At 48.0% G+C, this 71093-nt stretch overlaps 1 protein-coding gene across 2 annotated transcripts; it reads left to right on the plus strand.

Annotated features, from left to right (window-relative positions):
- Positions 1-14433: 14433 nt before the first annotated feature.
- SEMA5B (semaphorin 5B) lies at positions 14434-52121 on the plus strand. 2 transcript variants are annotated; one of them, XM_054574967.1, is made up of 21 exons: positions 14434-14602; positions 19877-19976; positions 24766-24811; positions 35092-35154; positions 35518-35616; positions 36683-36896; positions 37581-37866; positions 40414-40549; positions 41710-41917; positions 42030-42237; positions 47051-47168; positions 47316-47497; positions 48638-48781; positions 48988-49135; positions 49277-49502; positions 49661-49879; positions 50373-50543; positions 50647-50796; positions 51044-51088; positions 51528-51733; positions 51963-52121. In XM_054574967.1, the coding sequence occupies exons 1-21, from the start codon at positions 14449-14451 to the stop codon at positions 52119-52121; spliced, it is 3282 nt and encodes a 1093-aa protein (XP_054430942.1). In that variant the 5' UTR covers positions 14434-14448. The 2 variants fall into 2 exon arrangements, with proteins under 2 accessions (XP_054430942.1, XP_054430941.1); XM_054574966.1 differs by having other exon boundaries at positions 14449-14602; positions 50481-50543.
- Positions 52122-71093: the final 18972 nt, after the last annotated feature.

The raw sequence follows: 71093 nt of genomic DNA on the forward strand, positions 1-71093 counted from the left end.
TTGGTTCAGTGGGGACTGAGGCCAGCAGGAAGAAAAGGAAGAGGTGGCCCTAAGTGGCAGGTGGTTTCTTGTCCAGGAGGGAGGGAGTTTGGATATACTGACATGCTGGCATTGGGAACAGAGAGAGGGAGGGAGGCTCTGAAGTCATAGACATGTTTTGTTTAGCCTAAACAGGGATTTCAAAAAATGCAAGTCATTGTCAGCATTTAAAAATAAGGGAATGTCACATAAATCAGACATACATACTTTCTTTAAAAATGGACAGATCTGCGCCTATGTCCCGGTGAAGAGGAGAGCTGAGTCACAGCTGTGATGTCCAAATGAGTACACATCCTCCCATCCTCCCCGGCCTCTCCCTGTACACTTAGCTCCTATGCCACCTGCCAGTCCTGAGGACACCTGGGTTGGGACCCACAGAAGAGGTACAAGTGCCAGGACTCAACAGCAGGTTGGACATGAGGCAGAGGGGAGTCTGCAAATGCTGGGATGGAGTCAGGACACCTGCAGATTGTAGTTCCATCGACAGAAATGGGGACGCAGGAGGAACAGGTTAATGGAGAAAGAGGACACATTCGTTCAGGGCAGCCTGTGGCAGAGACATCTGAGTGAGTGAGATGGGAATGGCCGTGGATTCTGGGGTCCGGGGGAGGGGGCTGGAGATCTAGGGAGCCGGAGTGGAAACGGAAACCATGGTGGGTTGCTGAGACCTCCCGGGAGCTGTCGGAGTGAGAGAAGAGGCAATTGCGAACTGTGCCTTGGAGAAGCACGTATTTGGGAGAAGGAACCAAAAATGAAAGTTAGGGCCACCTGAGAGGTTAGGGCGAACCTGAAGAGTGTAATGGCAGAGAAATATGTTTGGTGTCCAAGGTTTTTATGGCACCTTCCTTTGTATTATCTGTTCTGAACCCCAGGGAGGATTTCCAGCAGGCTCAGGAGCCAAGAGAAGGAGGTAAATGAGGCCAAAGCTCTGAATCCTTCTGGTGCCCTGAGCTTGCTGGCTCCTCAGAGACATGAAATCAACTCTTTATATCATGACAATTTTACCTGTTTCAGGTCATTTGGATTCTTTTTTCTAATAACTTTAGAATGAGAGGATTTGTCCTTAATTGAAAGTTTCAGTATCATTCCAGAAATGACCCCCCAGGTAAGCCCTGCGTGCTGTGTGCACATCTGAGGGGTACAGCTTCTGTTACCAACACAGAATCTCACAGTCTTTGCCACCCCAAAGATCTCTCCTCTCCAAGGAAAGGCAGAAGGAACGGAGCCCCGGGAGAGAGGGCCCTGGGACCAGCCCCTAGCCTGTTGTTCTCCTTTCCCTCACCTCTCCAGGCTCCGCTTGTGCCTGTGTGAATGAGGAAAGGTCACCAGGAGCATCGAATGGGTGGCCTTCCCAGAGCCCAGGCTCCAGTCTGAGCCCGGCATCCCCACCAAGGCCTCCTCCCCTCTCCCTCTGACACCACCAGCGCAGAAGGCGGCAGATGTTACTGGTCTCACTTCGTTTCAATAGATTTACAAGCCTCCTTTTATGTGTTGCTGAGAAATTGGGTGTAAATCCTATTTTAAGAACAGTGGAACTCATTACTTGAAAAATGCTTTGGAAAATCCTTTTGGGAAGTGAATAACAATCACCCTTTGGTAAAACTTTTGTGCCAATGTTCATGAATTTCTTTGTTTGAAGTGCAGTTCACCTGTAGGATCTTCCCTACCATCTCCCCTCTGTGTTGGCGGTGTCTTCTTTCCCATGGGACTCACTGCTGCCCGTCCCTGTGCGTGTCATCTCCCCATCTCCGGTTCTCTCTCACCACCACCTCAGGCTCACACGTTGGGCTCCCTGACCGTCTTCTCAGCTATAGCTTCCCTTTCCTCCCTGAGACAGTGTGGTCATGACTTACTGGCTGCTGTGCCTCCTTCTCCAGGAATTCAGGCTCAGATTAGTCTTGAGGCCAGAAGCGTTTGCCGTGTGTGAACGACTGGGTGGGAGTGTGGACAGTGGATGTGGTAGGCAGAAGAATGGCTCTCCAAAGATGTCCACATCCTTATCCCTGGAACCTGTGAATATGTTACCTTATGTGGCAAAAGATATTTTGCTGGTGTGATTCAATCAAGAACCTGGACCATCATCATCCTGGATTATTTGGGTGGGTCCAATGTAATCACATGGGTCCTTAAAAGCAGAGAACCTTTCCCAGCTGTGATAGCGGAGGATGTGACTACGCAAAGAATGGTTAGAGGGAGGCAGTGTTGCTGGCCCTGTAGGTGGAGTGTGTATGGCCTCTACAAGCTGGAAAAGGCAAAGAAATAAATTCTCCCCTAGAACCTTCAGAAAGGACACAGTCCTGCCAACACTTTGATTTTAGCCCTTTGAGGCCCATGTTGTGTCTCCAACCTATAGAAGTATAAGAGAATAAATGTGTTGTTTGAAGGCACTAGGCCTGCGGAAATTGGTTACAGCAGCAACAGGAAATGAATACAGTGGCAGGCTCGACTCACTCACTGGTCAGGGGTAAGCGTGCCCTGGGGGACAGCGAGGGGCTGGCAGGGGGTGCCACTCTGCAGAAAGAGTGGTAAAGACCCCATCATCACGGCTGTCAGCAACACAACTTCTGGTCCTCCACAGCCCAGTGGATTTTAGGAGCTCTTTTTAAAAAACTTAATAATGTATACATAACATAAAATTTACCATCTTTACCATTTTTAAGTGTGAGACTCGGTAGTATTGAGTATATCCACACTGCCGTGCAGCCATCACCAGCATCCCTCTCCGGAGCTCTTTGCGCCTTCTTAGACTGAGACTCTGTGCCCATTAAACAGCAACTCTCCGTTCTTCCTGCCCCAGCCCCTGGCAACCCCCATTCTACTTTCTGTTTCTATGAATTGGACTATTTTAGGTACTTCAGATAAATGGGATCATGTAATACCTGTCCTTTTGTCTGGCTTTATTTACTCAGCATAATATCTTCAAGGTTCATCTTTGTTGTAGCATGGGTCAGACTTTCATTCCTTTTCAAAGTTGAATAATATTCCACTGTATAGATAGGTTACAATTGCTTAACCATTCATCCGTGGATGGACATGTGGGTTGCTTCTCTTTTTGGCTATTGTGTATAATGGTGAACACAGATGTACACATATCCTTTCGAATCCCTGCTTTCAGTTCTTTTGGGTATATACCCAGAATTAATTGCTGGGTCATATGGTAATTTTATTTTTTAAAATTTTTATATATTGATTTTAGAGAAAGAGGGAGGCGGAGAGAGAGAGGGGGATTGATTTTTTGTTCCACTTATTTATGCATTCATTGGTTGATTCTTGTACGTGCCCTGATCGGGGATTGAACCAGAAACTTTGGCACATCAGGATGATGCTCTAACCGACTGAACCACCTGGCCAAGGCGGTAATGTTGTTTTAAAATTTTTGAGGACCCACCATACTGTTTCACATAGTGACTGCACCATTTCACATTCCCACTGACCCATCTTAACCATGTTTTAAGTGTACAGGTCAGTGGCATGAAGGACAGTCACACTGCCCTGCACCATCCACCCCCTTAGAAGCCCTTTGAACAACAGCAGAACGAGGTGTCAGGTGTGGAGGAGCCCTGTTCAGGAGAGTGAGGGGAAACAGGCCCTCCTACGAAGGTTTATGTTGAGTAAGTGAGCCTGTCATTGAAACCCCAAGAAAGCCCAGGCCTTTAGCTGGGTTTGCCGTCTGTTTTTGAGCTGCAGGCATATTTTCACATGCAGTTTCATTTTATATAGCAACTGAGGATCTGATAGCAGACTGTTTCCACAGAGAGATCTTGCTCATGGGGAGGAGAGAAAGGAGGCTGCTCTAACGACCAGATAAGCTTGATTTATGTTTGGCAACATCCTTAGCATTTAATTCCAGCAATTAAAGTAGGCAAGTCTCCTTTGTTTTCTTTTTCATTGCAAAAACAATCAAATATTATAGGATGTTTGGAAAACAGAAAAAAATATCTACTCATCATCATACCACCACAGCACCATTCATAATACTTATTTGCACAAGCGACAACCAAATGTATTATTTACCTTTCTCATCACAGCTGCTCTACAGCTGTGAGGCAGTGAGCGAGCTGGTTCCAACCCATGGCTTCTCCCTCTAAGGTTCTCCTGCTCATGCGTTTGGCCGTCTTCCTCCACACGTGTCATCTCTTGCAGTTACCCTCACGAGGTGCCCACTTGCCCATTCTCCCAAGTGATGTAAACATTCCCTTTCTATTCTTCTTTTCAGTTCAGACCTTGTGTTGACCTACGCTGTTCATAGGAACAAGTCCAGGCTCCGTGATTATAAATACTGAATGGGCGTGGGCCGTGCTTTTAGAGGTTTCCCTATCTGCAAATGATTGCTGGAGCAGCCTGCTAGCCCCAGCGAGGCACTCGCCACGCCTGCGCTCCCCTCCCAAAGCTCTGTCAAATGCCATTCTCCTGTGTGGTACATTTAGACTGTGCAAGGGGCAGGTCTGGAGCCCCACTGCCTGGGGATGGATCTGGCTTCTACCCTTTTGACCTAATGCAAGTTACTTACCTGGTCTGTACCTCAGTTTTCCCACTCATCAAATGGGGATGATGATAGTACCTGCCTCACAAGATGATTGTGAAGATTAAATGGCATAATATGCAGAGCATAGAACACTGCCTGATGCATAAGAACGTGGTCTTTGTTACTGTTTTTGTTGTGCGTTATTTAGTCTCCGTTCTCCCACCAGCTTCCTGCTCAGTACTCTCACCCAAGCCTCAATTTTCTCATCTGTCAAACACAGGGTTGAACCTTATGATCTTTAAGAGCTCATCTTACTGAGTTTTTTGTGATCACATTTTTTCTTTTAATTGCAGTTGAGGGGACGTGGGTGGGACTTCAGGAAGGACTGCCAAACACTGGTGGGACAAATGCACACAAGTTGTAGTTTGCTAGGAAATAAAGGAGAGGAGAACCCAACCCAGCCCAGTCTGGGCCCAGCCCAGATCTGAGAGCAGAGCGCAAAGGCAGAGAATGAACTTGCTACTAGGAAAGGGGGTGGGGTAGAAGGGGCACCTGCAACCTCACCCTCAGGTTCCAGAGCTGAAAAGTGCTGGGCAGGCTTTCTGAGCCTCTGTCCCCTCCCCAACCTGGCCCCGACCTTCCCTCTGGGCCCCAGTCGCCCAGATGGTCTAAATGGGAAGAAAAGGGGAAAATCCGTATCCAATCTGCTCTATTCAGAGCAATGGGAAGGAATCTGCATCTCAATTTTATCTTTGTGCTGAGCTTGGCTAAATTTTGCCCCCCAAGTAGTGAGTGATGGGTGGGTGGGATGATGGCGTTCTGGCTCTGGGTGGGGGTGGGAGAGGCGCGCCCCCCCATGCCTTCCCCTCCCACCAAACCAGGACAGAATACATTCTTTCCTGCTCTTGGTTTCCCCCCTATTTCCTCTCCTTTTCTTTTCCTTCTATTTTTCTCCCCTTTTCCCAGGCAGGCAGCCAAGTGGAGACTTTGAATGGAGGCTAGAAGGGAGGGGACCCGGGAAGGAGGACCGCGGAGCCCCCTTCCCCAAGGTCCTCAAGGGCTCAAGGGCCGAGCTTGAGGTGGGGACAAAAGGAAGCATCTCAGTCTCTGCACCCACGCAGGCCCCGGCTGTGGGGCCTGGGCTGGGGGAGTCTCCCAGGCAGTTGTCTGCGTGGCCAGCTCCGGCCTCTGGACTCTTCCCTGTCCATCGGCAGCCAATGGAATTTCTTTCTCCAGAGCCGCTCAGGACATCGAAAAACTGGCTCCCATATCCCAAACTCACTGGAGGATGATTTGCAGCAGGAAGTCAGTTTAATAATTTATAGTTAGAAAGCGCTCTCCCTGGTCAGGAAGCCAACTCAGGAAACTAAATTAAGCTTCTAAGGCTGCTTGGAGAGTTCCGGGAGCCAGGGCAACAGAAAGTGCCCGGAGGGCCGGCCATTCTCCTCCAGGGCAGATGGTGTCCGTGGTGGCCCAGAACACAGGCTTCCGCAGCAGACGGCCTCTGGGACCTTGGGACCTTGGGCGTGTTCCTTAGCCCCACTAACCTTTGTTTCTTCCTATCAACTGAGAATGGTGATCACAAAGACAATTCCTTAGTTTTCTTGCCAAATTGCCATGAGGTCTTGCAAGGAAAAAGCTTAGCATAGCGCCTGGCACATTCTCAATGCACAGCAGCCGTGTTTATTCAAACCATCATCTTTTAGGTTCATAGGTGGTCTTTTCTCTTGTGATTATCAATTAGAAGCAAAGAAGTCCCTGGTTGCTCTGGAGGAGCCCCTCTTGCAGCAGTAATTTGGGGGTTTAGCTCTCCTACCTGGTCTTCCATTTTCTCCCTGCTTCTATCCAAGACCACCTCCTGCAGTTGGGTTGGTGTTTCCTCCATGAGGTGCAAGAAGAGACTGAGTCCCAGCCATGCTCTGGGTGTGGAGCTGGGCTGTCTTGGAGGAAGAGGCACCCAATCAATTCTAGCTTTCAGAGTTGCCCTGAAGACAGCTGGCCGGCTCCCACCCACCGCTCCCACTGTCCACTGCCACCTAACTTCCCCAAGCTCTTACTTCTGGGTGCATTACAAGCATTCTCCCTAAGACAAGGGATTATTAACCTCACTGTACAGATGATAAAACAGAGTTGCACGCAGGCCTGGCAGCCTCCCAAGCTCAGGACCTCCCATGGTACTCTGCAAACCTGAGGAAGCTTGGGGGGCTTCTGCTGTGCACTGCCAGAGGAGAGATTCTCGGATTATTTTAACATCAGATCAGACAAACATATTAAAAATAGAAATCCTTGCCAGCCTTAGGAGTATTAGTTATAAGGATGAGAAACCAAACTGCATGGGATAAGAATGGTACGTGGCTAATGAATGTGGAGAGCTGACCACGTCCTTCCACTGCCTTAAACTATCAATGGGTTCTCCTCTTCAACGGAAGAAAACCTCCTGATGCTTCAGGTTTGTGCTGAAGTCTCCCATGATTCAGCCTTGCTCTCCCTTTCGTACTCATCTCCCTCTGCTCATTTCTCCAGCCTCACTGGATTGATCATGTGAGGATGGATCAGGGCCAAGTCTGCCTGTGCCGTTTGCTCTTCCCTCCACCTGGAATGCTCCTGTCCTGCTGCCTGGGGAAGTTCCCCCTTCTTTCCTTCCAGGCCGTGTTTGAGTTCTGTCTTCTTCGGGGAGCCCCTCAGACCTCCAGCCCATTGTTATTCCCCTCACTTCTCTTGCTCAGGGCAACTTGCACCTCTCTTCAGACCCCGTCATGATCTGCTTCTTGCTCATCTAGCCATGCTTCCATCTCCTCTGTAGCACCAGAGCCGGCAGGAAGGCTGAGACCCCATAATTCATCCTTGTACTGAACAGAGTGATAAAGGATTGATGGTCCTCAGTGTGGCAATGCAGCCTCGCCCAAATAGGAAGGTTGGCTCTCCAGCAAGCAGGGGAGGGCACAGTTGTGCAGGGGGAGTTTGTTGGGAGCCCAGTGTGGGCTCTGTGGGGGATTCAGCGTGCGCTCTCTCTCTCTCTCTCTCTCTCTCTCTCTCTTTCACACACACACACACACACACACACACACACACACACACACAGTTTCTCTCCACTCCTGTCCTCCTCAGTCTTTGTCTCAGAAACAAGAGCAGAGGTTCCTCTGTAACTGTGGGCCTTCCGACAGCTCTGGCCCTGGCCCTCTGCCCTCCTTTCTCTTGCTCAGCAATTCCAGCCCCTCCCACAGTCTTAGCTAATCCTTCTGCCGCTATCTGTGCTGGGAAAGTGAGCCCTGGAGAAGGCCCAGAGAAGGCGTCCTCAAGGGGCTGCCTGTGTGGGTGTGCGTTCTCGCACATACATGCACGTGCATTCACACGCCTCCAGGCACCATTAGAGTGACCCCATGTCAAGGACTACAGGGAACTGGGGCAGCAGAGAGAGAGAAGGCATTAGAAGCTCTGGCCGACGATTTGGGAAAATGCTTTCCTTATCACTGGGGGTTTCCCAAAATAGCAGGAGTCAGCTGCTGCCATGCCTCCCTTCCTCCAGCTCCTAGAGCAAGCACCCTGCTGCAGAGCCAGTGACAAACAGCCCAGAGACAGGGCGCAGCACAGGTTTTCTGTGCCCCCTTATCCATCCGACCCCAAGCCCCAGCCAGTCACTGTCTCTGTCTTGTGATATACTGTTCCTTGGGGAAATGTCTCCTCTCCTCTATTAGACTATGATCTCCTTGAAAGGAGGGACTATGCTTTTGTCATATGGACATCTCCCCTCCCTCACTTTTCCTATCTATACAGGGCCCAGCACAAAGCAGGTATTTGGTGAACCCTTAGTGAAGTTCTGTATAAATGAATGAGCGATTCATCTGGGACAAACACTTAGGTAACTAGCTGAGTATTTTATGTATATGAATATATTTATACAAACATTTCATGAAGGACCTACTCTGTGCCAGGCTTACTTCTGGGTGCATTACAAGCATTCTCCCTAAGACAAGGGATTATTAACCTCACTGTACAGATGATAAAACAGAGTTGCACTCAGGCCTGGCAGCCTCCCAAGCTCAGGACCTCCCACGGTACTCTACAAACCTCAGGAAGCTTGGCGAGCTTCTGCTGTGCACTGCCAGAAGAGAGATTCTCGGATTATTTTAACATCAGATCAGACAAACATATTAAAAATAGAAATTCTTGTCAGTCTTAGGGGCTATTGGTTGTAAGTATGAGAAACCAAACTGCATGGGATAAGAATGGTACCTGGCTAATGATACCTGAGACCTGAAGAACAAGGGTGTGAACAAATTAAGAGTGAATTATTCTCTAATAATAATAATGATAGTAATATATTAACAGCCAACCCTTACACAATGCCTAGTTTGTGGTGAGTGCTGTTCTAAGCCTGTCAAACAAAAATTGCTCATTTAATCTTCATAGTAACTCTGTGAGGTAGATGTCATTATTCTCCCCATTGTACAGACAAGGAAACAGGCACAGAGCTGTGATGGTCAGGCACGGAGAAGAAGTGCAGAGGTAGGCAGACCACAGCTGGTTCTGCCCCAGGTTCCACCTGCCATTCTGCACCGCAGTCCTGATTGCGTGGCTAACGGTCACTTAGAGCAGCGGAGAATGATGCAGCACCGCCCATCCTATCTGCAGTCGGGTTGGGAAGAAGCGAAGTGCTCTTGGAGCATTTCCCTCAAAGCCCCGCCAATGGCTTCCTCCTGCCCCTCACTGGCCACCCCTGTCTGAAAGGCTAGGAGGGGCATGAGCAGGGCATTGCCCCCACCCCGCGCGAATGCTGGGGCTCCTTCAGAAAGGAGAGAGACAGGAATGGACGCGAGGAGGCAACACTGCGTAGGTGGCTCCTGGTCTGACACAACTCTGTCTGACTTAACAAAAACAGGGAACTTCTATGACAAGAATCCAGGGGTGGGTTGTGGAAATAGGATGTAGGCAGAACTCAGGAAAGAGCTAGAACTGGGAACTGGAAGGCTGTCAGCATCCCCGGGAGTTTCCGCTCTTCCTCATCACTGGCCTCTGTCCAGATTTCCTCTGCCCCTCTCCTCAGCCCATGTGACAAGTGGAAGAATGTGACCCCGCCTGGCCCATACTACATATCCCAGGTTCCTCTAAAAGACTGACTTGACCCTGTTGGGGAGATGTTACACGCCCAAATCACCAAGGGAAAGCATCTGATTGGTCTGTTTTAACTACAAGATTCTCCTTGGTGCAAGCAGCTATGATGAAGTGAGGGCAGACATATATATATGAGGCAGCAGGGGCCTACCCCTTTGACTTGTGGATAGAGGGGAGATAATTTCCAAAGATGGGAAATTCTTGGGAGTTGGAAAGTCACCCCCTACCCACACACACACACAAGTATCTAGAAGTCTGCTCAAAAGGTCAGACCCTGTGCCACTCTCAGTGACGTGGGTTGACCACTTTTTCCATTTTTCAGTGAGGCACTTGTAGAGGGGTGAGCCCTGGCTCTTTGAGCCCTGCCCTGACCATCAGCACCCCACACTCTGGCCCCATTCCTTGTTTCCCAGATCCTTCTGTCCCTCTTGGCACCCTTCTTAGGGTCTGCTGGCTTCCTTGCCAAGGGCAAAGGAGCTCCTTGAAGGTGACATCAAACAGGTCTGTGTGTGAGCCCATGTGGGATTCTTTGCACTGTGAGCCATCTTTGCACTTCTAAGTCTTGGAACACTCATCTGAAAAAAGGCCGACCCTGTCTCCTCCCTGATTAGCCAGTGTCCAGAGTGTCTGTCTCTGGGGGACTCTCCAGCCGGCTTGTGGTGCGCGTGCCCGTCGGCTGCTCTGGCCCTCTCTTCCTCTTTCTCCCCCTTCACCTGAGTGGAGGAGACCCGGGCTCCAGGTCCCGCCCTCTGTCCTTTCCTACCCCATTCATGCACTGTGTGCCCTTCTCCTCAAACAGCAGACACCCTATGCTGGAGCCCATGTGGAGGAAGTGATATTAATCTAGCAATTATTGATTCAAGAGGAAGTTGGAAGGTATATTTACATAAAAACCATGAGTGAGTGGAACTTCTGCTGTGGGAATGAGGCCCTTGAAGGCCTGGGTCCGGGGAAGGGGAGGAGGCTCCGGATGTGCTCCTAATTCAGGCCCCAGAGCCCAGGGAGGCCTGGGGGCTGTGCGGATGGTTCAGACCTGGGGTGGGGAGGCAGGGCAGCCTGGGAAGGGAGCAGGGAACAGGAGGTGGGTTGGGGAGAATGAGGGGGGGCAGCTGTCCTAACACCTTAGATGTCCTGAGAAGCGGAGAGAGGAAAAGCCCAGCGAAGTTATAAAAGATGATGTTTTCATATGCATTGAATATCACGAATTAGGTGCTGTAACCCCAAGAAAACAGATGGCACAAATTGAGAAATGGAGGGCAGTTTGATACAGGAACTATTTACAAAGCTGTGGGAAGGGACTTGGGAACCACATGGACGGGCTCACTGTGGGTACCCTGGGGCCCGTAAGGAGGGGGCGGTACCCCTGGCCATGAGGGAGGAGGGAAGGAGGGATTGATTGCTGAAACCTGGAGGCAGAGAAGCTTGGACAGAAGCTCACTCTGCTGCCTCCACCCTCCCGCCCTCTCTTTTCCCATTTCCTGCCAGTGCCCTCCCCCCACCATTGGCCAAACAGAGGGAAAGGGTCCCTGGATGCAGCTCATGCACAAGCTGGAAGGAAGAGAGAAAGTAGAGGAACAGAGGGAAGGCATCGGGCACAAGTGTCAAGGAGCAAAAGGAAATCCGCCCCCCCCGTCCCTCCCCCTATCTAGGGCATCAGAATAGTTCTCATTAATGGACGTGCACTGTCTGCCAGGCTCTGTTCCAGGCCTTTTAAAGATAGAAATTCCTTTAAGACTTACATCTGCTGAGGGAGCTGATTTTGCTATCCTCACTCCCAATTTGGGGAAATTAAGTCAAGGAGAAGTTAAGTATTTTCCCCAGAGTCATACAGTGGGTAAGAAGAGCTGGGATTTGACCCCAGATTGACTGGCTCCAGAGGGCTGGCCCGGACCTTGGATTCTCCACTCCAGGAGGCCAGGAATCAGTGTCTCGGAGAAAGGAGATGCCAGGGACAGGACAGCAGTGCCAACCCCAGGCAGCAGGAAGGATGCAGGTTGGCATGAGGAGTAACTCAGTGAGTGACAGTGTGAAAAATCACTCCAGGGAGTAAATTCAGGCCAAACCCCCTTCCAGAGGGTCTCTGCTAAGAGGGATGGCCAGACTTTCAGATGGAGGAATCAAAGAAGTGCTCTAGGAACTATCGCCCTGCAGGTGCAGGATCGGCAGAGTAAGGGAGAAGGGGGCTCTGCTGGGCACACACACTGTGTGGTCAGGGGGGTATTTCCTTGAGCCTTACGGCAATGCCAGGAGAGGAGTTACTGCATTTCACACACATGCGAGAAATCTTAGGCCTGGAAGAAAACTAACCTACTGTGATTAATCCAGACCTGCGGTAAGGCAGTAGCAGTAGGAAGGGAAGAGAGAAAAGGGGTTAGGAACAAATGGTCTTAGACAGGGATGGAGCCCCAGGGGGCCTCTAGTCCTCGTGAAGGCCGGTGGGATCACCTTTGGGCTCACTCGCCTGGCGGCTCAGGCCTGCACCCCCAGTGGAGGTGATTCTGATAGGCTCCTCCACCCCATGCCCAGGAAACTCCCCGAGCTAGTCCAACCTTCCATTTCACAGAGGAGGAGAGGGACACCGAGGAGGTCACTCAGAGAACCGGAAGGGATGTGAGAAGGACAGAGCTCGGTGTCACCGAGGACAAGGACGGGCCTCTGAAAGGGAGGTGGGGCCAATTCGAGGGTGTGGTCAGGCCACTGTGGGAACTGCTGGGCTATTCCATGTTAGAAGTTTTAGGGAACCAAAACTAGTTTTTAAAAAAAGTTTTAAAAATGTTTATGGACTAAGTAATACTAAACATATTTACTATCCAAAAATGAAAATAATATTAAAAGGTATATATTGAGAAGCCTAGATTTTGCTACTTTTATATGTAATTTTTTTTTGTTTAGTTTGGTTTCTTTTTCCAGTGTGTGTGTTAATGCTAAGATAAATAATATAAATATATATTCTTATCTGTACCCTCTTTTTTACCCAAAAGACAACATGCTATTACACTGTTGTACACCTTGCTTTTTTCACTTAGTATCCCTGGAGATTTCTCCATATCAAAACCTAGAGAAAATCTTGATTTTTTTCTAAAGCCATGCAGTATTCCATTACAAAGATGTACCATAGCTTATTTAAGCAGTCTCTGGTTGCTAGATATTTGGTTGTTTCTATCTTCTCCTATTTCAAAGATTGCCACAGGAATACTCTTGTGCATCCAGCGACTTTGCATATGGGCAGGTACCTCTGTAGTGTATTTTGTTTCTCAATTATCCGTGATGAAGGAACAGGTTTTACTTTTCAACTTACAGTCTGTCGCAGGTGGATGATTATGTAAAATTTAATAAAAGTGAATCCCTAGAGAAGTGAATTGAAAAAACACAACTGCAAAATGCAAGCCCAAATATTTTGTTATTAGATCCAATAGACACAAAAATTACGCTGTCAAATTACTATAAAGGTTTTTAAACACTCTCAGATGTCTGCATTTATCTTGCCACAGAGTCATCGCAGTTTGCAGATCAACACAGGTCCATGGACCGTGCTTTGACTGGCACTGGCCTAGGCTCCCAGAAATTAGGTCAAAGGGTAAATGCCTCTGTCATTTTACCAGATATCTCAGATTCCCCTCCATGGGTTGATGGGTTGTGCCATTTTGCACCCCCACCAGCAGTATGTGAGAGTGCCTCCTTTCCCACAGCGTGTTGTCTAACTTGGATTTTTGCTAAACTGACAGGTGAGCAGAAGTGTCTCAGTCTAAGTTTTAATTTGCATTTTTTATTATGAGTGAGTATAAGTATCATTTATATTTTTAAGCCTGGTTTGCAATTGTATTCCTTTTCCACTGGATTGTTGATTTCTTTTTCCTTGATTCCCCGGAGTTATTTACATAGTAGAAATATTAGTCTCTTGTCTGTGATATGAATTGCAAATATTTTTTAAAGATTTTATTTATTTATTTTTAGAGAGAAGGGAAGGGAGGGAGATAGAGGAGAGAAACATCAACGTGTGTTTGCCTTTCATGCACCCCCAACTGGGGACCCAGCCCACAACCCAGGCATGTGCCCTGACTGGGAATTGAACTGGCGACCCTCTGGTTCGCAGGCTGGAGCTCAATCCACTGAGCCACACCAGCCAGGACTCAAATTTTTTTTTTTTCCATTTTGTTATTTGCCTTTCAACTTTGCTTGATGTTGTTTTCTCTTTTTTGCAGGGGGCGGGGGTGTTGGGGAGTGTCATGCAGAAGTTCATGATTTTTATGTAGTTAAATCTGTCAATCTTTTTTTTAATAGCTTCTGGAATTTGAATCATGGTTCTCCACTCCAAGGTTATAAAGATTACTGCCCACATTTTCTTCTAGTACTTTGTTGGTTTTATTTTTAGCATTTAGTCTTTTATCCAGTTGGAATTTTTCCTAATATAAGGTGTGAGTTATAGATCCAAATTTATCTTCTTACAACTGGCTATTCATTTGTCCTAGCTCCATTTATTAAAATCCCTAATATATCACCTTTGTCATTCAAAAGAATTTTAAGCCATTTGGGACCATAATAGAAAAAGCTCTACAACTTGCCAGTTTTGTGTAGAATACCATTCCAAGGGAAATTAGCTTTCAAGATATGATCTATAACTTTGCATTACTGGGACAGAATAAACTTTAACTAACATAAATAAAGTATAAATTTATTTAAACAAACAGAAAACAAACCTGGGGCCACCGACAACCAGGAGGAGCTTGGGAGAAATGGGCATTGCCAATGGAGCCCCTGGTGAGATTGATTGTTTGCATTGCAGGTCTTCCCCCAGCCTGCCTCTGGGCGCTGGGACCCCAGAGGGGCCCACCATGGTGCTCCTGGGACGCCTGGCCGCCACTCTGTTGCCGCCCAGCCTCACACTGCTGGTGTTCCACCTCTCCAGCTTCCAGGATGTCGCCAGTGATCCCAGCAGTGAGCAGCAGCTGTGCGCCCTACAGGAACACCCCACCGTGGCCTTTGCAGGTGAGAGCCCCTTCCCACTCAGTTCTTTTTGCAGTGACCATGTCCTGAAAGACTTAGGTCCAACCTCAGCAGTGTCCCTCTGGCTGCTGGAAGTCTTGGGACGATCATTTTTTGTAGGACATGATTTTAATCTCCAGGCAATTTATTCAGGCCCTTCACTCCTGTTTACCTGGGGAGGAGGGACCTTTCTCTGGGATTTCTTCACCAGAGAATGAGAGAATGAGGTGTGGACATTCTGGGCGGGCTGGCTGAGAGCTGGCTGGTGAGCTCAGCTCTAGTTCTTCTGGAAGCATGAGCTCTACATCTTGGCTTCCTTCGGGGGAGGAATAAAGACAACTTCGCTCATGACCTCTGCGAAGCTTCCTTGTACTCTAAGGCAGCTGAAGGGATGCCCAAATTTGGGGTCCTGGGAACCCCCAGAGAAAGGGGCCCTGAGGACCAACAACCCCTTCCATCTGTCAAGGGAGGGCATGAAAATGTCTAATTAAAGTGTTTGTGTCCAGCTGAAGTTTGTGAATTGCTGGACATACTCTGAGGTGTCCGTCAGTTCTCAATGAGAGTTTCTAAAATTTGGCCCTGGCCAGTGTGGCTCAGTCGGTTGGAGTGCCGTCCCATACACCAAAAGAGTTTCTAAAATTCATGTATACATTTGATGATATTCTAAAAACAAAGCAAAACACAAAAACTTGGGCTTTTTGGATGTTCTCCCATGCTCTGTGAGCCAGTGTGAGGTCCCTGGTGGTATTTCACTCACATTGACACTTCGGATCCATTGCCTCGTGGAAGCTCACACTGATGTAGTCTCAGGGGTCCCCAGGTCCTTAAATCTGATAAACACCTGTCCTATTTCCCCTTCACGGTGACCCTGGCAGAGAGGCAGGGCAAGTCCATCACCTCCTTTTACCAGTGGGGGGTTGAGGTGCAGAAGGTTGGAGAGTCTTGTCAGAGCTTCCTGACTCAGACCCCATGTTCCACGCAGCCTGTCAAGATGGGCAAGATGGAAGCCAGAGTGGAAAAGTAAATCCATGAGTCTGAGGCTACATGGCATTTGTGGGGGTGGGGGGCCTGTATGAATAGGAGCTGGGGCTGTGAGGTGGGAGACTGGGGGCATTTAGAAGTGCGGGATTCCCAGCTGTGGGCTGCTCCTATCTGCTGTGCCAGCCTTTGAAGGCTTAAGTGGATTACAGTAAATTAACAATGTCTTTAAGCCTACCAAACAAGCGCGCACACCCTCAGACTTCCGATGGCTCCTGACGTGCTGCTGATGGCTGTCACTGAGAGGAAGGACCAAGTAGAGGACAGAAGGAGCTGGATTCTGAGTGCTGAGGGCTGTCCTCACATTGGGGGGCCCCTGTGGCAGCTCCTAATGAAACATTTCCTGTCAGGGGCTTCAACGGGGGCTCCAGTGGCCTGGCTGATTCGGGGAGCAGGACAACGAAATGGGACAGCAGGGGAGTCCCTGCCCTCCAGCCAGGCTGGTCTGTATTAGAGCAAATGGGTGGGGGTGGGGATGGCAGCGATGGGGGTGATGTGTTCCTCCAGTGCCCCGCTTCCTTGACACCATTTTTGATCTTCATGTGTAAATGACTTGACTTGCCACCTCACCCCTTTCAGAATGAAGGAATGAGGCTCAGGTTGACATAGGTGACAGAGTCGCTATGGAATTCCCTTCTATCTGGGCAAGAGGAGATGGTCTGTCATCTTAGACTGACAGTCCTGGAGAGCAGCTCTCCTCCCCAGCCCTCCTGGCCTACACCAGTCCACCTTCTTCCCCATTCTGACAGCTCTGGGTTTTCCTCTCCAGTCACTAAACTTTTATTGGATCCTGCTCGACTCCAGGCACAGAGCTGGACACTGTGGGGCCTCAGAGGTGAACAAGAGTTTTTGAGGGTTTTTGTTTTTTCTTTGAGTACTCAAGTGTCTCATTGTTTCTTAAATGTCGCTCCCTTGGCTCGCCAGTGCAGTTGGTCCTGGACCAGGACTAGTCAGTCCTGTTGACTCCCCACATCCTTTTGCATGGCTGAGTGCACACCAGGGACTCATTCCACGTTGCATGATTGATTGTCTTCCGAGTGACACTGTGTTCTAGAGAAGTTGCCATAATCCAGCCCAGCACCAACCCCCAGCTTCCAGGATCCCTTCTTATGTTATACTTTATTTCTGACCGATCTGTAGGTGTCTGACCCTGTAGTTAAGAGTTGCCTTCTCTCCTGACACCTGACTGAACTGTGAATGACCCCTAAATGCCCTGGAGAAGCTGCCAGTTGCAGAACCTGACATTTTCCTGTTTCATAAGGTTAAATTTTCTGCTCTGGGTCTCTTTTAAGGGGACCCACCTGTGTCTTCCTTTGGCCTGCACATTAGTCGTTTTGCCACAGCGTGGCCTTTCTAGGCAGCAGGGAGCAGCCAATATGGAGTTAACACTGGCAGTGGTTAATCCACAAAGTGGGTAATTGAATTGACTATACATAATTAAAATCACAGGCGCGTCATGGAGAATGTCATTTTTCTCTTAAAGACACCGTCCAAAGCCTTCGGTGCACATGGAGCTCAAGAACGTGCTTGGTGTTTTAAAGACAGCCTTCCCTCTGGTCCTCCTTGGCTGTTTAATCAGAGGAAACTGGCTGCCTTCCCAAGAAGGCTCCCACAGGATCACTGGGCTGCACATCTCTCCCTTCTTTCCCTCCCCCTTTTGCCCATGTTGCTCTCTTCTGGGTTAGGGGAAAGGGACTAGAAAGAAACTAGAAGGTGCCTCCACCTTCAACTCCCCTGACCTGCCACGTCCTCATTGTCATCCTGGCTCCTGCCTTTTTTCCCCTCCCTCTTCCCTCCTGCCCAAGGACCGGCCTGAGCAAAGAGAGCTGAGAAGTGCCCAGATGGAGTTTCTACTGCTTTGCGGCAGAACAGTCATGCCACCTCTTCCCCTGTTTGGCTGCCCACAACCAGGATACCTTGTCAAAAGGGAAGAGATAATTAAAGTGGACCCCAGTTGCTCCTATTGGAAAGCACCTGGTCTGATGGAGACAGGCAAGCCCTTCACATACTTCCCCCCAGAGAAAACATACTTGAGCACATTCAGAGTGACAGTAGCATGCAATGTGAATGGAATCAAGAGGGTAGAGAGAACGTAGAACAAAATAAGATTGGTTGGAGAGGTAATAATCCAGGAAAGCTTCCTGGAGGAAGAGGACCCTTTGTCTCTTCTGAGAGTGTCCCTGAGGTCAGCTAAAAGCCCAGCATGCCTGATTCCAGATCTACTCCTTATACTGATACTGCACAAATGTCATTGCAACTATGTGACATTTGCTGCCAACCCATAGTCATCTGCTGAGGCCAGAGGCAAACACAAGGAATTAACTTCGTTTTGTTGTAGAATTTATTTTTTTTCTTCTCCTTTTTTTAAATTCTGCATATTATAGTTTTCTGAAAAACATCCAACTCGCAAAATCTCCAGTTCTCCAGTGAGCGATTAAGTGTTCGCCTGTCACGCAGAAATGAAGCGCTGCTTTTAGTCTGTAGTGGAGGAATAATGAGCAATGATTTATTTCCCTTGGATTACACACACACATACACACTCCTTTGGGCCTCCTTTGGGCCTCCTATGAGCCAGTCGCTAATGCACTGTGGGGAGAAAGCACAGGGCCTCACATCCCCCCCTCATCTTTACCCCCATCAGCATGAGTGTTCCTCTGTCTCATTACTGGCCAGTTCCCTCCCATCCATGAGGCAGGGGTGAGGGAGAGCCATTAAGGGGCCATGCACCACGGTGGGAGAAGCAGGGCTTCATGGAAGGGACAGAGTCAGCGGGATACTCTCCCCCAGCTGTACCCTCCCCACACCACTGCCCATCCACCCAGAGGGCTGCACGGTCTCCTCTCTGCCCACCCAATGCCCATGAAAGATTTTGGCCTTAGCTGGGAAGACCTTTTCTTGGAGATAGGGATGGACACTGGCCACCCACCATCTGTGGAGCCTTGTCTGATAACCTGGTTCTTCTGGTACAGAAGGGAGTTGAGGATTATTCATATGTTCATTCAAACACGGCCAGGTGCTGGGAGGGGTCTATGATCCAAGAAGCAAGATCTTCCCTGTCCTCCAGGACAAACCACTGGGATAGACGCTCAGAGAGAAGGGGACTTCGATGGCAGTAAAGTAGAGGTCTGTGGGAGCTCCTCACCCTGGCTTGGGGAATCAGAGAAGTCTTCTTGGAGGAGGTGGGATGGGAGTGAACAGGAACTGTTCCATTGAAGGAGAACAGAAGTGCAAAAGTTTGCAGGCTTTTGTGGAATAGATCTGGAGAAGTGCACAGTGTTCTAGTTTAACATGGCTAGGGTAGAGAGTCTAAGGGGGATGAAAAAGACAAAGCACTACTCTTTCGATGGGTTACTAAATACTGAATGTGCCAGGTATCTCTCTGACTTGGGAGGACAGGGGGCCAGAACTCGAAGGCCTTCACAGGAGTTGGGACTTCTTCCCCGGGCAAATGGGAGCTTTTTTGGTTTGGTTTTGTTTTAATCCTCACCCAAGGATATGTAATTGATTCGAGACATAGAGAAACATAGATAGGAGAGAGAAACATTGATCGATTGCCTCCCGTATGCACCCGCACCAGGGACAGAAACCTCAACCTAGATATGTGCCATGATCAGGGATCAAAGCCACACCTTTTTTGGTGTATGGGACGACACTCCAACCAACTGAGCCACCAGGCCAGGGCGGAACCAGGAGCTTTAAAGGTCTCCAAGCTGGAGAGTGACGCAACCAGATTTGCATTTTAGAAAGATCATTCTCTGTTGCTTTGTGCATAATGGACTGGAAGGGCAAGAGTGCAAGCCAGGCCAGTTAGGAGGCTGTTGGCACCAGTTCAGGCAAGAGATGCTGATGGCGTGGCTTGGGGGTGGGGTGCAGAGGGCAAGACGGATGGATTTCAGAGACAGTTAGTTGCATGTACAACAATCAGGATTTGCTAGTAGGTTTGATGTAGCTGGTGAGGGTCTGAGGGAGTCAAGGATGATTACAGGTCTCCCTTCTTGCAGCTTGTGGGGAGGGCAAGTGGCACCCTATTCTGAGCTAGGGAACATAGCGGGAACAGTGACAACACCCCCAGTGCCCACCCTCCCTGCCCCCGCCAGCTGGCTGTTCACAGGTCTCCTGGCACCTCACTGCACCCTGACTTCACCCTGACCGGAGCCCTTCCATTCTCCTGTTTGATGCTTGTGCAGCTGGGAGCCCCTGGTCCAACAGTAATTGAATGTTTGCCTCTCCCCTCCCCAGACCTGAAGCCCTGGATCTCTAACTTCACCTATCCTGGAGTCCGAGATTTCTCCCAACTTGCTCTGGATGCTTCCAGGAACCAGCTCATCGTGGGAGCCAGGTAATGAAGGGCAGGAAGGTTGGCGGTAGGAGTGCGGGTGCTCAGAAGTGGGAGGGAATATTAGTATTTGGGATGAGCCTACTGTGGGCATTCCCATGTCCTGGGCCCCTGATCCTCTCTGCCAGACCCTCGCTCTCCACGTCTGAACATCTGCCTCCCACAGAAGGAAGCATTTGGTGTTGGGGGTGAAGAAGTGACCTCTAGACCTCCAGATCCCAGCAATCCGCATACCTTGGTGGCTGGCAGTTATTGGGAGCAGGAATGCCTGTCTGCAGGCCACCTCCTGCGTCCCTGCCGTGCTGCCCAGACCAGCCTAGCTGGCATCCTCCCTGGGAGCTCCAGGCAGAGAAGGTGCCCCGGAGCCCCCTGCTGGCCAGCTCGCCACCTGCACCTGGGATCTCAGACACAGGCCTTGTGCTTCTTTTATGCAAGACCCTGCTTCCCTGTCATCTCACCTACTTTTGTCCCACTGCCCAGGTCTGGTATCCAAAGGATAATGCATCTAGGGAGGACTTGTGGAGACTTTACGGTGTGGAGTAGGAGGAAATAAGTCTCACAAAATCATAGACCATCACCTCTGATAGGAATGGGAGCTTGGAGGTGGTCAGTTCCAGTGGGTCTCAAAGACTGGACCGGCCACACCAACACATATCGGGACTTGTTAGAAATGCAAGTCTTTGAGCTGTACCCCAGGGCTGCTGAATCAGAAACTCTGGGGGCAGGCCCAGCAACCTGCATTTCAGCAGCCCCTCCAGGTGAGTCTACGGGTTTGAAAATCGCTGCTCTAATCCAACGGCCTTCAATTTAAACATGAAGAGGCAGAGAGAGGCTTGAAGAGGGGATGGTGACCTTCTCAAGATAACCTAACCAGACAACAGTTATGGGGACTAGAACCCAGGTCTCCCGAGCCCGAGGGTAGTCTGTCTCCCAGTCCACGTTATCACCTGCTACTGCAGTGGTGCTTTTCAGGTGCTCTCCACCCCAGAGGTTCTGATACTGCTGGTCTGGGGTGGGGGGTAGTGACCACTAGGTTGGGCACCTTTAGGGTCAGCTAGGTAGCTGACCATCCTTGGCCTCTGGGCCTTCATGAGTGTCCCCACCCCTCATCGTCACATGAAAAGGAGGCTAGCCAAGGACACAGCTCTGGACTGGGACCAGGTGAGCTTCATTCTTGGCCCGGGCAATCTTCACCTTTGAACCTCAGGTCTGGGCCACAGTCTCTGCGCGGCCAGCCTCACAGGACCGTGGTGAAGCAGGGCTGAAAGCATTTTATTTTTAGTTTCTATTTTTAAATTAACTGATTAGATCACATCAGTGATACATGGTCTGGTATAACATTCAGAACGTACAAAATGCAGCAGTGTACAGGGACAGGCGGGGCCCTCCCTTGGCGCCACGCCCTGTGGTGAGTTTGTGTGTCCTCCCAGAGGTAGCCTGTACTTACGCAAGTCTACAGGAATAGGAACTTAATTCTCCCCGCTAAGAGAATAATTGTTTTCCTTCTTATTTTGAGATTATCATAGGTTTACATGCAGCTGTAAGAAATAACAGAGATCCAACCCATGTACCTTCCACCCAGTTTCCCTTAAGAGTAACGTCGTGCACAACAATAGTAAACATTACAATCACAAAACTGACATCAATAAGATGTTCCTACCTTATTCAGACTCCACCCGTTTTGCGTATGTACTTTAAAAATCCTGAGGTCTGGCTCTGAACCTGGTGGAAGCATTTTAAAAGCTGCCATTCATTCTATGCCTGTCATGTGCCAAGCACCATTTTATGTGCCATGTATGTAGTGAAGCATCTACAACATGTGGTCAGTCATGCAATAAATCATTTTATCTTCACAATAATCCCAGGAACTGTGTTAGCCCCATTGTATGGACCAGGAACCTGATGCTCAGAAGGATAGGTCCCCTGCCTGGGGTCACACTGGCTCTTCCTGAGCCAACCTGGGGCTTCCCGCCCCTGCCCCCCGACGGTGGACACAACCTTTGCCTGGGCCCTTGAACCTGGCTGTGCTCTCAGGGAACAGGGGGAAAGTCCCTGGACTTGACCCTTTGTGCCTCTTGGAGCAAATGAGGTGGATCCTTGGCTTCTTCCTTCTCCCCTTTTCTCTAGGTCACTTTTCTTCCTTCTCTTCTGCCTGTCAGATTTCCTCCTTTTTTCTCATCCCCGGGCCTCTGGAATTCAGGCTAAGGACATTTTTTGTTCATTTACACCCCCGCCTTGTTTCATAAGGGATTTAGGGTGGGTCAGGCTATAGAGATTTTTCTCTGTTCTCATCTCCCAGAAGAGCAGACTGTGATGTTGTGATGAATGATTTTTGATGGGATAAAAATGAATAAAAAAAGTGATGCAATGTTTCCCCTAATTCTTTAAAGCTGTGACCAGATGCCTGTGTTACCTGAGCAGACAGCTGGGGCAGAGCCATAAGCTGGAGCCCATCTGTCCCCAGGCCAGTAGGGTGGGGGTGGGGAAGCTCTTCCAGGCCGGGGACTCAGGAGGGACAGCAGAAGCCTGGAGCCAAGGTCACCTGGTGAGGCCTGCCACGACGTAGAAGCCGAGTGGGGCCTGGGCTAGGAGCCGAAGCTGGAGAAGAGGAGTCTCCAGCCTGAGGTGTCCCCTTCAGGGCCCTGGATTCATTTGGCAGGGCCCCTCTTCATTCTGGCTCACTCTGCAACCTTTCCCCTCATTTCTCTCCTCGGCTTAGCTGAGGTAGGCCAGAACTTTCTAAAGCAATCACTTCTAAAAACCTCAGGAATGAAAAGAGGAATGACCAAAGGAAAATGTAAGAAGGAAAGAAAACTCTTAGGGAAAACCAAAATTTTACATCTGCCTGGTGTTAATGGAACATTTTAACATGCATTGTACCATCCCCCTCTCCCCACTGCACTGTGAAAGAGGAAAGACAGGCAAGACAGGCATATCCATTTTACAGATGCAGACACTGAGGTGCCCAGAAGGTCCCTAGCAAGTGGCTCAGGTGGAATTCTCTCTGTCTCTGCTGCCAGGTCTACTCTGTGAACCTCAATGACTTTCATGTGACACTGTGACCGGTGGTTCTGGCCCCCTTGCGTCCACGCACAAGTGGCCTTGTGGCTCCAGAGTCTGGGCAAAGCAATTTCAGCAGTGCCTGACACTGTGAGTGTTCAATAGGTAGCTGACGGTAGTAGCAGTAGCAGGTCTATGGAGGTGGCAATGGGGAAGTAGTTGTATGTCATCATTGTTATTATTTAAAGGTTTGCTTTAAATTAAGATTATTTTTTAGAGCAGTTTTAGGTTCACAGCTAAATTACTGGGAAGGCACAGAGAATTCCCATATACCCCTTGCCCACACATGAAATCTCTCCCATTGGAGTGGCACATTTGCTACAATCGATGAACCTACATCAACACATCATTACCATCCAAAGTCTATGGGTTATGTTATGGCTCACCTTGGTGATATACACCCTATGGATTTGGACGAATGTATAATGACATGTATCCATTATTAGGGTACCATACAGAGTGTTTTCACTGCCCTGAAAACCGTCTGTGCTCTGCCTATTCATCCATTCCCTCCCCACATCCAACCCTTGGCAACCACTGGCCCTTTTGCTCTTTCATAGTTTTGCCTTTTCCAGAATGTCATATAATTGGAATCATACACTCTTTTCAGATTGAATTCTTCCACTTAGTAATATGCATTTGAGGTCCCTCTATGCCTTTTTATGGCTGTATAGCTCATTTCTTTTTAGCACTCAATAATATTCCATTGTCTGGATGGACCACAGATTACTTATCTATTCACCTACTGAAGGACATCTTGGCTGCTTCCAAGTTTTGGCAATTACGAATAAAGCTGCAGATGTTTGTGTGGATACAAGTTTCCTTAAGTTTTTTTTTTTTTTTAATTGATTTGAGAGAGAGAGAGAGAAACATTGATTTGTTGTTCCACTTATTCATGCTTTCATTGGTTGATTCCTGTACGTGTCCTGACTGGGACTGAACCCACAACCTTGGCAAATCAGAACGATTCTCTAACCAACTGAGCTGCCTGGCCAGGGCCTGAACAGCAGGCTGACGTGATGGAGATGGTGTTTGAGGAATCTGAGCCTGGTATCCCTGTGCTGGCTAGCTAGGGGGAAGAGGAACTGGGACGAGGCAGAGGGGACAATGTGGGCAAGAGGAGACAGGGTGGTCCAGGGAGGTGGCCACGGAAGAGTCAGATCCAGAGTCACTGACTGCAGAAAGGACTGCAGGGCATGAGGAAGCAGACGGGACTCCAGGGGCCCATGGCACGGAGCCAGGAAAGATGGCTGGCCTGTCTGAGGAGGGGAGTGGGTCAGGGAGGTGGGTGAGGGAAGGAGGAAGATGGCCTGCCCGGGTCCCTTCAAGAGCTCCAGTGGGCTTCAAGTTTAACAGAAACAGGCCCCACGGTTGGGAGAGTGGTGATGGTTCCTCCCTGGACCTGCAGGATGGCCAGAAGCCTGGGCTTTGGGAGTAGACAAGTCTGAGTTTTAACTCCTCCACTTATGATCTCTGGGTTTTAAATTCTCTGTGGCCCATTTACGCAACCTGTTTCTTCATCTGTGAAACGGAGTATTTTCTCTCTACTCCTGGGGCTGCTGCGGAGATTTAATGAGCTAAGTGAAGGAAAGCTGTCCTTGGGGGTCAGCTTACCAAAGACCCTCTGCAATTGGCACCCAGTCCCGGCGCCCCAGGAGGCAGGACCAGCTGCTTCCTGGGGACTTGCCTGCAGATCCGGCTGGACTTATGATTTCCATTTCTGTTTTCACAGGAACTACCTCTTCAGACTCAGCCTTGCCAATGTCTCCCTCCTTCAGGTACACTTGCTTCCCTTCCCTTCCCTGTAATTTCCCTGGTATTGGGGAGCCCAGCTGGGGCAGCACAAGGAGCAGGGCTTGAAATTGAACCCCTAGGGTTGGAAACAGGAGGCCCAGGCTCTTCTCACTGGCCACGGACTCTCACTTGCTCTTGAGGTCACTGCTGGGAGGATATTTGGACGTGAGGGTGAAGCCACATAAACATGGAGACACACAGGATTCTCTTCCTACATTGTGCAAAGGAGCTGCCCAGGAGGGGAGGAAAAGAGCACCAGAGCTAGGGCGACCGACTGCCCTGCTTGCCTGGGACTGCAGAGCCTCAGGACGCAGGACTTCCGTGCTTAAGCCAGGATAGTACTGGGAAAACCGGAATGGCTGGTCACTCTAAGTCCAGCGCCTAAATCCAACAAGAGGGTCTCTGAGTTTGGGTCTCAAGGGACAGGGTGTCCCTGGTTCCTTTCTTAGCCTGGCCTGAGTAACCCCCTTCTCACTCAGCATTTTCACTAAGCTATAATTTATTTATTATCTGCTGCCAAGAAGGACTCCCCAAGCCTAATTCCCTAAGTGCTCTGGGTGGCACTTTAATGCAACTTCTTGATCCAGAATCTTCATCTCAGATTGAGAAACAGTTGCCACACCATCTCTGCAGAGGCTGAACATTCTAGAGAAAGGAAGGCCATCTCTTCTTCAGTGAGTGGGGAGCCTCAGTCCTCATGTCTGGGAGGCTTGCTGGTCTCCCAGCCATCAGGCATTCATTGAGCACCTACTGTGTATCCGAACTGAGCTGGAGTAGAGGGCCAGTAAAACAAGCAGAGTCTGTGTGACCCGCAGGTCTCACACTATAGCCAGCAAAAGATGATGAGGGATATGTATAACTACCTAGAGAGCAGTACAAGAGTTAGTCAGATGCTGGGCTGTTTTGTGCAGTTTCACCACAAGGCCAGCCGGGGAAGGTGAGATGTCCTTGGTGAGGTGGTGTGACATTCTGGTCTGGTTTCTTTTAGCTTCACCTGGGTATGCATCTCAGAGGCCATCGCAGCTGGTTTCCAGAGGGGAGGTTTAAGGGAGCAGGAAAGGATGCCCTTTAGAAGAAACTAGAACAATTTGAAAAGAAATGCCATTCATCCATTTATTGGTCTGTCTACCCTTCTGTACATACCTGCCAACAAGCCTCTCCATCCATCTAACCACCCCCCAATAAACTTGACTGAATACCTGCCAAAGCCCAGGTCCAGTCCTAGGCATGAGACCAGGGACTTAAGATCCAAAGGTGGCTCAGGCTCCATCCCTTGCCTCAAGGAACAAGCATGTGGGAGACCAGAAATGCTCCCCTTTCCTGGATGGGACCCGTGTGGCATGTTCCTGGAGCCTGGGCTGGAACAAGGCAGAGGAGGTCCCCAGAGGCAGCACCCCGTGGCCTGCCAGCTCAGTCACAAGCAGCCCATCCAGAGCCTGGTTTTTCTCTTGGCGTCCATGGAAAATGAAGTCAAGATGTCAGACCTAGCAGGTCAGGGTCTGGGAAAATCTGGTGCAGAGGCCGTTCACAGTGGGCGGGAGCAAGTGGGTCCAGAGGTGCCGCCCTGCGCTCAGGCAGTGGCTTTTTTATTAGGTTCCCATGATCTGCAAATGAAGTTCTTCTGGCAGGAGTAAGTGGCCAGGCAGCTGAGGAGGAGACACAGACATATGTGGAGCATATGAGTGGAGGGGTCTGGTGTGGCAGGATCACAGAGTGTGCATGGGGTGAGAACGGGAGACAAGGCCCTGGGAGAGAGAGAGGCCACGTTGCAGAGGGTCTTCATTGCTGGCAGAGAGACTCTTTAAAGCGTTTTAAGCACAGAAGGAGCATGAATAGATTTAGTGTTTTGATCACCTGGCCGAGTGCAGAAATGGATTAGTGGGGGAGCCAGTCAGGAGACAACTACAATGGTCCAGTGAGCCACGGGGAGTTGAACTAAGGCAGCAGAGTGGGGATGGAGAGGAAAAAGAGGAAGAGATCTTCAGATGGCAGAATCGCATAAGGTCACAGCACCAGACAGCACCGGGGAGCACCAGGCACATTGTCTTCGGCATGAAGGTGACCCCTGGGGTGGGGGAAGCTGGCAGCCCTGGAGAGCTTAGGAAGGCTTGGCCCACAGTGGTGCCATCCAGGTCTCTGACTTGCACAGCAGAGCAGCACAGGCGAGGATGGAATCAGAGCTGGCCTGACTCTGGGAGGAATGCTTTTCCCACAGCTCCCCAGTGGGATCGCCAGAGGAACTTTAAAACCACTGATGCCTGAGTCCCACTCTCAGAGATTCTGACTTAATTGATCTAGGGTCCAGCCAGGCCCTGGGATTTTTTAAAGCTCCCTGATGATTCCACTGGGCAGCCAAAATTAGGATTCGCTGTTGTAGGATGTCAAGAAGACCTTTTCTGTAGATGCTTCCCGCCTGGTTTGGCTTCCCCAGGTGCCCTTGACAGCTGGTCCTCATTTCTGGGTCTGCACCTTACCAGATGTTAGGACTGACTCTCGGGCTTGATGACGAGGCCTGGCACTGGGTTCCTCCTACTCCACGCTGATCTCAGCCGTGAGAAGATACCTTAGGCGAGCCCCCTAACCTGTGCTTGAGACAGGGGCTCAGCTTCACGGAGTTCTCTGAAGGACTTCAGACCAGCCACAACTACACCAGGAATCAGTTTTACCACATTTTCATGTTGACTCTTAGGGGCTTGACCTCCAGAGTTCAGACTAAATTCTTTGAGTTGAAACTAAGGAGAGAAAAAATTACATCGCTTGTTCCTGCCCCCACTGTCGGGAGCTGGGCAGAGAGAATGAGAGGGAGGTTGGAGGGGACTGTCCAGCATTCCCTCGGACGGGCTTGTGGCAGACCTCAGCCTCTGGTCATCAGGCCTGGCGGGAAAGTCCTGACTTTTGATCATAAAAGCCTGACTTCAGTGTGCACCCTTCCATTGCCCTCTCTGAGGTTTCCAGTCCCTGCTTATAAACTTTCAGTCCTCAACATCTGTGTGTCACAAGTGGCTCACGGCAAACAGTGCTAAAAGAGAGCTGACCACTTTGCTGTCAGGAGGAGGAAAAGCCCTGCCCCCAACCCTGCCCAGCTTTCTCTACTCTCCATGCTGCCTGAGGGCACGTTGGCTATAAAGTAGCCTACAGCCTGCTGATCCTCCCCTGTGGCCCCAAGGTACGATTTAACCAAACTTAAAACTCAGTGCTTTATTTATAGTTTAAATAATTAACATCCCATAAAGGAAAATCTATTTGCAAACATTTCATGCAAACCAGTGTCCATTAAAGGACTTCTGAGTACCTAATCCTTATTAAACGATTTATGTAAACTACTGTTCCTTAATAAAAATCAAAATACCCAGTCTCCTTCTCGATTCTCCAAGAACTGAATGGAGGGGGGGTGTGGGAGGGACAGAGTGTGTACACACGCGCGGAGGAGGACTCGAAATCAATCAGCTCACCTGTGATGGTTATTTATCAGTGTAACTTAAGAAACTGGTTTTGGAGATGAAATGGTGGCAAATGGTCATCAGTGTCAGGGGCTGCCTTATGATGAGCTAAGTTGGATTTGGCAGTTGGGAGCTGATGACCAACCAGAGGATGATGTGGCCGGAGGTCTTATTGCAATGGATTCCTGATCATGGGCTGCCAGATGTCCTGCGAGTGCAGAAATGGGGATGGACATGCACATACACATCAGAATGCATCTGGGGCTTTGTCAGGGCCTGCGCAGGCAGTGAGGCTGATTCTGAGTTCTCTGCTGCTTATTTCTACATTCTCCAAGTTAGTCTGACAGCTCTAGAGTTGTTTGAAATACAAAGCTTTTATGCTGAGCGGTGGACTTAACGCTCAGAAGATGTTTCAATGTTCAAACATTGCTCCTGGTGTCCAGGGGGGTTGCTGAGTCTCCCACGAGATGATTCAGTTCCTGGCTGCCTCACCTACTTTCTCCCATGGCTGAAAACCATGCAGTTATCACCCTGGAGTAAAGCGTTGTGTGTGGCAGGTTGATCGCACATGTCTATCTTCACTCCTTCACAAAACCCCACTAAAGGAGAGTGAAAAAACTTAAAAGGGACAGATGCACAATGACAGAACAAAAGAGACATCAGCAGACAATAGATTAAACATTCCGGGGAGCTGAAGAGTGGATGGAGAAATCATAACTGATTTAGCAGAGCAGAACAATTTATGGAAGGGATATGGCAGAGAAGCAAACCGTTGCCTGGGGAGGCTCAGAAAAGGGGGTATAAGATATAGTGTAGTGAGGATGAGGTACAAGCCTAAAAGGGGCAATTAGTTGAAATTCTCTAAATTGAAAGGTTGGAACCCAGATCTCCTGTCCCATCCCACTCAACTACCCCTTCCTCCATTTCACCCCTCCCCTAACAAGGAGAGAGTAAGACTCTTTCTCTAAAGACCCAAAGAGTGAGACTCCGAATTTAGAGACTCAAGGGAAGGTGAGGACACAGACGGGGTTTGAGGCTAGGACAGTGTTTCTCTTCTTTCTCTCGTTGTGCAGTATATTTATTGAATAAGTCTGGTCATGAGTCCTATAGACAGTTTCCCACAGTCTAGCTTTTGCTGACTGCAATCCGAGTGATATAACTTAACATGTTCCCGTATTCTCTGTATCATCTGTAAATTGATTGTTAGATCTAAAGATTTTATTCCATTTAGATTCCAGCAATATTACTTTATAGATGTTATTGAATACTTATTTTTTAGAATGGTATCTGATTTTCTCTGGGTTTTTGTTATGTTAGCAACTATTCATGGTTGTTTACTGGATCCATGAATTCTTTAGGTGTTATAATGTATTAGCTGGACTACTTCTGCAAAGAGAAACTTCTCTTCACCTACTATTTGGTCATCCAATCATATAGTCATATAGGAAAAGTAAATGTTTGTTACTTTGTCTTTATTTATTGGTTTTCAAATAATCAGCTCATTTGTTAATATCTTTCAGTGGTGATCAATTAAATTTTTTTTGTTATTATTACAGACTCATGCCTTTAAACATTATTTTATCTGTCCATTGCACTTATCTTTCATGACTATCCCATTTTTTGCCAGTAGGGGGCAGCTTTAGTTTGGGTCCTTTGATGTGGCAGTAGTCATCTTTGATTGCATCCTCGCTATCTGTAAGGAAGTTTCAGGCTCACCTTGTACATTTCTTAACCCCAGACCTGGAATCAGCCATTTCTCTAAGTAGCCTTGGTTCCTTTCTGTGGGAAATAGTGATTTATTTTCAAATGTAAACAAATAGCCAAAAATCACCAAACATTTGAGGGAAGCCTCTAAAGTGAAAGAGCAAGATCACAACAAACAAGCAAACAGAATGAAGAAAGCTGTTAGAAACAGAATCAATGAAAGAAATAAAAGAAAACATTTTTAAAAATTAATTAGAAAAAGAATGACTCTTTTAAGATACAAAAATGTATTTTGTTTATAAGACAATAAATTAAAAATATGGAAATTTAAAATGTGATTGTGGAAATAAAATCTGAATCTAGAAGTTAAAGATGAAGAAAATCTCCCAGAAATTAGAACAACAATAAAAAAACAAGAAATGAAAAACAGGAGAGAAATAACAGAAAACTAGATGATCAATGCACAAGGGCCGACAGTGGATTGGATTAAAGAGTTACCAAAAAAAAAAGGGAACAGAGAAAAAGGTGAGAAAGAAATTAAATACAGAATTACAAGAAAATATGCCAAAACAGAGGATGGGTCTTCACATTGAAAGAGCTCATTGAGTTCCCAAAAGAGACCTGCACTGAGGCACATCAGTGTGAAATTCAGTCTACAGTTATTAAAGAGAAGATCCCAAAAGCTTCTAAAGCCTAAAGAAAATGGTTACTACCAAAGGTGGGGAATAAGAATTACATCAGACTTCTGAATAGTAGCCCTGGAATCCAGAAGCCAATGGAGGAATAAATGCCTTTAAAATTCTGAGTAAAAAATTATTTTCAGCCTAAAGTTCTATAACAAAACTATCAATCGTGTGTGAAGATAGACTGATTTAGACATGCAAGAATTTTTAACAATTGATCTACTATATTCCTTTGCTTCAGAAGATACTGGAGATGCTTTCTAGCAGAATAAGCACATAAATCAAGAAGGAGGGAAATATAGGATTCAGCAAACAGGAAAAGGGAGAAGGTAAGTCCCAGGTTAATAGGCAAGCGGAAGCCTTCAGTCCTTCCTGCGGCAGGAAGAAGAGGATGGGAATTCATAGATTACCTGAACCATTTGTTGGTACAGTTAGCAAACAATATCAAGAGCGATCTGTAACACCGGTTGGGCATTTGGGAAAAATTAGTAATTTGAATTGTAAAACAAGCAAGTGAAGAAAATCAAGACAATCATTCAATTCAGGAAAAACAGAAAGTTGGTCAAGAAAGGAAACCTCCCTCCAAAAATTAAAAATGGAACCTCCTTTTGACCCAGTGATTCCACTTCTGGGAATATATCTGAAGAAACCCAAAACACTAATTTGAAAGAATATATGTACCCCTATGTTCATTGCATCACTACTTACAATAGCCAAGATCTGGAAGCAGCCCAAGTGCCCATCAGTAGTTGAATGGATTAAAAAGTAATTTGGCCTTAAAAAAGGAGGAAATCTGACCTTTTGCAACAGTATGGATAAACCTGGAGAATATTATGTTAAGTGAAATAAGCCAGTCAGAGAAAGACAAGCACCACAGGATTTCACTTATATGTGGAATCTAATGAACAGAATAAAAGAACAAACCATAGAAAAAGACTCATAGATACAGAGGACAGACTGACAGCTGTCAGGGGCGGGGGGGTTGGCAGGGTGGGTGAAAAAGGTGAAGGGATTAAGCACAAAAAAAAAAAGTCACAGACACTGACAACAGTATGGTGATTGCCAGAGGGAAAGAGAGATGGTGGAGGGAGGTAGAAGAGGGTAAAGGGGGGATAAATGGTGAAGGAAGGAGATTTGACTCGGGTTGGTGAACACACAATACAATATACAGATGATGTATTACAGAATTGTACACCTGAAACCTATATAATCTTATTGACCAATGTCACCCAAATAAACTCAATTTTTTAAAAAAGAAAGGAAATCTCATCAAAATAGGCCAATTTTCTTGGTTCTCAGATGCACATATGTTTATTTTATTTTTTTTAAATCATGTTTATTCTAGTACAGTTGTCTCAATTTTTCCCCCTTTGCCCTCCCCACCCATCCAGCCCCTCCCCCCTCCTACAGTCGATTCCCACTCTGTTGTCCATGTCCACGGGTCATTCATACATGTCCTTTGTCTAGTCCCTTCTCCTTCTTTCCACCGTTGTTTTCCTTCCCCTTCCCCTCTGGTCACTTAAAGAGTCTGAAATCAGGCCACGTCTTTCAGTTGAAGGCCTCTTCCAGTCACTGTCAGCCAGACTGCAGCCCTGATGGAGTTGTCATTGCCTGTGCTTGACCTTGGTCATGATCCCTGTGTTCTGATTCCATAACACCAACCAGTTGACATTTAAATCCACACACCATTGCAGGATTATATGAGGAGGGAATAGGAGTCCTGGTTTGTCAGAACATTTTCTGTGGACACCTTCTGGTAAGAGCAAGAAAGTGCCAGCATCCAGACTTGCGATAGCTTGGAAGAAGATTCTGGAGAACAGAGTGGAATACTCCTTCAGAACTGCTGTATCACTGACATCCTGGGTGGTTTAAAGAATGATGCACTAAAACAAGCAAACAAACAACAACAAATGAGCATTGACAACTGAACCTCTTCTCCTGCAACCTCTGTGATGCAGGAGAAGATTAACTAGGAATTCAAAGAAGGTTTAAGGATACTTACTTTTGCTTCAGTTTTTCTTTTCTGTGTGCACAAAATTGATATATGATTAAAAGTGCCTAAATAAGAGCACTGTCAATAAGTTTACATTAAAATTTTAAGTATGAAAAGAGTTTGGCAGCATATATTCTTTCTTAGTGATTCATATTACAAATGAGGGTGTATCTAAGGTTTTAGGTGGTAGTAGTGAACAATTTTTACATATTCGTAATAATGTAAATACTTTATGTTGATTTTTAATTTAAAATATTAACTATTAAAAGATTAAATAAGTAATATTACATAATTATAATGGTAAAATGGGGAGAAGGTAGATGCATGTGTACAGACACAGAGAAATAGTTGAAAGTGGTATTTCTTGGGAAATGGGGTAGAGGTTTGGGAGGAGTAAGTTACTTGAGTTTTTTTAAATAATCTTTTTCAACTCTGCATCTTATCTTGATCAAAAATAATTTTTTAAATAAAACAAAAATAAAAAGACTCAAGCCCATTCTGTGCTGTTATCATTATGAATGTACACACATTCTTTTCAGGCCATATGTTCTAGCTTTTAGTTTGAGAAGTCTAGTCGCTGTGAGAGATGCAGGATGCCGCAGAGAACTGAACTGGTGTTGGTTGTCTGGGTTTGCATCTTGGGTTTGTTGCTTACTAGCTTTGTGACCTTGACATGTTGTGCAGCTTCTCTGATCTTCATTTTCCTCACCTGTAAGATGAGCAAAAGGCCACGTGTTCCACTGGCTGTGGTGAGGATCAAAGAGAGAAGGTGTGTCAAGTCCCTGGCATGGTGCTCATCCTGGGGTTCAGCTCCACGTAACTTAACTCCTTTTGATTGCACACACCTGTCCCCCGACCCTAGGGGCTTCCCACCTTCTTGGGAACAATGCTGACCCCTTGGAAGTGCGCCTGTGTTCAGGGTTCCCAGGCCCCAGTGAAGCCCTTTGCCCACCCCGATCCCCCGCAGCCACCTCCTGTCCAGAGCTGATGGGGCCCTGAGTATGACAACGGCTCCATTGTTTCTGTCCAAATGAACCCCACAGCAATGTGGCTAGATGCCAGGGGTCATTTGCCTTTCCCCAGGGTCTGGGAGCAGAGGCCTGAGCCCCAGGCTGGCCTAGCACAATGAGCCCAGCCTGCCCACAGATCTGATGAAGGCATGACAAAGCCGTCATCCCGCTCCTGAATCCAGGCTCTGCAGAAGTCAGCCCTCCCTCGGCCCCACAAAGCAACTGCGTTGGGGCTGTGGGTGGGCCGCAACCTGGCAAGCAGAGAGAAGCCCTGCCCTCCCTCCTGGCACCCTTCTTGCCCTCACACCCGGGTCCTGGAGCTCCAGAGGCAGTGACTTCACAGCTACGAGGAGCCTTGTTAGAGGTTGAAAGCAGGCGTTATTTTATTTTCCCTGTGTTGGATGGGACAGCTGCTTGCTCAGGGCTCCTTCTCCCAGCACAGGTAGGCAGTTCATGTTTATACATACAACCCAGAAATATCTAATGAGCCGCACACCAGGGCTGTTGACATTGCCTGGACCTGAAGGGCGTCACATCTCTCTCCAGCTGCACTTTCAGAGGCTGGGAGGCACTGTCAGAGAGTAGAGACAGAATAGATGGAGGAGGGCAGGAACAGCCCTCTCCTAGTGCCATCAGCACTTGGAAACATGACAGCATTCTCTGGGTCTCTGAGCAAAAGATGTGTCCCCAAGCACAGTACTTCCCAATAGAGTATGAACGATGCTACAAGGGAAACAAGGAGGGAAGCAGACAATAAAGAGCTGCAGGGCGGGGGCACTAGGAAAGCTGAATTCCTAGGTCCTTGAAATGGTGGGAGAAAGAGAAAAACACACAGAGGCCTTGAATCAGGAATGTGGGTTCAGGTTCCTGCTCTACCACATACCAGCAGCAAGTCACACAGAACCTGAGTGTCTTCATCTAACAACAGCAACAACAAACACTTTGCAGGGTTGTAGTTGGAAAATTAAGTAGAGCTCAGTCTCTAAGTTTTGTAAAATCTAGCCTTTTTTGTCTCCCACTCATTTGAGGGACATCTGGTGCATCATGGAGGCTCATTTCCCAATTCCCACTCAGGACCGGGTGGTCCCGAAGGTCCCTCTCAACCTCTTCCGGCTCCCTGGCTGACCCAGGAAGCAAGAATCGGGAGAGCCTCGGAGAGAGCTGCGGAGGGATGCAGCATGAGAAAACTGTTCCCCCACCTCCCCTGACCCAAGCAGGTGGGAGGCTGTTGGGCTGAAGGGACGTCCACTCCTTAAAGGTCTCTGGGTAAGGACGTTTAGCAGTCCTCCAGGTCCTCATGGGTGTAGTGAGAGGAACTCTTACCCTGCAGGCTGTCCCTGACCCTTTCCCAGCTTCCTGTCCCCTCCAGGCCCCAACAGCTGCCTGCCCAGCCGAGTAGCACAGCTGTGTGATGTTTCTGTGCTCCTCCCACAGGCCACTGAGTGGGCCTCCAATGAGGACACGCGCCGCTCTTGCCAAAGCAAAGGGAAGACTGAGGTACGTGGCCTTGGTGGTCCGGGGTCCTAGCTTGGAGTTAGCAGGAGGCTTGTGGTTTCTGGGATGGACGGGCAGGTTGTGGGCAGAGAGCCGCCTGCTCAGAGGCCCAGACTGGATGAGCTGGTGCTACTGTACAGGTCAGGCTCAGCCCTGAGCATCTGTGTGGACAGTGAGCAGTCAGACGGCCTGGGAGGGAGGTGTGAGGTCAGAGGATGTCCACGGCTGCCACCTGAACTTTGGAGCAGGGTGCAGCTGGGACACGGGAATGCTTTGAAATAGTTGTGATGAAGTGGTGTGAGGGAAAGACATCCAGCGCTGTGCCTAGAGATCCCGTCCCTTCGTTACTTCCCCTTCTTCCTTCAGGAGGAGTGTCAGAACTACGTGCGAGTCCTGATTGTCACTGGCCGGAAAGTGTTCATGTGTGGGACCAATGCCTTTTCCCCAGTGTGCACCAGCAGACAGGTGGGGACCATTCAGGGTACAGCAGTCAGAACGGGACCCCAAGACTGTCTCTTGCCCAGGCACGCAGCCTTGCAGCGGGGCTGCCAAATTTAGCAAACAAGAACCACAAAACAAACAAACCCCAAAACAAGAAAGGATGCCCAGTTAGATTTAATTTCCAATAAACAACAAATGATATTTTAGCATAAGTATGTCCCACCCAAGATTTGGGACATACTGGGTTGGTCAAAAATTTTTTTTTTTAGTTTTTTTCCATAAGATGGCTCTAGTAGCACTTAATTGTCTTTAACTTCATTCAACACAATTTTGTTATATTTTATTGTGACAACTGTCATATCAACATACATTTTAAAAAACTTATCAAAATTGGTGAATTTTTGTGCAGCCATTTTAATATTGAAGATGGAAGAAGATATGCAATATTTTCAGCATATTATGGCTTATTATTTTAAGAAAGGTAAAAACACAACTGAAATGCAAAAAAAAAAAGATTTTTTGCAGTGTAATGAGAAGGTGCTGTGACTAATTGAACGTGTCAAAAGTGGTCTGCAAAGTTTCTTGGTGCTATTGACATTTTGGTCAAAGAATTTGTTGCTGTGAGGCTGCCTTATGCACTGGAAGATGTTTAGTGGTACCCCTGGCCTCTACCCATTAGAAGCCAATGGCGGGAGGTAGTCAACATATTCAAAATATCCAAATCAATAAAGTTATTGGTGAAAATGAAAAATGTGTTTTTTATTTAACAGAGAAAACTAAACGGACTTTATGGCCAACCCAATACTTACACTAAAAATTAGTTACTGCTCATTGAAACTCAAATTTAACTAGGCCTCCTGTATTTTATCACTCTACCTTACCACGCAGGCACTAGAAGCAGGTGGAGCTCCTGGCACAGCCTCGTCTTCCATGAGGGCTGCTCCCTCAGAGGGGCTGAGGGTGGACATTGAGGAGGAGCCTGGGAGGGAGGGGCCCACAGAGACCAGGGGCCCAGAAGGAAACAAAACTCCAAGATGGAAAAACACCTGGATCTCAGGGAAAAGCACCCCCATCTTCCCGTCATTCTCAGGTGGGGAACCTCACCCGGACTATGGAGAAGATCAATGGTGTGGCCCGATGCCCCTACGACCCTCGCCACAACTCCACAGCTGTCATCTCCTCCCAGGGAGAACTCTACGCAGCCACAGTCATCGACTTCTCAGGTCGGGACCCTGCCATCTACCGAAGCCTGGGCAGTAGGCCGCCACTTCGCACTGCCCAGTATAACTCCAAGTGGCTCAATGGTAAGGAGGCACAGCCCCGACCGGGGGTTCCCCTAGTTCTGACCCACCAGCCCCGCCCGACCCCCATCAGTCCTCCTTCCCGCCCAACCTCTGAAAGGGCTCAAACTCGCATCATCAAGAGGCCCAGAGTGGGACATGTGTTTGCCCAAGTCGATGGACTGTGGCTGAAGTCACAGATGGCGTGAGTACCCAGGACAGATGGAGGACAAGCTATGAGGGGAGAGAAAGAATTAGCAATTGATTTGGAGGAACGGTTATGGGAAAGAAGAGATTGGGAGAGGACAGTATGAGGTTCCTGCCCATTTGGAGTTAAATCCCTACTTCCCCACAATCTAGCTGTGTGGCCTTGAGCAAGTATTGGCCTTTTTGTGCCACAGTGCCTTCATCTGTAACATGGGGCAGTACTGACCTCACAGGTTGTTCACAGGATCAAATGGCTGATCCATATAAACACTCAATATAGTACCTGGTACACAGAGAGTGCTCAGCAAGGCATGTTAACTATTATTTTTACTGCACTTTGTATTGGAGGTAGGAACGGGGTTAGTTAGAACCCTCATGTCACCAAGTTGGTGGAGGGGGGTCAGAATGCTCCTCGGGGAAACCGAGGTAATCGCGTACTCCCCGCTCCAACCCCTTCCTCCTTGCTGGCCTGACTCACCCCTTGTCCCTCTTCTGCCCCAGAGCCAAACTTTGTGGCAGCCTATGATATTGGGCTGTTTGCATACTTTTTCCTGCGAGAGAACGCTGTGGAGCATGACTGTGGACGCACCGTGTACTCACGGGTGGCCCGCGTGTGCAAGAACGACGTGGGGGGCCGCTTCCTGCTGGAGGACACATGGACCACGTTCATGAAGGCCCGGCTCAACTGCTCCCGCCCGGGCGAGGTCCCCTTCTACTACAACGAGCTGCAGAGTGCCTTTCACCTGCCCGAGCAAGACCTCATCTACGGGGTCTTCACCACCAACGTGTGAGTCCCTGTCCTCTGCCACCTTCCCTGAGATGCCGGGGAAATGCTCTGATCTGGTCTTGCAGCCCGGTGGGCTCGGGGAAGACCCTCTCTGGGTCTTGTTTCTCTTTCTGTATAAGAGGGATTGTTGCGTCTCCTGCACTGGGGCGTCTGGGATTTTGCGGCGTGCGGCCTCTGCAGCGGTCAGCGTTTACTCTGGGTTGCTGCGAAGGGCAGGCCTAGAGCAAATATGAAGAATAGAAGGAGCTGCATTGCAGTTTCATGAGGAAGAACTTGCTGATGATGAAGTGAAATAGCTGCCTCGAATAAGGGGATGGCAGCCCCAGAAGGGTCTGGCAGCAACCTACTGGGGAGGTCCAGAGGGGATTCTTTACAGTCCCTTCCAACCTCAGGATTCCACGGCTCTGCTAGGCCTACCCAGCAGACTCTTCCAGCAATCCCGACTGCGCTGGCAAACACAGGCTGGGAGGCAGAGCCCCCTTGCTTCCTACGTGTAAGAAAGGGTAGCCCTCGCAAAGATCCTGAGTCCTCCTCCCACCTCCTCCTTCTCTGTTGAGGTTGACCCAATCAGGTGATTTTCACATAGAGAATACTGAATGGGTGGCAGAGACCAAGGAAAGCATTTGTTGTACCAGATGCCATTCAGGGTTGTTTGTAAGAACATCAGAAACACAGGAGCCATGGAGAAGCAATTGCTCACCTTGAGCCCCACATAGCAGGCATCGGATGAGGGCCAGGCTGGCTATGGAAGGACAGTCCGAGGGGCTGCACAGGGACGAGAGTAAAGCTGGGAAGCAGGAACAGCCAGGGAGACAGAGTGCAGCACAGCCCACACCGGCCAGGAGCTGATAGCCAGGCCTTAATGACCAGCCTGGCAATCAGCACCAGAAGGTGAGCAAAGGGCAGGAGCTACTGGAGAGGCATCGAGGAGAAATGATGACATTAATGTAGATTGTAAACAGATTGCATTGTGTGCCTTTTCCATGCCCAGTGCTTATTGGGCGGGTTAGCGGGTGGAGGGTGGGATACCATGGAGCAAGAGCAGACCTGTCTCTGCCCTTAAGGAGCTTACATTCTAGAGAGGGCGATTATTACACAATTTTAATTGTGATAAATGCTACAAAGGGAGAGGGCAGTACACAGGGAAACCTCCAAAGGTATGGAGGCGTGGTGTTCTGGGAAGACTTGCTGTAGGAGGTAACATCCACAAAGATTAATAAGAAGTAACTTGGGAAGCCCTGGACGGTGTGGCTCAGTGGACTGAGCGCCGGCCTGCGAACCAAAGGGTTGCTCGTTCAATTCCCAGTCTGGGCAGATGCCTGGGTGCAGGCCAGGTCCCCAGTAGGGGGCACATGAGAGACAACCACACATTGATGTTTCTCTCCCTCTGTTTCTCCCTCCCTCCCCCTCTTTTTAAAAATAAATAAGTAAAATCTTTAAAAAAATATTAACTTGGGGAGAGGAGAAGTCTAGCTCAAGGGAGCAACACTTGCAAAGCTTTTGGGCAGGAGGAAATGTTTGAGGAACTGAGCCAGAGGAGCCAGAGAAGTGTAGCAGGAGTCTGGAGGGTGAAGAGGAGAAAGACGCGAGAGGAGGTAGACAGACTGGGATGGGGAGGATTACTCCCTGCAAGCCTTACAGACTGCTTTACAGGTTTTGATCTTTATTCTAAGAGCAGTAAGTTATTGAAAGGCTTGAAGCAGGTCAGAGACCAGCTCGGGGTGCATTTTGAAACACACTCTGGCTGCTGTGTGGAGAATGGGTTAGAGGAGATGGGGCAGACTGCAGGGGAGCCCACCAGGAGGACAATGCAACATCCAGGGGAGACGATAGGGGCCGAGAACAGGCCGAAATGGACACATCTAGGAGAGGGACTAAATGCAGAGAACGGAGCTGGAAACATTGGTGTAGCAGTATCATCTCCGAACTGCTCACATCAGACTCATAGAAACATCAGACTGTGACTGAAAGGGGTCTTAGAGGTCATCTGGCTCAGGGTGTTGTGGACCACAGTATAGCAGTGGTTTGGTAACCCATGTTTTTTTAAAAAATAATAAAATAAGTAAAACAGAATAAACTGGAGTAGAAATATCAGAGTATCATGTATTTAATAAGGGTATTGTTTCATAAAAATTCATTGCAGGTGTGTGTGTGTGTGTGTGTGCGTGCATATATGCGAGTTAGACTGAGTTGTAATCTAAAACATATTCCTACAGTGGCCATGGGTGAAATGTTCGAAAGCACTGACTTAATTTGACCCTCCCACAGGAGAAGGGAAGGGGATGAGAAATAGCACAGAGGAACCCACCAGTGCTTCTCATCAGTGGGTCTCTCTTTCCCAGAGGGTTTCCAGAGCATGAGGACCACATTTCCTCCCTCTGTGACACCCGTCACACAGAAGGCACCAGGCTCATCGCAGGCATTTAATCAGCCTTGGAGCTGTGCCGGGCGGTGCCTTGATAACAGGCTGTGTGGTTTAAGGAGGGTGCCGGAGCCTAAGGCAGGGCTGGGGAGCAGTGCAGCATCCTGCCACCTCTTGCCTTTCAGAAACAGCATCGCCGCTTCTGCTGTCTGCGCCTTCAACCTCAGTGCCATCTCCCAGGCTTTCAATGGCCCGTTTCGCTACCAGGAGAACCCCAGGGCTGCCTGGCTCCCCATCACCAACCCCATCCCCGATTTCCAGGTACGGCTTCTCCTCTCCTCCCCTCTCTGCACACACTGCCTTTCACCGGGCTACGAGCCGCAAGCTGATTCCCAAACTTGTCCCTGCTGGCCTGCATCCTTCTGAGGGGTCTACGGTGGTCCCCTAAGAGGGTGCCACCCTCTAAGGCTGTGGAGTGAGAAGGGTCGAGGGGGTGGGGCACAGAGCAAGGGAACTTGCTCTGAGCCATCTCTAAATGTAGCCCCACCTCCGGGGAGGTAAGGAGGTGGGACCTCAGCTGTCCTCCGTGTAGGGGACCTGGAGAGCACGCATGAGATGTGTGGCTAGAATTTGGGGATTTTAGCTGGGGTTTGCTTGCAGTCTACAGTGTGGGCGCTCATGCTTGGAGGGCCTCTGAATGCTAGGAGTGGGGAGGGCACCAGCTGCCCTGGACAGTACGAGCACCCTCAGGGCTGTGGAGTGGGGGGAAGGAGCCACGGGGCATAAGCTACTTTCACATCCATGCAACTTCCTGCCCAGGGCCAGAATGGAGCAAGGGAAGACCTTCAACCTTTGCAGTCCAATAATCCTAACCCAGATCTGGCCCCTCTCTGTGTGACCTTGGGCAAGTCACCCAACCTCCTTGAGTCACCTTTTCTTTATTTGGCATGGAGGGATAATTCCAATAACTTCATAGATATATGTGAGGCTTGATATGCACCTGATATGGTACCTGGAATGTAGTAGGTGCTCAAAGTGGTAGTTGCCTTCTAGTTTTGGTTTGAAAGGCATAACAACTTGAGCAGGTCCAGACACAGAAGAGGGAAGGCAGGGCTTGGCACAGCATGAGGGAGGGGTACCTAGGGCAGCAGCATATGATCACAGGACACTTGTTATCCACACTCAGATAATCTGTTTTTAGATAATCCAGTCCCTTTATATCTCCCCCTCTTCTTCCTCAGTCCTGGCAGGTCCTTCCTGCCCCATCTTCCCAGCCCCAGTTCCCCTTATTTCCCAAAAAAGAGGCATCTCTCCTTGGAAGAGAGTGCGTGGGAGTCATTGGGAATATGCGGGGTGGGGGCGGGGGGAACTGAGGAATCAAAGTCTGCCCGTGACCACCTGGGTTACAATAAGGAAGGAGGGAGATAGGGGATTTCGGCAGCCCCAGCGGCTGTGCACCTGTGACCCTACTCCCCGCGCAGTGCGGCACCCTGTCTGAGGCGGGCCCCAACGGGAACCTGACGGAGCGCAGCCTGCAGGACGCACAGCGCCTGTTCCTGATGAGCGAGGCTGTGCAGCCCGTGACTCCCGAGCCCTGTGTCACCCAGGACAGTGTGCGTTTCTCACACCTCGTGGTGGACCTTGTGCAGGCCCAGGACACGCTCTACCATGTGCTCTACATCGGCACGGGTGAGCGCGACCGGCAGATCTGGGCTAGGAGTGGGAGGAGGTTGAGGGGCGAGGGCTAGGGCCCTGAGGTTTCTTCTGGTCCTTTAAGGCCACCCTCATCTGACCCTTTCAGAGTCAGGTACCATCCTGAAGGCGCTGTCCACGACGAGCCGCAGCCTCCGAGGCTGCTACCTGGAGGAGCTGCACGTGTTGCCCCCCGGGCGTCGTGAGCCGCTGCTCAGCATGCGCATCCTGCACAGCGCCCGCGCGCTCTTCGTGGGGCTGAGCGACAGCGTGCTGCGCATCCCGCTGGAGAGGTGCGCCTCCTACCGCAACCAGGGGTAAGCCGTGCCAGGGGCGGACCTCCCCTATCCCTGCCAATCGCGCCTCGGAGGGGGCGCTCTGGAGCCTGTTGGACCTGGGGTGGATCCTGGCACAGTCTCCAGCTATGTGCCTTTGGGCAGTCAGTCACTTAACCTCTCTGATCCTTGGTTTCCTCCTCATAAGTTCTCGGGGAATCGGTATAAACCACTTGTCACTGCCTGGAGGTGTGACAGTGGTCATCTCTGTTGTCAGTGCCCACTTGATTTCTTCTCAACCCCTTCTGTTCAGAGTGGTCTTTATCTTTGAAACCACAGCGCTAGTTTCGGAGAGAGGGCAGATTGCAGAGGATGCTTTGAGTCACTGACCCCCCCCCCCCCCCCCCAACCTCCATTCTTGCTCCTCTTGCTTCCTTAGAAGAGGCAGAGAGGCTTTGCTTGGGTGGAATGGAGGTCAGGAACCATGTGGATACTGCATACCCTGCCCAACTGCTTCGGAGATCAGTCCTCTAGACCTTAGCTTCAAGTAGATTCACAAATTTGGCAACGGTGACACTGGTACTTAAGGGGGAAACAAAAGCTTATTTTGAAGCCAAATGGAGATATAGCTCGGACTCGGACCACATGAGCCTCCCCAAGCTGCCCTCTCTCATTTTTAAGCTAGTCAAAAGCTGCCTTTAGCTGGCATGGCCGCAGCCCACATGGGCACCTGTGGCTTTTGCAACACAGAGACCTTCCGGTTGCACCCATCTGTCCTTGAGATTTGGGAGACAAATGAATTTTCTGCTGCTGGAGATGTTCCTCCAAGCCCAGTGGAGTGTGCTAGCAGCTGAGCAGAGGCCTGGAAGACAGAGAGAGGGCCTGGATAGTCCTAATGTGGCAACAGCGCGGGGAGGGGGCAGTGGGCAGACGCTAGAGCTCCCCTCAGCCCCAACACATGGCTCCATCAACAAACCACCAAACATTTGTTTAGCCCTACTGTGCTCAGAGCACTTTGTGGAGCTGTCGGTGTGAAAGAAGCTAGGCAAGATGAAATAGGCCTAGAATAATTTCATTTTCCTCAGCGCTCTGAATGTGTGGTTGAGGGGAGAAATCTTGACTTGTATCTGACATGTGGGAAGGCATCGGAATGTAGTGGGAGGGACTCACATGCTAGAACTGGACACACCTGGGGTTCCATCTCAACTCCACACTTAATCTTTTGAACTTTGGCTTTTTCATCAGGAAAAGCCCAGAGGGGGGAGGGGACAGTGATGGAGCAAATGATATTAAATTTTGGCCAAGTTCTTGTAAGAATTGGGAATAATATTCATGAAGTGCCTATGCAGTGCATCGTAAGTGGTAGCTAGTGTCCTTAGTCCTTTCTTATCACCAGAAATGCATTTAGGGGCCTCCTGGGCTCTCTGGAGTCTATAGTCCGCAACATTGACTACAGACAGTGCTGCTTGACAATGAACCACAGGCTACCTGCTGGTGACATTCCCCCCATAACTTGTGTTCTTTAACTCTTGTGTTGTTTGCACACTTTTCACATGTGCCTTATTCTTTAAGAGGTTGTACATCCTTGAAGGTAAGCTCAGTTTTCTCGGTATTTTTTCTATTCCACCAGGAGGCCAAATGCAGCCCAAGGCACTAATGGCACTTGGTGGCCTCCACGCATGATTGGTTGTTCTTGGTTTGGCTGGAAAGGAGGCTGGTGCAGGAGAGGAGTGAGGAGCAGGACTGGGACGCGGACTGAGGCCAGCTGAGGTGCCAAGGGCAGATTTCGATTTGAATCCTGTGGCTGTGGGCACTGCAATGGTCTTTGAGCAGGGTAGTGGGTGACAGGCAGCATGAATGGGTGTTTTAAAAGATCAATCAGACAGTGGTGGGCAGCACTGTCGTGAGGCAGATGGTCAGCCAGTGTGAGCTAATGTGGCTCTAGCCAGATATGAAATAATGGGATCTGCAGCAGAACAAGAGGAAGAAAGATACTACCGGGACATGTGCCCGCTCACTGGTACTGCAGAGAGGGCACAGGCAGGTTGCATAGCACGGCCAGGTGGAACAGCAGCTAGAAAGAGGTCAGTTGGGAGTCTAAAACTTTCACCCTATTTGGCTTCCTGAGTTCAGGATAAGAGCCATTTATGTGTACAATGAAAACCCTGCCATAAAGCTATAGGTGGATATAAAAATGTAAAATGTGAGGTTTCATTATTGCAAAGTTAATAAAATGACCAGAGTAAACCTGTGCAGCCACCAAGCTGTGCACTGCAGAGTCCAGAAGCCAATTATCTATAATACAACGTGCAATGTATCAGAATTTGTGTGTTATGGGGTGGGTTGTCACAGGGTTTTACCCCAGGATAGAGAGTTCCTCTCATGCCTTCCCCTCATGCCTTCCAACGCTGGCAAGAGGGTGAGGGTGGGTAAGCAGAGCCCCTTTGGGTCCCCTTCTCTGCCCAGAATCCATGTCCAGCTACCTCCTTTCACTGAGGCAAATCTCAGCTCCATGAGGCACAACCAGAACCCTAGGCTGGCCAGAGAGAGGCCAGGGCTCAACAGAGGAGCAGAGGGGACGACCCGCTGACTTGGCTCTGCACGCAACTGTTTCATGCATGAACCACCCCCTTCCTCGTTCCAGCTGCACTGGAGGGGGGTGGCCTCTACCCCAGCTCCCTCAGGAGGGAGGCTCAGAGTGTCTCCTTCTCACCTCCCTCCCGGCTGGGGGCCTTGGCCCACCTCCGCTGCCATCTTAAAGAACAGCCACTTGCTCCCAAGCTCTTGGGACACTGTTGCTACCCTGGACAGCTCCCATTTAGCGACTTGGGGTATGTGCTGGAAACTGCCTGCTTGCAACCACCACCATCCACCTCTGTCCTGCCTCTGAGCCCATGGCATGAACCTGTTTCTTTCTACAATGGCTGCTTGTCTCTGACGGTAGGATTGGGTGGCAGTAAAAAAGACACGGTAATACATTATTGGTCTGATCGCTGCTTTCATGAAAGAAAACCTAAACTGCCACCTAATCCTGCAGTCAGAGACACACTCTAACTCTTCCCTGCCTGGAGCTTTAATTTTTTTAGGAATGTTCCCTGCTTTGGTGTGGCTTTGGAGTGGCGTTTGACAATAGCAGCGAATGCAGAGGAGAGAGCTCAGAGCTCAGGCCCGAGCCCCGGGAAGCCCTGCAAGCCCCCTCCGGCAGCCTGGGAGGGGGGGCGGGGCAGGGCTGGAGCGTCCTGGGAAGAGCAGAGGCGGGGGCGCGGGCGGGGGGCGGGGGGGTGGTGCGGGGGGTGGAGGGAGCCTGCTTAGGGGCAGGGTGTGGGGTGTGGGGCTGGGCTAGCATCTACACTGAGGTTTTTCTTCACTCTTTTCTTATTCTGTCATGGATTGGAGAGACGAGGCACTTTACGTTTTGGCTTTGGAACGTTAACAGCAGTGGCCCTGAAAGAGCAGTTCTCAGCCGTGCTATTTGTTAGAGTCACCTGGGGAGTATTTAAAAGATTCCAGTGCCAGGCCTACTCCAGTCCAAAGGCCCAGAGAAAGTCAGGAGTTGTTTTGTTTTGTTTTGTTTGCTTAAGCTTTTTAAAAGATCCCCAGGAAATTCTGCTTTGCAGTCAAGACTGTTCTAGAATTGGGTAGGCCTGAAGTGAAAGAAATAGCATGAGGCAAATTGCATTTCTCCTGAACCTTTTGCTTTTATCTGTGTAAACTAATTCAAATTTTCTGCTCTTATTCATTTTCTCTACTGGCAGACATTTGTTTTTGGTAGATAACATCTTATTTATTATTATTAATCATTGCTAGTCAAGGCTAGTTCTTTTTTTCCCTTTTTAAAAAATGTAATGTATGTTGCTTATAAAGTCCAGTATCAACTCCTTCTAGGGTTCGGTACCCCTTTCTGAGAGCTGGGGAAAATACACTCAGGAGTGGGCTTTACTGAGTCCTGACTGGCTGGATTTTGGTAACAGCCAATTTGGTCCAAATGTCAGCAAGTGAGCAGACTCTCAAAACCAAAGGCTGCTGGGACTATGTTTACACATGTATTGTATTTAGGCCCACGATGTCTAGTTTGATGCATTCTGCTGATGAAATACCCCCAGATCAAACCACTGATCTGAGATGAAAATACGAGCACACTTACACTATACAATTTACACAAATTGTGCTTGAGTGAATAAAGTGAAAACAGATTCTTGAGCAACACACAAATGTTCTGGATTCCTGGGTGGGCCAGGGTACGCTTACTGGGGTCCAGTGAGGCCCTTACCTACTGAACCCCCAAGCATCACTTCCCTTATACGAGGTCATGGGTTGCGGAGCAAGGGACAGCATTGTTTTCTTTGACCTCCAGTGATGGCAAGGGGAGGCCCCACCCTCTTCTCCATAAGGTCTCTCATAAAACCTCTTTTCTCTCTGGAGCCCGGTGTGGAGACATGGTCTATTGAACTCACTAAAAATAAAGAAATCACTTCACAGGTGACTCTCCCTGAAGCCTCAAGGGAAAAGAAGGATTCTATCCTGGATACACCAAAAGGGCCAACCCCTTGACTCTTCCATGTATCCCTTTAGCCCTTGACATCCCTGGCCCCTTTGGCCAATGGAAAGTTCCTCTGCAGATCCTGTGGGGACAATAACAATATCTTCCTTATTGTGCTGTTGTACTAAATTCTTTCATGCTTTTGAAGCACTTAAAATGATGCCTGGCTCACAGTACAGTGTTCAATGAACTTATTATTATGGAGAGCAATTGGATGGAAAGGGGGGTCCAGAGAGAAGCAGCCAGGTGTGTCCTTGGGATGCAGAGGAGGCTGGGAGGCCACTGGGTCTGAGTCTCAGGACCTCTGTCTGTCAGGGCATGCCTGGGGGCACGGGACCCGTACTGCGGCTGGGACGAGAAGCAGCAGCGTTGCAGCACACTCGAAGACAGCTCCAACATGAGCCTCTGGACCCAGAATATCACAGCGTGTCCTGTGAGAACCCCTCTGTGCCCCCACCCAGGACCTCTCCCCCCAGTTCAGACTGTGACCCCCACCAGAATCCCCACATCTCCTAGGACCTCGTGCCTTCCCCACCTCTGCCTTGTGTGACCAGACCTAGCCTCTGATGTGTGTCTGCAGGTGCGGAATATGACTCGGGACGGGGGCTTCGGCCCATGGTCAATGTGGCAACCATGTGAGCACTTAGATGGAGACAACTCAGGCTCTTGCTTATGTCAGGCCCGAGCCTGTGACACCCCCCAACCTCGCTGCGGGGGCCGAGACTGTGTGGGGCCAGCCATCCACATCGCCAACTGCTCTAGGTATGTGGGGATACAGGGCTTGCTTGGCTCCTGTCTTAAACCAGAGTAGGGCATCCCCAGCCAGCTGTTTGCACTAACAAATGGAAACCCTTTCAGGGCCGTGCAAAGGACTGGACAGGTAGCTAAAGCCAGAGGCAGGAAACAGGAGCCCCTGGGGAGCTTCCACTCTAGTAGAAGTCCTGCCTGTGGGGGCCCCTGATAATGTGCAGAGGAAGGCCTGCCAGGCATGGGAGTCACCCCTGGACAGACCTAGCCTTAACAAGCCTTACTGTCCCAAACACAAGGGACAGCATGGCATGGTAAGGCAGGCGGGCCTAGTGCCAACCCTGGCTTGCCTCTGTCTGGAGGTGTGGCCTTGATACCAAGCCACCTAATCACTCTGAGCTTCTCTAAGTGGGGGCTACACTCCTCACCACAGGAGTTGTTGAGAGGGTTACAGGGGGTAAGAAAGTGCTTGCACACTGCCTAGTACCTGGGGGCCCTATAAAGTGCTTATAACAACTAACCCACAATTCTGGACACTCTTAAAATAACTTAATCTTGTATACATTTATTAATGTAACTGTCACAACAACCTCATGGAAGAAGGAATACAATCATTATCCTTACTTTAAAGATAAGAGTATGATGAAGCACACAGGTTTCAGTAACTTACCCAGGCTTATACAACCAGTAAGTGGTAGAGTCAAAATTTGAAAATTAGAGTCTAGGTGGACAAGAGTGAGTGGTGTATGAGGCTGGAGCACAGCGTGTGCAGTGGTAGAACAGGTGAGGGAGCAGGCGTTTGAGTGCAAGGGTTGGCCAACCAAGAAGGTTGAAATGAAGGTTGCAGATTGGAAAGGCAAAGTGGGGCCTTCTCTTTGTGCCCCCCTGAGTACAGGCCGTGCCCTATCTCCGTACCCTTAGCCCTGAGCACAGCCGGTACCTGCAAGAAGACTCTCCAGACATGTTTGAGGAATGAATGAACAAATGAATGAATGAATGAATGCGTTTGCCTGAGATGGCCTGGTTAAGAGCCAATATTTTCTGTCACCATCTGGCACTTGCTGACAACAACAAAATCCATCTGCCCAGATGTAGACTAGATCAGAGAAGTAGGACTCAGAGGTGATCTGTCTCTGTTTCCTCCGACCCGGCCAGGAATGGGGCGTGGACCGCGTGGTCGCCGTGGGCCCTGTGCAGCACAACCTGCGGGATAGGATTCCAGGTCCGCCAGCGAAGCTGCAGCAACCCTGCTCCCCGCCACGGGGGCCGCATCTGCGTGGGCAAGAGCCGGGAGGAGCGGTGAGCAGGCTGCGGCTGGGGCTTTCTGAGACTAGAAGCTAGCGCTGAAGTCCCAGGCTTTCGTGGGGAGGGGTTGGGAGTGGGGGACCTCTCCAGGTGATCCAGTGGACTCTAGTCCTTCCCTGTTCGCACTCCCACTGACCTCTCATGAGGGAAGGGGGCGCCGGCTCCCTAGAGCGATGACCTCCTCCCTTCATATCCCTCAGGTTCTGTAACGAAAACACACCTTGCCCGGTACCCATCTTCTGGGCATCTTGGGGCTCCTGGAGCAAGTGCAGCAGCAACTGTGGGGGCGGCGTGCAATCGCGGCGTCGGGCCTGTGAGAACGGCAACTCCTGCCCAGGCTGCGGCGTGGTGAGGGCCAGCGCCGGACCAGGGGGCGCAGGCGGAACGGGACTCGGGACCTGGAGCCAACTGGAGGGCGGGCCCAGGCGGGAACTCAGGGCAGGCCTGGGAGCTGCAGGCTCTGAAACAACCCCGGCTCCCATCCCCAAGGAATTCAAGACGTGCAACCCCGAGGGCTGCCCCGAAGTACGGCGCAACACGCCGTGGACGCCGTGGCTGCCGGTGAACGTGACTCGGGGCGGGGCGCGGCAGGAGCAGCGATTCCGCTTCACGTGCCGCGCGCCCCTGCCCGACCCTCACGGCCTGCAGTTTGGCAGGAGAAGGACGGAGACCCGAACCTGCCCAGCGGACAGCTCGGGAACCTGTGACACAGACGGTACAGCCCCGCGCGCACCCCACAGGCCACTCTTCCTCCCAGGTCCAGAGCGATGGGGCGGGGGCGGGGGCGGCTGGGAGCACGAGCTCGGGGTGGGCGGAACGCTGCACAGTGTGGAGAAGTTCCGGCTGCTGAGACCAGTCCTTGCGCCCCCGCAGCCTTGGTGGAGGATCTCCTGCGCGGCGGGGGCACCGCCCAGCACGTGGTGAGCGGGGGCTGGGCCTCGTGGGGCCCTTGGTCGTCCTGCTCCCGGGACTGCGAGCTGGGCTTCCACGTCCGCAAGAGGACGTGCACGAACCCCGAACCCCGCAACGGGGGCCTGCCCTGTGTGGGCGATGCCACCGAGTATCAGGACTGCAACCCCCAGGCTTGTCCAGGTAACACTGTGCTAAGGAATCTTTGTTCAGGAAAGCCTCGACTAGGGAAACCTCTCCCCAGGGAACCCCCTTCTAGGTGACTCAGGCCCACCCAGGCCACACCTCATGCTCAGGTGACCTCTTCTTCCTGCCACCTCTCTATAAAGGGCCCCACAACAATTTCTTGCCCTGATCATGGACTCTGCCGCTACTGCTATCGAGCAGTTTTTCCTCACCTTCCTATCCCTTTTTTTCTCTCTTCAAGTGGGCTAGCCTGATCAGGAGCTTGTTTTGAGTTGCTTTTCGATGCCTCCTCTGCAGCCTCCATTTCTCCCTGGCACCTCTGGCAGGGAAGGGCCTCTCCCTAACGGTGGGCTCTGCGAGTGGGGGTGGGGCGGAGGTGAAGGTCTGTGTGGCCGAGGGCAGAAATGGCAGTGCCTGGGATGGGGTAGAAGACTCTCTAGGGTCCTTCTCGCGCCTGTAGCACCCTTCACACACCCCTGTCCCCTTGTAGTCCGAGGCGCCTGGTCCTGCTGGACCTCCTGGTCCCCATGCTCAGCCTCCTGCGGCGGTGGCCACTATCAACGCACACGTTCCTGCACCAGCCCCGCGCCTTCCCCAGGCGAGGACATCTGTCTGGGGCTGCACACAGAGGAGGCTCTGTGTGCCACAGAGGCCTGCCCAGGTACTGAGTACATCTGGCCTGGGCTGGGGAGCGCCATGGAGCCTGCCAATCCCCACCAGAGGGTGCTAGGGCAGTTAACCTCGTCCCAACCCACAACCCACAGAAGGCTGGTCACTGTGGTCCGAGTGGAGTGCATGCACTGAGGACGGAGTCCAAACCCGCAGCCGGCACTGTGAGGATCTGGTCCCAGGGCCCAGCACCTGTGCCGGGAACAGCAGCCAGAGCCGCCCCTGCCCTTACAATGAGATTCCTGGTAGGTCTTCCAACCACCACCTTCAAACCAGTGCTTCCCACTGAGTCCCCAACTTCCTTCCTCTTCTGAAGCATGTATTCTGGGTTGGGGTGCAGGATGGAACATCAGGGTGGGAGGCACCCGGGCCCCAGGTCTCTCCCACAGCTCAGTGCTCACCCGGAGGTCCTCCTCCCAGAGACACATCTAGCCCCAGAGGGACCCCTGTCTCCTCCCTGCACCGACACCCTCTCTGCGTCTCTTCCTGCAGTGATCCTGCCCGCCTCCAGTGTGGAGGAGGCCACCGGCTGTGGAGGTAAAAGGAACCTGTCCGTCCCCCCCTTATGATACTGTCCTTCTATCTCTCCTCTTCAAGTAGGAGACCCACCTTTCTTTGAAGCGTGGAACCTCCCCACCTCCCACTCCAGACAGACAAACCTTGTGGAGGTTCCCCACTGCTTTAGACCCTGTGGAGGGGGCTCTGGGCCATTTCATCCACGCCCCCCAACTACGAGGCAGTCACCAAGAAGAGTATTCAAGGAGAGTCACCCAAGTCCACATCCTCTGCTTGCCTCTGACACAAGCCCTAGGTGGTCCTGTGAGAGAGGCCCCCGGTGAGGGCTGCCCAGCCTGCTGTCTCCATTGGCTCTGGCCTCAAAGCTCTTTATGCCTCAGAGCCTCCTGTTGGGAGGCAGTCGCGAGGCTCTCCTCTGCACAGGGGCCCTTCCCTTATCACTTACCTCTCCCTCTCCCAGGGTTCAGTCTTATCCACCTGGTGGCCACGGGCATCTCCTGCTTCCTGGGCTCTGGGCTGCTGACCTTGGCAGTGTACTTGTCCTGCCAACACTGCCAGCGCCAGTCCCAGGAGTCCACGCTCGTCCATCCTGCCACCCCCAACCACCTGCACTACAAGGGTGGGGGCACCCCGAAGAATGAGAAGTACACACCCATGGAGTTCAAGGTGGGAGCCCGCCTGTAGAAGCAGAGGGCAGGGTGATGGGTGCAGTGGTTCCGACTGTAAGGTGGGCATACTGGGCTGGGCACTTGGGAGGGAGCGGCGGTGCTGTAAACAGAATACTGTCAGCAGTTAGAATGTCCTTTCTTTCACTGGCTCCTGTTCTCCTTGACCTGGCTGTCCCCTTCCCCATCTACCTCTTCACCCCTTCTTCTGTTGCTCCCTTCTCCCACAGACCCTGAACAAGAATAACCTGATCCCCGATGACAAAGTCAGCTTCTACCCGTTGCAGCAGACCAATGTGTACACAACCACCTACTACCCCAGCCCACTGAACAAACACAGCCTCCGGCCCGAGGCCTCACCTGGACAACGGTGCTTTCCCAACAGCTGATACCACTGTCCTGGGGACTTGGGCTCCTTGCCGTCCGAAGGCACAGAGTAGCCGGAAATGGGACCGTGGAGCCAGTTTGGTTTTCTCCTTCTGCACTAGGCCAAGAACTTGCTGCCTTGCCTTGCCAGGGTCCCATCTGGCTTCCAAGAGCTCTGGCTGGCAGTGACCATGGGAGAGAGGGCTGGTTTCAGGCCAGCACATGGCTGCAGTTCCAGCTCAGCCCAGGTCTCTCATGGCCTCCTTTCGACTCAACACCATGCTGACCTTCCCTGCCATGCTTGGGCTGTGGACCTGCTGGGCATGTGAGGAACTGGAGAGTGGGGCTGGCAGGAGGGCAGGCTCTTAGGTTTGGGTTGGAGATGACAGCTGTGTGGCCCTCATGGGCTGAGTCTGCCCCTCCCTGGGAAGGCCCTGGTCTATGTCCTGATTATTCTGAAAGGAATTCATTAAATGGCCCCAAAAGCTCTGGATTGTCTGCCCAGGGCTGAGCCACTGGGGGCCTGCTCCAATGTGACAGAGGGACCAAGGCCGGCCCAGGTTGTCTACCTGTGCCTAGCAGTGTGTACTTTGGCCAGGGACATACCTCTAGTCAGAGGCAGTGAGAGCTGAGGACTGAAGACACATCTTTGCTGTGAAGCCCTTTGATCTGGGCTGGCACAGGCCTTGGTCTTGCCCTCAGAATGCACGAAAGATGGCCCAGGAGAAAAGGAGGCAGGAGCCCAGCCTCCGTGCCACTATGGAGACTGTCTTCCAGTTGCTGCTCAAAAGAACTGCTGGCTGAGACCTGCTGGGGAGCCTGTGCTGGCCCCTCATCTGTTCAGGAACACACGTACACAATCACAACCTGCTACAGCGACAAAAAGATGTTGGGCTGTGGCATTAGTAATTAAAGATGATATCCAGTCTCTAAATGGAACTTTGTCTTTGTGCATATGTGTGTGGGCTCCTCTTGGCACAGTCTAGTCAGAGTAACACACTGGGGTGACAGATGGTCTTCTCAGGGGGAAGGAAATGACCCACATAGAGTTTGACTTCAATAGAGGATATCTTTCCATTTGTGAGTACAAACACACACATTGCCCTGAACTGTTTTTTGGAAAAGAGAGTAGAGACAAGCAAATCCACAAGCAGTAGCACAAGGTATGCCAAAGGCAACACAACAGGAAAGGTTTCTGCCCGTTCTCTTAGCAGCTCTTCCCAAGCAACAGTTCCAGGGTGGAAATGTGTGAGGTTAGCAGGGGAGTATTGATGAGGGTTATTTTATGAGGTTTTTACAATGCTGAATTTCATAAAACCAAAATTGACTAAGAAATGAGTAAAGCTCTGAGGTGGGGGAAGCCCCATGCGGTTTTTGCTGGATTAAATAAAAATCAAAGCCTCAGCCTACCGAATCAGTGCTACTATTTTGGATGAGAATGATGGACATGCTAAATTTAGAGAGCAATTTCCTGACTTAATTGGTTGGATCAATTCTCATAGGATTCCCAGCAAAATCTACTTGTAAGTCAGACTGTGATCCTGGTGGTTGAGGAAGATAAAAAGTGTATTGTTGGCCCCCAGGTCCTGGAATCCCTGTGCTTACTGGGATAACTGAAACAGCAGCATCCTCAGGCCGGGTGGAGCCCAGTCAGAAAGCTCAGGGGACAAGGAGTATTTCTGCAGCTTTGGGATTTCTCATGGGTTCCTGTTAGTTCCATGACTTCAGAACTTGTCAGGGCCTGGGTGTGTGTGTTAGATCTTGGGGTCTTGTATTCCCTTGGACCTGGTAGAGCCAATAAAGTTCAAGAGTGTTTGAGGGCCCAGTATGCCAACTTCCCAAGGGCCGCTCATGTATGTCCAAGTGGAGGGGCTAGACAGGTCTGTAGGAAGTAGTCAGGGAAAAGTCCCAGGTAATGCCGACCCCCTGTTGACTGGGATGGCGTCAGTGGGAAGAAATCCATGGGTGCCATGGCAGCAAATGCATCACACACACATCTCTTTTTATAAAAACTCTTACGGTTTTGGAGACATGACCATTCAGAATGCACAAAGAGATCCACACTGTGCAAAGTAGCTTGCATGGTTCACAAAGGCTATTCCACAACCAGCCCTGGCTCAGAGATGAGAAAACTAGGAATGTGTTTCTTGACAAGGAGGTTGTGGTACTCTCTGGAAGGTGCTGGAGGCCACATGGATGGCTGGATGGTGTCAGGAAGCTGAGGTATGATAGACAAGGGGACTTCATGGGCCCAGCTAGCTCAGCAAGAGAGGGAGGAAGATGCAGGGTTGGGTGGCCCAGGCCTTCGGTAACTCTGTGTGTGTGCGTACGCACTTTATTATTAAAGTAATACATGTTCCTTGCAGAAAATTTAGAGGCTACAAGAAACCAAAAATGTAATCAGTTACATTAAAAAGCCAAGGCAGAGACTTAGGGATTTAAAGGTGGGGTGAAAACATTTATTCCCCCTTCTCTCAACAACACTCCAAAAGCAAACAAAAAAAAGTTCCGTCACTATTTTCAATAAAACTAGGATGTCTCTGTAATCCCAAATCATAAACAGGAAGACAGAAAGGAGATGGAGGAATTGCAATTATCCAGTGGAGTAGATGTAGGTCAAACCTAAGCACCCAAGCAACATTAGAAAGAATCAGTAACTCGAGGAACCACGAATTGGGAAGGGTGAGATTAAGGTGGAAGCATGATAAGAGAGGGGTTGGTTAAAAATCTGTGTCAACTTCAGCTAGACCTTCAACTTGCCTTCATTCTGAACTTTTACAGCCAGATCACCATTCTTCTGTCTCCACAGATGGCAATATATATGTTCCCCTAGACAATGAGCCAGAGAGGCCCTGGGGCATGGGGATACCAGGGACAGAGGTGGATATGTGGTGATAGCCTGTATGGATAACTAGCGACTCTATGATTATCAGTGAGATTCAGCAGTTGCCTTTTCCAGCTAACTCCAAGACCCTGGCATCCAGGTTTTCTCCCCTGCCTATTCTGGACAGGAGATTAGGAGACAATTCTTTGAAGAAATAAATCAAGCCTATGGATTCTGAAAGAATAAGCCAGCTAGTCATCCCTGCAACAGTCCTACAGCTAAGAACACTCATCAACAAGCAGTGCCTAAGTACAAAGAGCAATGGGCACAGACATCAGAAAAAGTGCCAACATGAAAGGAAGGCCAAAATAAGTAAACAGATAAAGAGGAATTCAATGAAATTGAAAATGGTATATAGAGAAGAACTTTTCAAAGACACCATGATTTTTCATAATAAGTGAAGCTATTGCATTCATAAAATAATACAGGATGCAATAGAGAGAACAATTTAAAGCCCTTAGAAATTAAAAAGAAATACGACAGAAGAAAAAACTTAGTAAAAGCATTTAAAAATAAAGGAAATTTCCCAGAAAGTCAAATAAAAAGTCAAAGAGGTGGAAGATGGGAGAAAAAAGGTAAGAAAATCTTACCTTTAGAGGATCCTGATTAGAGGATCAATCTGGGAGGTCCACTAGCCCATTACAAACCTCAGAGGAGGAGCCCTGAGTGGGTAGCTCAGTTGGTTAGAGTGGCATCCCTATACATTAAGGTTGCGGGTTCATTCCCAGGGAAGGATATATGTAAGAATCAACCAACGAATGCATAAGTAAATGGACATCAACCTCTCTCTCCCCACCTTCTTTTTCTCCAAATCAATAAACGACATTTTAAAAAAACTAAAGGAGGAAATTATCAGAGAAAGAATATGAGAAAATTTGTCACAATCAGTACCTAGCACCCTGGTGAGAAAGATTACCCCAAGGCACATAAACCTGATGTTTCAAAACATCAGCTTTGAAGAGAACATTCTAACATCAGACAAAAATGATTAGAAATACAAATAGTGTAAATCTCTTACTAACAAGACTTAAAGTTAGAACACAGTGGAGATTATCCTCAAAATTCTGGAAAATAATGTTTTGTTGTGAATTTTATACCCAGCCAAACTATGAGTCACATGAAAATAGAATAAAGACATTTCCAGGCACACAGCCTCAAAAAATGTATGTCATGTGTGCTCTTGTTTTACTAAAACAAAAGAGTACACAAAGAAAATGTGGGTCTAAAAGAAAATGGATCTAACACAGGAAAGGGCTAAGGAGAGAGTTGGCTGATAGACCGCAGGCCAAGAGGGCAATGATACAGATTAGGAGGATAGCAGGCACCCAGAAGAAAAACTGGAATCAGCAGACTATCTGGGAGGTTTGTCTGGAAAATTGTATGAACATTTATTTCATAAAACTGTAAGGTGTGTGGAAAGACAAATTTGGATTAAAAAAAAAAAACCTAAGTAAAAAGAAAAAGAAAAGAGTCATTTTGGGGGGTTCTTTTTGCAGTTTATTTTTAAAAACTTTTTTTAAAGACTAAAACAAGGTACAGATAATCAACACAAAAGTATAGCAGTTCAGTCAATACAGGACAAATACCTTTGTAGCAATCGCGCAGTTCAAGAAATAGAACTTTGACACTCCAATTCCTTTTCTTCTGTTCCAGTCCCCTTCCTCCAAAAAAAGATAGTTATTAACACCAGAAACAAAAGAGTATACAGGATCTCCTGGCTGGGTAGTTCTGTTGATTAGAGCATTATTCCCATATGCCAAGTTTGCAGGTTCAATCCCGGGTCAGGGCACATACGAGAATCAACCAATGAATTAATAAATAAGTAGAACAATAAAATCGATGTTTCTCTCTCTCTCTCTCTCTCTCTCTCTCTCTCTCTGTCCCTCTCCTTCTCCCTTCCTCTTACTCTAAAATCAAGAAATAAATTTAAAAAATTAAATGTATTTTTTAAAAAGCATACAGAGAACAGCTGAGGAAGACAGCCACAGACAGTAGATTCCTGGAAGTCTTAAACAGACTGCCTAAGGTCAGATGGGGTTAACATCTGACATCATCAGAGGCAGATCCAGAAAGAAAAAAACAGCGGTCTCCTAACGCAGAAGCTCACACTACAAAGTCAGGAAATCAAGACAGATCAATCGAAGAAGCAGAAGCAAAGAAGAAGAGTCTCACAAATAATGGGAAGAGAAAGAACCACCCCCCACCAATCAAAGGGAAAGGAGGAATCCCCAGGAAGAGGACTAAATGAAACAGAGGCAAGTAAACTATTAGATATTGAGTTCCAAACAACAGTTCTAAGGAAGCTCAATGAGCTCAGTGAGCTCAGAGAGAATTACAAAAAACTATAGGGGAACTACAAGGAACTTACTGCAAACTATATCAGCATGAAAAAGGGCATAGAAACTATCAGTAAGAGGCAAGAGGAAATGAAGAATGCAATTTGTGAATTGAAGAACACAGTCGAAGGAATCAAAAGCAGGCTAGATGAAGCAGAGGATCAAATCAGTGAGCTGGAGGATAAGGTAGAAAAAACCTCCCAGGAAGAGCAAGAAAATGAAAAAAGATTCAAAAAGAATGAAGAGGCATTTAGGGAAATGCAGGACAACCTGAAACGTAATAATATCCATATAATAGGGATACCAGAAGGAGAAGAAGAGGAAGGGATAGAGAACCTGTTTGTTAAAGTAATGATGGAAAAATTCCCTAATTTGAGGAAAGATAAAGTCATACAAGTCCAGGAAGCACAGAGAGTCCCATTCAAGAGGAACCCAATGAGGTCCACTCCAAGACACATCATTAAAATGGCAAATATCAAAGACAACCAGGGAATCCTAAAGGAAGCAAGTGAGAAACAGGTAGTAACATATAAGGGAGCCCTTGTACAGCTAGCAGCTGACTTCTCAACAGAAACACTACAAGCTAGAAGGGAATGGCAAGAAATATTCCAAGTCATGAAAAGCAAAGGCCTGCAACTAAGACTGCTCTATCCAGGCTCTCAACGAAAACGGAAGGTGAAATAAGGAATTTCCCAGACAAAAAAAAAAAAAAAGGCTAAAAGAATACACCTCCACCAAACCAGCATTGCAAGATATGCTAAAGGGACTGCTTTAAGAAGGTGAAGAAAAAGAGTCTATGAATACCCAGTTCCTTTCACAGTCACTAATACTTAATATTACCAATATTTTTAATACTTATTAATCTGATTGTGACAATGATGTGTTATTTTGTGACTATTATTTGTTGAAACTAAACCTGTTTTTGTATACTTCTTGCCTATTTCTATCATTTTTATAAAAGTTTTAAATGACTTTTTGGTATTTTTTATCCATTTTTTTATTAAATGTAGAACTTCTTCCCTAAAAAAAGGAAACAAAAAAAAAACAACCCATTTTTAGATGTGTTGCAAATACTTTCCTATTCTATTTACTTGTCCTTTAACTTTTTTATAAGTATATCACTATATAGTCTTAAATGTTTAATATAGTCATATTGTCAATATTTTACTTTATAGCTTCTGGGTTTGAATATTTTACTTCATGGTAAGAAAAATATTATTTTGTATTTTCTCCTAAAACTCCTTAGATTTTACATATTGATTTTTAACTCACCTGAATATTTCTTGTATAATGTGTGAACTAGTGCTCAAATATAGTGCTCTATATTTGTTTTATTTCAAGTAATAGTGGTCCATGCACCTTATTTGTTGAATGAGCCTTATTTTCCCCATTGATATGAAATATCAATTTCATCATATATTACATTGTTAGACACATATATGTTTCTAGAATGCTCAGATTATCTTGTTGATCTACTTGATTATTTCTGTGCTGGTGTCATGTTTTAATTGCTGAGACTTTATGATTGATTTAAATTTTTTAGTATTTTATAATAGATTTTGGCATTTAAAAAATAAATAAATAAATAAAATCTGCATTAAAGAAAGAAAGAAAGAAAGAAAGAAAGAAAGAAAGAAAGAAAGAAAGAAAGAAGGAACTCCTACCTTTTGTGACAACATGAATGGAAATGGAGAATATTATGCTCAGTGAAATAAGCCAGTCGGTGAAAGACAAATACCATAGGATCTCACTTATAAGTGGAACTAAATAAACTAACGAACAAAATAAACCACAGGCATGGAAACATGGAGCGGATTGAAAGTGACCAGAGAGGATAAGGAAGGAGGACAATGGTGGAAAGAAGGAGAAGGGACTAAACAAAGAACATGTATGAATGACCCATGGACATGGACAGCAGTGTTGGAATTGACTGTGGGAGAGGGGATGGGGTGAGAGGGGTGGAGGGGAGTAAAGGGGGGAAAACTGAGACAACTGTAATAGAATAAACATGATTTAAAAATAAAAAATTTTTTAAACAGCATACAGAAAAGGAAATGAAATCATCATTTACCACTTGGTAACAACAATGATATTTCTGTAATTGTAATAATTAAAACATTGTATTTGGACTTAAGCATAGCTTCTGATACAGATATATTACAATTTTTTACAATAAGGAAACATCACCAGAGGGACAAACCTTTGAGCTTGTGGCACCAGCTGAATTGTTGGGGTGAATATTGGGAAAGAAAAGAATAACAATTTCTTTTAAATGATTCCTTTCCTGATTACAACCGTGGTATATGTTCATTAAAGAGCTTTTGGAAAATAAAAACAAAAAATGTTACAAAAAGGACATACAACTGCCCTAAAATCCAACCAGGAGAAACCACTATTATTTTCGTATGTTCTCTTCCAGGCATTTTTCTGTGGCTGTGTGTGGGTTCGAGAGTGTTTTATAACATTAAAACATACTATGTATATGGTTTTTATGCTGATTTTAACACATAACATTAAATCAGCATTTCCCCACATTGTTAGAAATCCTGTGAGCCTCAGACCCCTTCCAGTGGCTGCCTTAGGAGTGAGTCAGGGAGGGGAGATAGGGCCTTGTTTGTAGAGCTCCACAGGTAACCACGACCTCACATTTTGAAGTTCAACTTTTATATATTTCATTTGTTCACATCGCTGAGGAAGAATTACTTTGAAAAAGTTTTCGTAAAGGTTGAAAAATCCTGACCTGAAGCATTCTATTATATAATTCCTATTTCTATTACACAGATTCATCCATTCTATTACACAGATTCATCTGTTCCATTACTTAAATGTATTCCACTGTTACATGAATGTATTCTATTTCTTAATTTACTGTAATTTAAACCACTCTCATTTGAGTCAAAATTTTCTTTACCAAAGAATTCTATTATGGCCTTCTTTTTATTATTATTTATTTATTTATTATTATTATTATCCTCACCCGAGGACTTTTTTTTTCATTGCTTTTGGAGGGAGAGAAAGGGAGAGAGAGAGACATCAATGTGAGAGAGAAGCATCGATCGGTTGCTTTCTGTACACTCCTGGATGGGGGAACAAACCCACAACCTAGGTATGTGCCCTAACCGGGAATTGACAGGTTACTGGATAATACTCCAACCAACCGGCCAGGGCCTTTGTGAACTTTGTTACCCATATCTTTTACTATGTCCTTAGGGTAAATTTCCAGAAGTGAGGGCTCTTAACTTCTACAGCCTGGCCTCTTGATGATGGGAATGCATCCCATCAGCAGTGTGTTCTCATTTATTGTTATTATCCCTAACAGCTAACACTGATACGTGCTATTCTCTCCACGCACTATACCAAGTGCTGTGCATTGATACCTTCCTCAGTCCAAAGAAAGCTCTATTAGCAACTTACAGATGAGGAAATGGAAGTTTAATAAATTTAATTGCCCAAAGTCACACAGCCAGTCAGTAAGAGAGCCAGAATTTCAACCTAGGCAGTGCTTGTGCTTACCAATTTGATAGTTGTTTTTAAGTGGAATTGTTTAAATTTTCATTTTTAAATATTTAGTGAGTGTGACCATTTCCTTCCATGTATAATTGCCTATTTGCATTTCTTTTTCTTCTTTTTAAATATTTTATTTATTTATTTTCAGAGAGAGGGGAAGAGAGGAAGAAAGAGAGGGAGAGAAACATTGATCATTTGCCCCCAGCTGGGCACCTGGTCCATAACTCAGGCATGTGCCCTGACTAGGCATCAAACCTACAACCTTGGGGTTCACAGGCTGTTGTTCGATCCTCTGAGCCACGTCAGCCAGGGCTGCATTTCTTCTTCTTAAAGGGGAGGTTCTGTACCTTTTCTCTTAGGTGGTCATCATTTCCCTATTGCTTTATAGGAGCTCTTTTGTATAAAAGATAGTAATCCTTGGTCAAAGGATTTAAATATTTATTTAATTGATCCTATGCCTGTTTGAAAGACAGATGTTTGAATTTTTTACATAGTCAGAACTACTGATTTTTTAAAAAATGAAAATTGCACTGAGTTTGCATGAATGAGTTTGAAGTAATGAGCCTTCTTGCTGTCACCACCATGAATCTCAGGTATGAAAAATTTAGGGGACACGTTTCTCTCCTATACTCTCTGCATGGTGGCAGTTACCCTAAACAAGTAAAGTCAAGGTCCAGGCTGGGGAACGATCGATTTGAAACTTGACTTGGGGAGCTCCCTTCTTTATGCTGTCCCAAGGAAGGGAGATTGTTAAGTGAGAAAGAGGACAGGGTGTGGATTGAGAGGCTCATTTCTCTAGGAGAAGGAAATATGGCTGGGCCCCTTCTACCTGCAGGGCAAGTGAGCCTTAGATGAGAAACAGCAAACCAGGGTTCCCCTCTCAGGTGGTGAGACTGGCCACAATAGCCAATAATTATTCCGACCCAGAGTACAAGGCACCCTTGATCACAAGCCAAGTCTGAGAAGGTCAAATGCACCTCCTCAAGCATCCGAGGTTAGGCATACATTGATAATGCAAGGAGATTATCTACCCACCAGGTCAAGGAGAAGCCTTTGACAGGGGGCGGTACACTTGGGCGAGGGCCCAGTCTTCTCTGACTAGATGCTGGCTTCCAAGTCCTGCTTCCAAAGTCATACAGCACAATTCAACCCTCTACATGAAAAATTAAAATTTAGTCTGGGGACAGAGGACATTGGCCCAAACTTGCTCTGACAGCCAGAGATGAGCAGGCACCTTTCCACATAGTGCCCGTTCTGAGTACTCGTTCTGGTGGAGAACAGATGTTGGATAGAGAACAGATGTTACCTCAGCAAATCTCTTCCCTTCTTTGGGTTTCCGTTTTCTGGCTTATGTAATGGCAAGGTTGGTTGGGCCTAAGGTCTCTGCCAAATTCTGTGATTCCCAGAGATTTGGGGGAAAAAAATCTTATACATGGCATTTTTTCCTTTTGGACTGTTTTCCTAGCCAAACACTCCAGTGTTGCTCCAACCCTGGCCTTTCTCTGCCAGCTGTAACTTGCCTCAGAGTCTGCTGTGCTTTTCAGGGCTGGGTCCTCTTCTGGGGTAATCAGGCACCCTGAATCCACTGTCCTCACCCAGGAACCTGGGGAAATGCCTTCTTCAGTGAGCCAACTGGATGAGTATTGTCTCGCTGGATTGCAACATTCTAAAAGGGGAGTTTCAGTAGAGAAGAGACAGTCTGCCATTATTACCACACAGCGGGTTACTCAACTGGATCCAGGGTCCTAAGTTCCTAAGACCTGATAACAGTCCCTGAGGAGAGTCTTTCAAATGACTGGTCAAATGACTCGGGTCCCTATGGCCCTGCTTCTTTCTGTCCCAGCCAGGCCCTCTGCTCAGCTCGCTCTGGCCTCAGCTGCACTGCTAGGTCACCCCTGAGGACTTACCAGAGAGCTGGCTTGGGAAGGGCTTCTGGCAAAGCATCCATCCTCCTCTGAGCTGCCAACAGGACACGCGCTCACTCAGTGCTTGAGGGGTTAGGCATCTTGTTCGTGTCTGTGTTGACTGTGCTCATGACCACAGCACGGCCTCATGCCTCAGGGTCTGGATTTCTAACTTTGAAAGTCATTGGAAAATTTGCCTCTATTCATGTGGCCCTCCCAAACACCGTAACAGGGAAACGTTTTCCCCAGTGTTCCAGGGCTAAGGGGAGACAGGATCCCTGCCATACATGGGGCTTTCCTAATCAGATGTACCCAGCATTGCCCATTCTCAGATACAAAGGATCATGTCCCTCACTCCAGTAAATCTTCATGAAATTCCCAGGCTGCAGCCTCAAGTAGCTGCTGTCACGCAGCTCTTCTAGGTATAATGACATAGCGCCAAATTCCTGCTTGACCAATGGCATTTCTTTACTTGAATGTAAGTGTGCAATTTCCCTTTCAAATATATGTTTTCATAAATTCCTTCAATGAGCTTAGTGGGTATTTATAAAGAATACATGCATGGGGTTAAAAAAAACTAAACAGTGAAAAGGGATATACAGTGAAAAGTGAGTCTCCCATTCTTGATTCCTGGCTCCCAAGTTCCCCTTCCCTGTGGCAGATAGAGGTGGACAATGGATACACATGCATCTATGTATGTTTATGTGCGTGTATTTAAAATGCACCCAATTTTGGCTTTGAACTTGATATTCAGCCCAAAATCTGTGAATTGGCCTCCACTCTCAACTTCTGGAAGTTGAAATCACTGAACGTGTGTTTTGTCGTCATTTATAGGAGCCCACACTGGTGCCTGGTCTGTGATTACATAGATCACCATTATATCGAATCAGCATGGCGACTCGAGTGGTTTGCACAGGGCATGCATTTAGGCTTGTTGTTAATAGATGATACTTGCTATAAATGTATACATGAATCTTGAAATAAAAATGTCTTCATGCTTCATGTTAAAATTCTGTTTGTGGAATTATATACATGTGTGTATATTAAGTATTGTAGGTGTAAGATACCACGTTATTGATGACTGTGGAGGCTGCTAATCGTATGTCCAAACATAATTGAACATTTTAAAGTAGCAAATAAATACAGGAAAAGACTAACAGTTAAAAGAGTATTGCGAGAGAATGTTAGCTAAATAACTTTAGGAAGAACATTATAGTCTTTGTGAGCCAACAAATGTTAAGCAATTTTACAGCGAGTCAGTCAAGGTGATTTCATTGTCCCCCCCCCCCCCCCGCCCTCCAAGGAGTTCTCTTCTTCCCCCCTCAAGGGTCCTACCACCCCTGTTCTTCACCATCAAACTCTGTCTGTTGGATGCCCTCGGTTTCCTAGGATCCTGTCCTCTAAAACACTAATTGGATAAGCAGATTCTAGCTTCAGTGTGACTGGCTGACAGTGCGTTATAATAAAGTCTTTCCAAATCTAACCTAAGAGCAGTGATACTGGGACTTTCAGGAACTGTACCTGACAGGTGAGAATGACATTCTGAGTAGAGGGATTCCCAAAGCCGCCTGGGGCACTATGGCCGCCGCTCCGCGCCCCGCCCCCTGCCCCCCGCCGTCTTCCACCGATTCCCGTGGTTCAGGAGTTGGAAACGAGCCGAAGGTTCCTTGGAATTCCTCCGCAGCTCCCGACGACCCTCTGCCGGCCACTTTCATCGGGGCAAGGAGTGGCGTCCCTCTAGCTGCTTAGGGCCTCTTTTTGTACTTAGAAAGTTCCTGTGTTCTCTTGATCTTCATTTTAATATTTGTAGAGGGCCCTGGTCCCTAAATAGTGATATAAAGTCCATTATTTCAACTTGATTTGTGGCAGGGGCTTGGGACAAGCAAGCACGGGGGAAAGCAGACTTCCACCCCAACCGCACAGAACGAGACTCAGAGGAGCCCAGCAGTCACAGTCCTGTCCAGCCTATTATTCCCAAAGCGCTGAAACAGCCCCGCCCTCACACCAGTCCTCCCGTCAGACCTTGGTCACTGATTGGCTCCCCCTGCCTCAGGGTGGCCTGACAGGAAGGACTCTGCCCAGAAGCCCAGAGGGAAATCGTCTAAGCCAATCAGGTTGGATCTCTGTGGGATTTTGGATGAAGAATAAAGAGAGGATTGGCCAATAGCAATAGAAGAATGGAGCAGATACAGAGAGTCCACAGAGAGAGGCTAGGCTGCCTGAGAGAGATGGGAGGAAGAGCGGCTACCCACCCCCTTGGCTCCGGCCCACACATCTCCCTTTGCTAAGAAGGCTGAAGTAACTCTGATTCTTGCAACCACAGGAGCACACTATCCCATGGACCCCCTTGGGTGTGGCTCGGAACTCACTCTCCTGGCCTACGTTCTCCTCCGCCTTCTCCCGCCACTCAAATTTCCTACCCACAGGGTGTAAGATTGGCTTAGCTCATGATCTTTACTTTTAAATTCCCTTTCAGAGAAAAGAGGAGTTTGATGGATTCATGTTTGCCTGCCTGGGCCACACCCACAGTCTGTGTGTTCAGGTAAATCCAGTTCCCTGAACTTCTATCTCCTTCTTCGAAGAAGCGCACCCAGCACTCAGCCAGCGCCATGCATGCACCTGCTAGTTCTGTAGGGTAGAGCAGTGGCTACTATTATTATTATTTTTTATTACTACATACTTTCTGAAAGAATTTTGAAAAATTGAAAAATTTAGTTACACCTTCAAATCTTTACACTGACACCTAGAGTATTTCATCATAGTTTAAAGAGCTGCAAAGGATGTAATTTCTGGCATATCACAATACTGACATTTAAAAATAAAGCTGTTCTTTTCCATTTAAGCAGTAGAATCTAAGAAGCACAGAATTTTAGAAAATACAGGAAGAGTCCTACTTTAACAATTAGAAATTCACATTGCTCCTCTTACCCTTTGAACATATATATCATTCCACTTCCCCACACAGAATTTTATCCTAATGCAATACATTTTTAATCTTAAAAGTCTCTTATCATGTACACTATCATACTTCTCTGCAACTAAAATATTTACATGGATTGTAATGTTAATTTTTAAAATTTTCCTATAAGATCTAAGTTAATACATTATTTGGGATTGGGATATCATGATTATTATTAACATAAAACATTACAGAGACACTTGAATTTTTAAAAAATATTAAATGTAAAGTTTTAGACAGCAGTGGCTTAAAATAAATGTTACTTATTACTCGAATGAGAAAGATTAGCAGAGGCGGGGGGGGGAGAGAGAGAGAGGCAGTTTTAGAACTTGCAAAACATGTATTAAAGCTGGGTATCAGTGTGTAATTTAAAGGACATTCACTCATTCACTTCAGGAAATAGTTTGGCAGTTTCTTAAATAGTTAGGCATGTATTTACTATATGATCCAACCATTCCACTCCAAGGTAGTCACCAAAGAGAAAAGAAAGTATGTATTCACACAAAGGGGTGGGCGGGGGGGGCGGGGGAAGAAGACAATGTTTTACTTGCAGGAGCCAAAAACTGGACACAACCCAAATGGATAAAAATTGTGGTGTATTCATTCAATGGAATGCTGCAGAGTAATAAAAAGAACAAATTACTGATATATGCAGCAACTTGAATAATTATCAAAGTAGCCAAAAAAAGTAAAGAGTACATACTGTACTGTACTGGTCATTTATATACAATTCTAGAAAATGAAAACTAATCTATAGTGGCAAAAAGCAGATCAGCCTTTGCCTACGGTTGGGGAACAGTGACAGGAGAAATGGAGGGAGGGATATCACGGGGGCGATAGATACGCCCACGTAGTTTGATGGTAGCAATGGTTTCACGGTAATTGCGTGTATCAGGTAATTGTACCTTGATAAAACTGTTAAAAAGTGTCCAATAAAATATAAAATATTAATTTAGCTCTTACAATGTTTCCTTTACTTGAAGGTGTACTATTCATCTGTCCGAAGTCGATCGGAACTTCTTACGGCTCGTCTATGAAACACTTTCAAGGCTTCCCCTGGACCGCGGGTGGCCGCCTGGGTGAAAGCAAGGGAATGGGAAAGAGGAGAGAGGACGGCCTTCCAAAGCAGCACGCTTCATTCCAACCTTGAGTATTCAAAGACAGAAGAAGTTAGGTTAGGCCCGCAGCCTTGACATGGGTATCACGGGGGAAGCTAAGGGCCTGCCTGCCACCTCCACCATCTCTCACTGATGTCCTTGCTTTGCTTCACTGGAGCTTTCCTCTAGGAGTTAGGCAATTGTTGACAATAGTTGGGGGATAGAAAAGATGAGGTTATTAAACAGCACTTGTCATTCTTCCTGCTCCCCTACTCTGTACTACCTCTGAATTCTGAGTCTCTCAACATGAGCCAGAGCGCCCCATTTATACTCCCATATTGTCTGTAACAGAAATATGTGTAAGAAAGGGATAGCTGTGAAGCCTACCCTGGGGCATGATAACTCTATAGGAGGCGTTGTGGACACATGTATTTCTAATAGGCTGTATTCCTTCCCCTTTTGGGAAGGTTTTCACATCCCAGGGTGTCCATAGTAATATTGCTAAGCGTGAGAGATATATCCTTCATTTGTAAAGTGGAAAAGGGACAAATATGAATTGGGAAGTGGGGAAGTAGAACCCGGCCCTGACTTCATGTCGGCAGGAGCCATCTCAGATGAGCTTTGGGAAAAGCAGTACTTGGTTTCCTTATATCTATCACTCTGTGAACCTCGGGCACGCACACACCCTGATTTGAAGGCCCCTGACACAGAAGAATGACCCCTGAACTTTTGAATTCTAGGCCCACCATTTCTCAGCTGGGCCATGTGTGAGGTGGGAGCAGAGACACCTGCCTGAAAGAACTTTGCGAAGAGTAAATTTTATAGAACAGAGGCTCACACAAGGTCCAGCAATTCAAATACACTGCTCTTAAAAAACAAAACAAAACCCTTCACTTATGTGTTTGTGTACGTGTATGTGCATATGCATGTGTATGTGTGTGTGTGTGAGAGAGAGAGAGAGAGAGAGAGAGTAGGTCCCGTTATCCAGGACCTACTGCCTCCTGGCTGGAGCCGGGGTCTGCATCCACACAGCCTGGGCTCCAACCCAGCTGCACTGCTCATCAGCTCTTTTGTTACCATAAGTAATGAGCTAGCTATTAATAAAGGAAGAAAACAAATGGAATCAGACATTGTTGAGCATAATCAATCCAGGAACATAAACCTGCTTGCTTAGCCAGGAAGCTACAACTTCACACACTCCAGGAGATCACAGCATTGCCCCACCAAGGATTAACACCCCTCTCTTCCCCCCAACCCCCAGTACCAAATTGTTGAGGGAAGGAGGAGGAGGTAAGCACAAGCACAGCAGAAGTCAAAGTGGTGCAGGGGGAGGTACTTGACCGTAGAGGGCTGTCAGTCTAACCTGGGAAAGTGATCGGTTGGTTAGGGGGTGGGCCAATCTGAAGCCTGCAAAAGCTTGGGAAGTTGACTGGTTATTTTGAAAAAGCACCTGGTCCATCCTAAGCCCTAGATAATGTAACCCAGCTTACAACTAAGCTCATTCTTTCTCCGTCCCCCCCAACCCCCCACCACACACCTGGGAACATGCGTTCGCCCCATGAGTTCACACATTCTCTCCTTAACAGCCATGTGGCTCTAGCAGCCGCCTGGACTCCAAACGCAGGCTCCAGGTGGAAGTCTGGGTACAGCAGCACAGCCAGGAGCAGTGCTAAGCCACCTGGACGGGGACTGAGACTGCTTAGCAGCTGCCTGTGGGCTCCAAAGAACTTAGCTTTAACATGAAACAGAAACTCTGGACACTGGCCTTCGTTTTGGCTTTGCTAAAGATGTGGTTGGACTTTTTCCATGGTGGGATGGATGGAGGTGGGGCACAGGGCAGCCTTCTATTCCACTCAAATAAATCTTGCCACACCACAATCTCCCCTGTGTGGGTCCATGGAGTGCTTGCCTCGTGATTGGTGAAAAAGCCCCAATTCCACCGGCAACAATTTGACCTTGAGCAATTTGTTCTTTTTATGCAAAATCGCGCTAATAATAGAATGCACTCTGGGTTTACTGCAGGGGCTAAAGCATGGAAAGTGCTTAGGACAGTAGCAGGCACCCAGCAAGCACCCACAGTCGTTACCATTGTTACTGAGCTAAGCGTGGGGGCGAAGGTTTGTTTCAGCAATCTGGGTTACTTGTATGTCAAAATAAATATGGAAACTATGGTCTTGAGCTTCACAAAAATTGCTTCATTGACAATATTCTGAAACATGTCCTAGCTTCCTTTGGGGAACAAAAGATACCAGTCCAGTAAATTATGCATGAAACAGCTCTGTAAGACACCACTAGCAGAAAACTCAAGTTTCCTATATCAGGCCTTCCATTTTTCTCCATTTATCCAAACTTGAGGATATTAATCCTTCCCTCCACCCCCTCCAACATTGCCTCCTTTCTGCCTTTTACTTGCTGGAATTCAGAATTGAATAGGGTTTTAATGATCAGCAAGTCCAGTGTTTTAACGTGTGAAAGACTAAAGGGTTGAATCAAGGCCCATCTATATGAAGAGCATCCATTTATGAGAAATGGAGAACAGGGAGGGGAAAGAGAGGCCACTGTGACTCACCCTCTGGTCCCCCGACCCCTTGACACTCTTACCCCTAGAGCAGTATCTGTGAAACTAACTCATTTGCTGGTAGACCCTAATGGGGCTAACAACACAAAAAAATAAATACTTTTGGTTTCTGCCTCTACTTCTTGAGACATAGATCTTAAAACCAGGAGAATGTCTTAATTGCTATCTTTTGTTCACTAATGGTGAGCTTGGGCTGCAGGCTCCTGGGTAGCCTCAGGATGGTGGTTGGTTGCCAGGGGAACCAACCATGCAGAGTAGAAGGTTGGAACTTCAGTCCCCCTCCAAACCTCCTGGGAGAGCAGAGAGGCTGGAGGTTGAGATAACCACTAATGGACAATGATTTAATCAGTCACGACTATGTAATGACTCCATAAAAACCCTAATGACAGGGCTTCAGGGACCTGAGCTTCTGGGCTGGTGAACAGGCGGAGGGGCCGAGAGGGCGGTGTGCCGCGGGAGGGCACGGGAGCTCTGCGCTGTGCCCCGGTCCGTCATCTCTCCCATCTGGCTGTCCTGGGTTGGATCTCTTTATAATAAAGTTGTGATCTGAGTTCTGGGTATCATTCTAGCAAATTGTCAAACCTGAGGAAAGGCTCATGAGAACCTCTGACTTACAGCCTGTTGTTGGCAGGACCACAGGTGAAAATCTGAACTTGCATTCGGTGCCTGGAGTAGCGCGGGGGCGGGGGGCGGGGGGAGGGGCGGCGGCGGTAATCCTGTGGGGCTGAGCCTTTAACCTGCGAGGTCTACCCTAACTCTGCACAGTCCCTGCCAGAATTAAGTTGTTGGTGTCTGCTGAGAACTGAAAAATTGCCTCGTGTGGAAAACCTCACACATTTGGTGTCAGAAGTGAGAACAGGCCTACCTTGCTTCATTGAGCTTCACAGGTACTGCTTTTTATTTTTTTTAAACAAATTAAAGGCAAGATCCTCTGCCAACAAAAAAAAAATTCCAACTTGCTGAAGGCTCAGAAGATAGTTAGCATATTTTTTTTTTAGCAATGAAGTATTTTAAAATTACGATATGTATATATATTTTTCAGACATGTGCTATTGCACGCTTAATAGACTACAATATAGTTTATAACTTTTATATGCACTGGGAAACCCCAAAATTTTTGTGACTCACTTTGTTGCAATACCTGCTTTATTGCAGTGTCTAAAACTGAAGCCACAATAACCCCAAGGTACACCTGTACTGAGTGTAGAGAAGAAACAGCTTTTTCCATTTAGGCTGGATAAATAAATTAATTTGGAGATAGTGGTTAGGATCTAAAAGTCTTCATACCTGAACCAAGTAATTTTCCTTCTACATTTTTTTTCTAATAATTAGAAACTAGGACAAGAGTAAATATAAAGCAATGTATTCCTCAGAATACACTTCCCCATGAACAGCCTTAATGTCCAACAATAAAATTAAAGACATTAAATTATAAAAGTTTCACTTGTCATGAGAAAGTGTTTGTGATATAATGTTAAAGATATAAAACAAAAATACAGTGATGATCTACTCTATATTAAAACAGTTAGCAGCAAAGAGTAAAGAACACATTACACTTTTTTATATTTTTTAAAAGGAAGACTTTGGAACCTTTAGGAGACAGGACTGTTTGGAAGCTAATCCATGAAAATTAAGAAAAACTTTCCTCCAAAAGGTTAAAGGATGTTCATGATTCCAAGTTTTTCCAAGATGGGGCTCCCTGCCACTTAACCATGGATATGCTTGTTTTG

Source organism: Pteronotus mesoamericanus, unplaced genomic scaffold, assembly GCF_021234165.1.
Source record: "Pteronotus mesoamericanus isolate MK-2021 breed Mesoamerican mustached bat unplaced genomic scaffold, CSHL_Meso_final contig_27, whole genome shotgun sequence".
Lineage (NCBI taxonomy): Eukaryota > Metazoa > Chordata > Mammalia > Chiroptera > Mormoopidae > Pteronotus > Pteronotus mesoamericanus.

Coding starts and splice junctions, on each gene's coding strand:
- SEMA5B (XM_054574967.1), top strand. CDS start 14,449: ATGGTGCTCCTGGGACGCCTGGCCGCCACTCTGTTGCCGCCCAGCCTC. Junction 24,812..35,091: donor CCAATGTCTCCCTCCTTCAG/GTACACTTGCTT, acceptor CTCCTCCCACAG/GCCACTGAGTGGGCCTCCAA. Junction 48,782..48,987: donor GGCAAGAGCCGGGAGGAGCG/GTGAGCAGGCTG, acceptor CATATCCCTCAG/GTTCTGTAACGAAAACACAC.